Consider the following 61271-nt stretch of genomic DNA (forward strand, 5'->3'; position numbering starts at 1 on the left):
AGTCAGTGCAGAACTGACCCCGGGGTTGGGGGGAGGGGCGTGGGAAATCCTAAATTTTCATTAAAGTTGCACAAAGACAATGGCAGTTACCATATAGGCTTGACTGTCTTATCTCTAAGACCCTTAATACAGTTCCTTGTGTTGTGGTGACCCCCCTGACTCAGAGATTATTTTTTGTTGTCACTTCATAACTGTAATGTTGCTACTGCTATAAATAGTAATGTAAGCCGGGAGGTGGCACATGCCTTTAATCCCAGCACTTGGAAGGCAAAGGCACACAGATTTCTGAATTCGAGGCCAGCCTGGTCTACAGAAAGAATTCCAGGACAGCCTGGGCTACACAGAGAAACCCTGTCTCAAAAAAGAAAAAAGAAAAAAAAAACAGAATAGTAATGTAAATATCTGTGTTTTCAGTGAAAGGGGTGGTACCCCACTGGTTGAGAAGCGCTGACATACAGAGCTCTCTTGAATCTCAGAAGAGTCTTCATGGTGATGTCCAAGGTCCCAGTATCTTTTACCAGGTAACTAATGTTACACTCAATGGTATACCCACTTGCTGTGCTCACAGTACCTGGACTCAGAGAGGAGATGACAAGAGGCAGAGACACCTGGGACGAACTTGTTGACACTCTACAGTGTCCAAGTCCTTGACTAGGAAGGACTGGTGGCTATCAGGGTTGCAGCCATTCCCTAATCTCTATCTGGGGCCAATAATCATCTGAATATTTCCCACCTGGCCTTGGCCTGGGAAGAGGGAAGACAGGGTGGGGGTCCCACATGTGCCAGGTTCAAGGGCCAGTGCTTTCCCAAGAACAGAAACATGGCAACTTTATTTACATGGATCCCACCATTTCCTGCTGGAAAGCTTTCAGAAGCCTGCTCATGGCCGAGGAGATAGGGAAAGGAAAATAACATTTATTCCTCATGGAAGTCACCCTGAAAAATCTGTAGCCACATGCTACTGGTGTCCAAAAATGTAAACTCCATTGATTGGACCTGAAAGGGAAATGGAGATATTTGCTTGTGAGACTGAGAGAAGGGGACAAATCAAAACATGCTTCATACTTTGTCCTAGGAGGCCACAGGCAGGGTTATCACTGACCAAGATGGGGAAAGTCTGAAAAGGAGACTGTGACACAGGCTTTGGTATGCATATGCCATCCTAGCCATGACTGTGATGTGGACATGCCATCCTAGCCATGACTGTAATGTGGACATGCCATCCTGGCCATGACTCTGCTGGGGAGATGCCATCCTGGCCATGACTCTGCTGGGGACATGCCATCCTAGCCATGACTATGATATAGACATGCCATCCTAGCCATGACTGAGATGTAGACATGTCATCCTAGCCATGACTGTGATGTGGACATGCCACCCTAGCCATGACTGTAATGTGGACATGCCATCCTAGCCATGACTGTAATGTGAACATGCCATCATGGCCATGACCGTGATGTGGACATACCATCCTGGCCATGACTGTGATGTGGACATGCCATCCTGGCCATGACTGTGGACATGCCATCCTGGCCATGACTGTGCTGTGGACATGGCATCCTGACCATGACTGTGATGTGGACATACCATCCTGGCCATGACTGTGATGTGGACATGCGATCCTGGCCATGACTGTGATGTGGACATACCATCCTGGCCATGACTGTGATGTGGAAATGCCATCCTGGCCATTACTGTGATGTGGACATGCCATCCTGGCCATGACTATGATGTGGACATGCCATCCTGGCCATGACTGTGATGTGGACATGCCATCCTAGCCATGACTGTAATGTGGACATGCCATCCTGGCCATGACTCTGCTGGGGAGATGCCATCCTGGCCATGACTCTGCTGGGGACATGCCATCCTAGCCATGACTGTGATATAGACATGCCATCCTAGCTATGACTGAGATGTAGACATACCATCCTGGCCATGACTGTGATGTGGACATGCCATCCTGGCCATGACTGTGATGTGGACATGCCATCCTGGCCATGACTATGATGTGGACATACCATCCTGGCCATGACTGTGATGTGGACATACCATCCTGGCCATGACTGTGATGTGGACATACCATCCTGGCCATGACTGTGATGTGGACATGCCATCCTGGCCATGACTGTGATGTGGACATGCCATCCTGGCCATGACTGTGATGTGGACATGCCATCCTGGCCATGACTGTGATGTGGAAATGCCATCCTGGCCATGACTGTGATGTGGAAATGCCATCCTAGCCATGACTGAGATGTAGACATGCCATCCTGGCCATGACTATGATGTGGACATACCATCCTGGCCATGACTGTGATGTGGACATACCATCCTGGCCATGACTGTGATGTGGACATGCCATCCTGGCCATGACTGTGATGTGGACATGCCATCCTGGCCATGACTGTGATGTGGACATGCCATCCTGGCCATGACTGTGATGTGGAAATGCCATCCTGGCCATGACTGTGATGTGGACATGCCATCCTGGCCATGACTATGATGTGGACATGCCATCCTGGCCATGACTGTGATGTGGACATGCCATCCTAGCCATGACTGTAATGTGGACATGCCATCCTGGCCATGACTCTGCTGGGGAGATGCCATCCTGGCCATGACTCTGCTGGGGATATGCCATCCTAGCCATGACTGTGATATAGACATGCCATCCTAGCCATGACTGAGATGTAGACATACCATCCTGGCCATGACTGTGATGTGGACATGCCATCCTGGCCATGACTGTGCTGTGGACATGCCATCCTGGCCATGACTGTGATGTGGACATACCATCCTGGCCATGACTGTGATGTGGACATACCATCCTGGCCATGACTGTGATGTGGACATGCCATCCTGGCCATGACTGTGATGGGGAAATGCCCTCCTGGCCATGACTGTGCTGTGGACATGGCATCCTGGCCATGACTGTGATGTGGACATGCCATCCTGGCCATGACTGAGATGTAGACATGCCATCCTGGCCATGACTGTGATGTGGAAATGCCATCCTGGCCATGACTGTGCTGTGGACATGCCATCCTGGCCATGACTGTGATGTGGACATACCATCCTGGCCATGACTGTGATGTGGACATACCATCCTGGCCATGACTGTGATGTGGACATGCCATCCTGGCCATGACTGTGATGTGGAAATGCCCTCCTGGCCATGACTGTGCTGTGGACATGGCATCCTGGCCATGACTGTGATGTGGACATGCCATCCTGGCCATGACTGTGATGTGGACATACCATCCTGGCCATGACTGTGATGTGGACATACCATCCTGGCTATGACTGTAATGTGGACATACCATCCTGGCCATGACTGTGATGTGGACATGCCATCCTGGCCATGACTATGATGTGGACATGCCATCCTGGCCATGACTGTGATGTGGACATGCCATCCTGGCCATGACTGTGATGTGGAAATGCCATCCTGGCCATGACTGTGATGTGGACATGCCATCCTGGCCATGACTGTGATGTGGACATGCCATCCTGGCCATGACTGTGATGTGGACATACCATCCTGGCTATGACTGTGGTGTGGACATGCCATCCTGGCCATGACTTTTGTGTGGACATGTCATCGTGGCCATGACCGTGATGTCGACATGCCATCCTGGCCATGACTGTGATGTGGACATGCCATCCTGGCCATGACTTTTGTGTGGACATGTCATCGTGGCCATGACCGTGATGTTGACATGCCATCCTGACCATGACTGTGATGTGGACATACCATCCTGGCTATGACTGTAATGTGGACATACCATCCTGGCCATGACTGTGATATTGACATGCCATCCTGGCCATGACTGTGATGTGGACATGCCATCCTGGCCATGACTGTGCTGTGGATATGCCATCCTGGCCATGACTGTGATGTGGATATGCCATTGTGACCATGACTCTGCTGTGGACATGTCATTCTGGCCATGACTGTGATGGGGATACGCCATCGTGGCCATGACTGTGATGTGGACATGCCATCCTGTCCATGACTGTGATGTGGACATGCCATCCTGGCCATGACTGTGGTGTTGACATGCCATCCTGGCCATGACTGTGATGTTGGACATGCCATCCTGGCCATGACTGTGATATGAACATGTCATCCTAGCCATGACTGTGATGTGGACATGCCATCCTGGCCATGACTGTGATGTGGACATGCCATCCTGGCCATGACTGTAATGTTGAGCATGCCATCCTGGCCATGACTGTGATGTGGACATACCATCCTGGCCATGACTGTGATGTGGACATGCCATCCTGGCCATGACTATGATGTGGACATGCCATCCTGGCCATGACTGTGATGTTGACATACCATCCTGGCTATGACTGTGGTGTTGACATGCCATCCTGGCCATGACTTGTGTGTGGACATGTCATCGTGGCCATGACTGTGATGTGGATATGCCATTCTGGCTATGACTCTGGTGTGGTCATGCCATCCTGGCTATGACTGTGACGTGGACATGCCATCCTGGCCATGACTATTACATTACCAGTATAATGTTGAAGGAACTGAGAAAAGATACTATACCCGGAAAATAGGAGCCAAAGCCTCAAATCTCTGCAGCCATGATCTCCCTCCTTTTGGGGAGGTGGGGGGGAGTGATAACTTTTTGCACTGGGTATAGATTGCCTTTGTATCATTCAAATGTCGATTTCTGTTGGGGCGAGAGGTAAGTGCAGACTAGACTTTGGTATTGTTATTCATATGGCTGCATCATATTCTGTAAACACACTCTCTCACCTTCTGATTAGTTTAATAAAAAGCGGATGGCCTATAGCTGAGAAGAGAATAGACTTCTGGGCAGAGATAGGAACTCTGGGAAGAGTCAGCTATGGGGGAGTTTGCCAAGGAAAACGCAGGCCAGGACTGAAGGAGAGGTAACTAACGAGCCCTGTGGAAGAACATAGATTAATATATATGGGTTAATTTAAGTTATTAGAGCTAGTTGGGAACAAGTGTAAGCCAGACCTAAAGCTGTAAGTAATAAATATAAGTCTTCATGTCTTTATTCAAAGCTGGGACGGGCTTAGAAGTCTATTACAGTGATAACTCCTTCAGTCGGTATTTTCTGATGAATTGCTAGCCACTATCAGTTGAGCCTTAGAAACCCACCCCTTTATGTTCTCTTTCCTCTTTCTATAGGAGCTGCTCCCCACCCTCATGGGGAACATTAGCATGGCAACTTCACCTCTGCTGTTGTTCTAGCATCTGATGCTCTTACAATACTAACATCTTCCCAGAGACTTCCACACGCACTGGGTGAGTCTTTAGTAAGAGGTCTCAGATTTCATCATGCAAATGACTGTACCAAGTGCAGAACCCAGGTTCCTCTTCCAGAGAATCTTTCTGTGTGTTCAGGGTAAGTCTAGGAATCCACACTCATGAAACCACCCAGAAAACTTACACTGAAGCCTGAGATGTGGTGTGTGTGTGTGTGTGTGTGTGTGTGGTGGGGGGGGTGTTCTTCCTTAGCTGGGGCCATCTCCTGGGAAGAGATTGTCCCACAGTCACCGAGGCAGAGCAGCTTGGCACAGTGTAGCTCGTGATGGTAAAAAGACCCTTGTGAATGTTTATCCTTTGGATCCCTGTGGCCACACCTATGTTCCAGGGCATTAGTCAAATGAGACCTCATGTCTGTGCTTTAAGTTAATCATAACATTATGGTGCCAACGCCAGAAGCCCAACTCTTTAGTCAATAATTCATGACACAAACTCCATCCCAAAGGTTTAGGAACGTCCATCTCGGTGAGTTCAATTAGTCAGAATCTGGCTCCCCAACTCCCATATCAATAACAGCATCCTCTGAGGAGAGTCTTAAAAGTAACCATCTCATTCCTATGAAACCCCCCCGAGAAAGTTTCTTGCCATCTGTTTCTCCACTTTGAATTCTCTCCGGTTCTCCGTAATCATGTGTATCTCACTATCCTGCTGATCAAGGTCATGGTCCGCCAGACTCTTTCTTTAAATGGTTCCTTCTCTTGTGTGGTTTTTCAAAATATTGGACATGGCTGACCACTCCCTTCAGTTCTGGGTGCTTCTTCGTGTCTTAAATCTATTTTCTTTGTCTGGTTTCCATGTCTTTGTCTTTAAAAGGTTGTTGGTTTTGTTTTTTTATTTTTTTATTTATTTTTTAATCTCAAACATGACTCGTCCCAATGGCTCTTCTAATTCCCCACCCCTAAAACCTTCTCAAGATTTGAATTCCAGGAATCAGAACTCAGCTCAGACTCACAGGGACATGGGGTGGGGCTGTGTTCCCCTGTGGCTGGGTAGCAGAAGTGACCTGTGGGCATTTTTCTTGCAAGCAGCAGCTCCATACTGGTATCCACAAGTCTCTAATCCAATTAGGCTCATTGGAGTGCTTCTGCGACTTCCTATTATAAAATGTGAGAAGAATACTGCACTCAGAAACAGCTTTGTAAAACTGGTTTCCTGTCCTTTTGCTTCTTTTCCTGGGGAAACATGAACAAATGTCCCCTCCTCCTTGGTGGGTCATCAGCCAGAGATGAAAGTGACAACCTCGCCTCAGCTAAGCTTGCTGAGCAGGACATTGACTGCGTTTGTTTCCAGGAATCCGGTGAGTGATTTGCTACAGAACGCCCCACCCAAAACTGCATCACTGGAAAGTCCCACCCCAGCATGAATGAAAACCTTGCAGAAACTGCGTCATGGAATCCTGCCTTTACTTTACCTACTTCCTCTATACACTAGCACCACCCAGCTTTGAGTGCAGCTGAGGACAGGAGGGAACCATGGCTAGAATCCAGGTGTGAGTCCTGGGACCCTACATGATGGGTAATCTTAGTTGTCATCATGACTGCATCTGGCATCTAAAGCCCAAGCTGCTGGGCACTCTTATGAGGGGTTTTCATAATTTGATTGTTTGAAGCAGGAAGAACTACCCTAAGTCTTGGCCCCACCTTCTTGTGGCAGCCTATATAATAGCACATGGAAGAAGGAAGCTTGGCTTTCTGCCCACTTACCCTTACTCTTGCTAGCAAGTTCATCTATCCTGTTACCGCCACCAGTATCAAACCCAGCATTTTCAGGATTCCAACAAAGACTGAAGACCAGCAGCTCTCTGGGACTTCCTTGAGACATCAGTGCCTCATCCGGGCTGTGGAGACATCAAAGACTGAACCATTACTGTTTCTCAACCTCTCAGATGTGAGACAGTCATTGTTGGAGTACCCAGACCACATCTTGTAAACCAATCTAATAAATCCCCCTTTAATTCCTTTTATCCATTGGGTTCCTTTGGATAACCTGACTGACACATTCTCTCTCACCTCTTTTTCCATTGGAGAGTGTTAATCACCCATCACCACTGCTGTGAACCACCCTGTCACTCTATCTTTTCCTTACTCCATCACTGACTATGGTGCCAGCGTTATTTCTGTTCCACATAGAGTATGGGATGAGCACGTTATGCTCAGAGGACAAAGTCAGATGGCAACATACATTCATAGAAGAGGTGGGCGCTATTAGAGGAGGAGGTATAAAAGAGAGCTCTAAGTGATCCATCTGCCCTGTTGTCTCCTCCTCCTCCTCCTCCTCCTCCTCTTCCTCCTTAGGGTGTAACAGCCCTCTCATAGTTCCACAGCTGAAGAAGACACAGTCTTGTGAGAAATGAAGTCAAGCAGAAGATGGTGCCTCTTTCCTTCCTCCAGCTGGTGGCTGTCTGTTGGTTGGTTCCCTTGACTCTGAACCACAGGGCCCCTCCTCAGCCATCTCCCCTCCTGCTGGCCCCTGAAAGTCACCCTTGGTTCTATACTGCCTATAAGTCCAGTTTCTGTCACTTGATTCAGCTCCTCAAAGAGGGGAATCAGACTTCGTGACAGGTACCAAGCAACAGGCTAGCCTTGGGTCAGAAGCCACTCCTGTGGCTAGAAAGAGCATAGTGGACTCCACACTGAACATCTGCATCACAATATCCAAGGGCTTCCCTCTGTGAGAGGGGCTCTTGGAGAAATTTCCACCTTTGTGGGCTGTGCCATTGCTGATAGCAAAGAAGAAAGTGCCTGCTTTCCTAATAAGTACTCTATGAAAATAAACCTTGCACGTGCTAGTGAGTGAAAATTATAGATGCAAAATTATAGGCCAAAAGTAGTTAAGAAATAAAACTGAGGCAAAAGAGGAGAAAGGTGTTGGAAATAAAAAAGAATGATGAAAATTGGATGCCAGAGAGGGAACTCTCTCTGTGGGAAATGGTTCCCTGTGTGCACATGCCCACAAAAGACTGGGTAGAGGAAGAACATGTCCGAGTTTTAGAAAAAAACAATAATGTAATGTGAAAGTAAATAGGAGGGGAATCCTGGCTGGCTGGGAGCCAGTTCCTCGGCTCCACACATCTGGAGCAGAGACAGGAACAGGTGAGATGCTGTCTCCCTCAGCAGCTCCTGGCCTCCATGGGAACTGGCTGCTGGGGATATTTACATTACAGGACCATGGCTGGCTGAGGCTGTGCTCGCTCGCTCGGCACTTGGATGTGCAGTTAAATAATCTGTGGTTTGGCTGCTGGTCTCTTTAGTGTGGTTAAATAATTGGTGCTGTCTTGGTTGCTAGCTACTTTAAAAATGTCTCTATGCACTTGTCTCTCCCTCGATCACGTTTTCTTCTTCCTCTTGAGCAATGCTGAGGAGCCCCTGGCAGAAGTTGGCTGCCAGCTTTTAGAGAAACTGCCTCAGCCCGTTGTCATGTACCCTTCCCAAAGTGCTTTGCAAGGAACTGAGACTCTCAGAAACTTCTTGCACAGACCTACCAGGTCCAAAGAAGTAATTCAGTTCACTTCTGCTTTTCAGGAGACAAGGCGGGGGGATGGGGGGTGGGGTCCTGTGGTTTTCCAGTGGCTCAAATGCTCACAGGTTTACAATGAAAATATGCTGACTTTTGGATAAATGACCTCAAGGGCAGGGCTTCCTCTGTGACTTGATCTGTAAGATCTGGGATGGGCCTCAACACACAGAGATGCTTGGTGTTTGCTGAGCAAAAAGTAATAAGAGTGAAATTTCATATTTCAGGGCTGGCTTACTTTCTGCTCAATTTGTTTTGTTGGTCACTAAACTGCCAAAAATTCCTGTCTTCTAATAAGAAGAAACATTCTCCTCTCAGGACATCTCACTCCCTCACAGCATCCAAATCTGACCCTTGACTCTGATAACTGATGGTAAAGACAATTCAGCTGTCTGCCAACAGGAAACTCATCTGACATCTAGGATGTAGATGGTTGAAGTGAGTGCAAGCCTGAATCTAACCCAAGATACACTTGTGCTCACACAGACACATGTATACCACACACACACATACACACATAGATGCATACATACATACACACACAAACATGTACACTCATGCACACAGAGACCTACACTTACACACACAGACAAATACATATACACACACACACAAACACACACATACATATACACACAGAGTCATGCACACACAGACACATACATACACATACATATACACACAGAGTCATGCACACACAGACATATACACACACACACATACACAGATATGCATAAACACACAGAGAGATGCACACAGAGAGATATACACACATATACACATAGACATACATACACACACAATTACAAACACATACATATACACAAGAACACATACATACATATACACATAGGTGCACACCTATACACACATATACATACATACATACACACACACAGAGTCATGTACACACAGACACAGACATGCATAAACACATACAGACATGAACACACATACACACATACAGAGACACCCACAGACACAAACATACATACATACATACATGGACACAGACATACATATACCCACACAGATACACACACAGGGAAAGGGGCAAAATCTCTATTTGCCATAGAGAAGCTTCGAGTTTCTCACAGATCCTTGAGCACAGAAGTTCAAACTCAAACCTGAAAGCACATAAGGACCAGATAGCATAGAGGAAAGAAGGAGAGCTTCATTTCTCCAATATAGCCCATCAGTAAAAGGACAGTTCAACTCCCCAGTCGTCACACAGTACCATTTTCATATCAAATGTTTGGTAGTTATCCAGATCTTAAAAGAAACAAAACGTCTTTTGTTGCTGGTATAACTGAGGTTTCCTACGGTTCTAAAGGGAATTTCAGAGTCTGTGTTTCAGAGTGAACTGATATCATTACTTCAGCTAGAAGCCTTGCTTTTCCAGTCATTGATTACAAAGTAACAAACCCTGCTGGTATAGTACTAGAGACAGATTGTGAGGACAAAGGACAGGACGCCTTCTGCAGTGCCTGATGTTACCTCAATAAAGCTCCTTGAACTTAAACTTGCATTAATTTTCTGAATACTTCAGTTAGTACGTTTTCAGATATGGGACAAATTTTTGACCGATCAGAGTGACACCAGCTACAATTTAGACACCGTATTGTTTGGTTGCTATGGCATAGAAGCAAATGCTCCTATCTACAGTCAAAAGCATACCTTGCCATGCCTCAGTATCTGTGCCTTGAGAAGAACATCCCATGTCTGTGCCAGGACACAAGCATGAGAACCTGAGTCCAAATCTCCAACATCTACACAAGAGCTGAATAAGGCCGTGTGTTTGTGTGTGCGTGTGCGTGTGTGTGTGTGCGTGTGTGTACATGCGCACGCACGCATATGTGCTTTGGAAAGGGAGGGCAGATATGGAAGGATACTTGCATCTCCCTGGCCAGCCCAGCCAAAGCACAGGGGGTTTCTAGTCAGGCACTGTCTGTCTTGAGACAATGAAGGGAAGTGGGCTAGAGAAGACATCCAATATGCTGGACTCCACATGCCCGTGCACACTTACCCAAACAGAGCATGCACTCCGCACTGTTTTCTCTCTTTAACTATATGATATAGTCTTTGTCAATCATTAGGAGGGTGAATTTTTATCACAAAACATTTATTTCACGACAATTATTGAGTTTCAGCAACACAAATGTCAGCAGTTCTGATGTGTTTTCCCCAGGTTGTTTGAGAAGCATCCACCAGACATACAATCTCCTTTTTACCAGTTTATTGAAGTGTTTCGTTGCTGGAAGTCTTTGTGTGCCATCTCCATGTACAGATGTTCTCAAGAGAGAAGTACCCTCCCAGGCAATGTATTTGGTGTGTAATATGAATTTACACGAGTTTACAAAGCCATCATAAAAATGTTATGTCCCTGTTGTAGTGGTTAGAATGTAGACATACAGAAAAGAAAACAAAACAAAAATACAGACAGCAAAGAAAGAAAGAAAGAAAGAAAGAAAGAGAAAGAAAGGAAGGAAGGAAGGAAGGAAGGAAGGAAGAAAGGAAGAAAGAAGGAAGGAAGGAAGAAAGAAGAAAGGAAGAGAAAGAAAGAAAGAAAGAAAGAAAGAAAGAAAGAAAGAAAGAAAGAAAGAAAGAAAGAAAGAAAGAAAGGAGGGAGGGAGGGAGGGAGGGAGGGAAGGAGGGAGGGAGGGAGGGAGGGAGAAAAGAAAGAAAGAAAGAAAGAAAGAAAGAAAGAAAGAAAGAAAGAAAGAAAGAAAGAAAGAAAGAAAGAAAGAGAAAGAAGCAAACAAATGGCCCAGAACGTCCTGACACATTCTGCAATGCCCACTGTACAACTGGCTCTGGTTGTTCATTGAAACAGGGCTAACACTATGAGATCCCCTCATGGAAAAACAATAGTCATCCTGCTGGAAAACTAGAGAGAAAGAGGCTGCAGAGCCTCTGTGTGCTACAGAGGATCTCACCATTCAGCTCAAACCTCGGGTCGTTATCAGATAACACGAAAGCCACAGTTCCCGAATGCTGGAGTTGTCTACTGGTTCTGTGGGGATTTCCTGAAGTTGTAAAATTCTGAAACCCCTCCAGGATCTTGAGCTCTCAAATTCCAAAGCAGGACACAGGAAGACTGATGGCCTTAGACAGCTGCTCTCCTGTGTATTTCTAAAAGTAAGACTGCACCGCCATTTTGCAATCTGGGTATTAATAGCACCACCTGAAGAATTAGAACTTTCCTTAACCTTCACACAGTGCCAAATCCTTAAGTTCTTGGACACGACAAGCCATTTACTCTTCAAACAGGAGGAAACCACCATCATCAATTCCCTTTGTGGTTAGAAGGGAAGGTAGCACTGTATCCTTAGGTTGTCTCCAGGGACAGACTAGATTATTTCTTTCCATCTGTCACAGAAGCATTCCTAAAACAAAACTGAAAAACAAAAACAAAAAAAAACCCACCCCACAACCTACTATTATATAAAAATGCAATAATATAGGCAAAACCAGAAACACCAGGTTTTATTATTAAACTCAAATCAATATGAAAGTATCCAGGCATACTGACTCACAAACATCTTTCCTCTTAGTGGTCCTGGTGGGGATGTGTCCACTGGTGGTTCTCTGGCTGTTACTGTCAGAAAGACTACCAGGAATGGCTGTACATGAGTTGAATATTCTAGAGACATTTCTCAATCACTGGCAATGTTTAGAGAATCCCAAGTGCAGGTCCTAGTGAGCCCACAGCCAGGCCCCCTGCTGTGCACTAGCCCATCTTGCTTTGTTGACAGCATGCATTCACAACCTCCGGACTGATCTCTCTCTCTCTCTCTCTCTCTCTCTCTCTCTCTCTCTCTCTCTCTCTCTCTCGTCAAAGAGCTTTTGACTCAATAGAAATAACGGTCTCTGACATCTATGGTGTAGGTATAACTGAAACACCTCTCACAGTTAAAAGCCAAGGTCAGAAAAGCGGCCCCTCGGAGTGTGTTCAGGATCTCTGATGGCTGCTTCCAGGCTGTGCAGTCGTCTGCTTCTCCTTCTTCTGAAGACATATTCCTTTTAGGAAGGCTTCACCCTCACCAAACCCTAGATCTAGAATTCTCCCACAAGCACGGGTATTAAAGAGCCACTCTCCATTTAGCAGTTTGGTATAGCTGGGAAGTGGTGGGAAATTCCAGAAGCAGAGCCGACTAGGAATTCTTTCAGCTTCTTGGGGAATGCCCTTCAATGGTCCCCCATACTCTCAATCTCTTTCTGGACACAAGCTGAATGGATCTAGGCCATGTTCTCTGACAAAACCCCAGACCCAACATCAGAAAGGACACAAAACCTCAAAACCTGTGAGCCAAAGAACCTCTTTTCCTCTCCGGGAGATTGCCACAGCAGTTTGTTACAGTGATGACAAGCTGGCTCACACAACCTGACAACTTCAGCTAAACCCAATTGTCTCCTAATGGCGTCTCGTGCCGCTGCATCAAACCAGGATGGTTAGGACACCCTCAGCCCATGGCACCCACTTCACACTCTTTCCACTTACTCTTTGGTTCTCTTTCCCGTGTGCAAGTTCTTAATGTCTGCACAGCTAAAACCTGCTTTGTTCCTGTGCCGTCTGCTTTTCCGTCTTGATTATAAGAATTTCCCTGAATTATCGATTATAAGCCTGGATCTTGTCATTTGACTTCTAGCACTTTACTTGGTAACTTGCACATCTTCAATCTGATGATAGTGTTTCTATTTTCTGACACAGTGATGCTTGTTTGTTTAAGAAGCTTTCTTCTCCACCTGCTAAACAAGTTCCCTTGATGAGTTTAGCACAGGGCATTGGTTGCCCTACCACCAGCACACGCTAATCACTAACACCGCTGTGCTTCCTAGAACTCATACTTCAGCTCCGAAGTTGTCACAAGCTTTTTAATAATGTTAGTCACAGATTTGATTTGATTTTCTGTGATGGTTTGTATATCCTTGGACCAGGGAGTGGTACCATCTGAAGGTGTGGCCTTGTTGGAATAGGTGTGACCTGGTTGGAATGGGTGTGTCACTGTGGGTGTGGGTATAAGATCCTCACCCTAGTTGCCTGGAAGTCAGTCTTCCACTAGCAGCCTTTGGATAAAGACATAAAACTCTCAGCTCCTCAAGCCAGCCCCAATTAAATGTTGTTTTTTATAAGACTTGCCTTGGTCATGGTGTCTGTTCACAGCAGTAAAACCCTAACTAAGACATTTTCCTGTGAAATATGTTTCTAAATATATAAATATTCATTAATAAATATACAAACATTTATATTTTAAATTTATTATCATTATATTATATTAATTTGTTACATTAAATATATCAATATAATGTGTTAATAAATATATTAATATATTGTATTAATAAATATATCACCATTATATTAATAAGTGTGTTTATATATATAAATATATATATAAACATATAAAGTGTGTGTGTGTATATATATATGTATACACACACACACACACACACACACACACACACATGCGCACACACACACAGATTTCTGGAAATTTTCTTCCTGCACCCTTCATCTGACGTTCAGGAAGCAGCCTTTCCCCGGGATGTTTGCCTGGCATGCAGGTGCTTTCCCATGTTTTCACAGTAAACCTATTGCATCTCTTGCATTATCATCTCTGTGGCCTTAACACCTGACAGACCCAGCAAAGTTGAGCAAGATTTATTTTGTTCTAGAGTTTCAGGAGGACTTGGCTCCCTGTGGGGGACAGCAGCACTGTGCTGTACATGCTGACACAGCAGTCCAGGGTGCAGACAGAGCTGAGCTAGAGCCCTTAGTTATGCACTGTGTATAACCTTTAAGGCCTGCCCCTTAGTGTCTGCAGCCCCACCTCCTCTAACAGATTTATAGTCTCACAAAACAGAGCCACTAGCTAGGGAACAAACATTAAAAACAAGAGTTTGTGGGGCATAGTAAGATTTAAACGATAACATCTACTACATTTTTTTTGTTTATTTGTAATTGATTTTGAGATAGAGTCTTGATAAGTGACCCAGCCTACGCTCAAAGTCACTATCACCCACCACAGCCTCCTGACAGTTGGGATTATAGCCAGCAAACAAATAACATCAAAACATCAAGAATCAGCACAATAGAAATTTATTTTCTAGACATGAAAAATACTGCTGTAGGCCCAGAGGTGTTCCCCAGGTACTAAGTGTGTTTTCATGTTAGTCAGCTTTCTGTTACTATAACAAATGCCTAGGATAATCACTTTATAAAGAGGGAAGGCTTATAGGCTTATAGCTTGTAATTTGGACCTATGGAAGCACATAATGATTAGAGCACAGGAGAAGAACAAGATGGCTCACCTCATGGCTAGGAAGCAAGAGATAGAAACCCACAACTGCTTTGAGGCCCTATCCCCAGTGTTCCAAGACCCTCTCATGTGACTCTTCTCTCCAAAGGTTCTTAGAAATAGGCTCCTCAAAGCCTGGACTGTTGGTGAGAATCCAAAGCCACACTCTCATGACCTTCTAGCTGTTCTGATCTATGGACAGCCAGAGGGCAAAAGAAGAGTCCTAAGTTCTTCCAGCAAGGGCAGGGAGCAGTCCGAGTGTTAGCACTAGAGATGATCTGCCTTATCTCCGAGGTGATGATGTCACTGCCAGTCACAGCCACCATCTAGAAGCATACTCACTTCCTATCTTTGCTCAGCTTCTTCCCCACCGTTTGTCTTCAGTTGCATGCTGGTCTTTACCTTAGCTTCCTTTCTGTTGCTGTGATTAAATGCCCCCAGAAAAAGCAACCTGAGAGAAAGAGGTTTGTATCAGTTACAGTCACAGTCCATGGGTGTGGGGAAATCAAGGCAGGAATCTCAAACAGCTAGTCTTGATGTTATGCCCATTTTGAGAGCCTCCAACAGACCACCAAGGAGCCAATTCTGGTGCAATTGCACTAGTCTTTATTCAAGCTTGAGCCTAGGCCATAACCTTCATCACGGATGCAGCAGGATGGGAGGGAGAAGCCCTGAGCTCAGTTTCAAGCATTTAGAGAGGTAAGCAAACAAGCACGGTGGTATCCGGCTTGGCACACATCTGATTGGGGCAGCTATTATGGAATTTGTTGTCCTTTAAAATGATCGACTGATGCTGGGAGCCAAACCCGAAACTTTCAGAAGTGAATATCTTTAGATGCAACTGGAACTTGTTTTCTTCCCAATGGGTGGTTGTTAGGGAGTGACCTAGAGACCAGTGCTAGATACAGACATGGTGTTTAACTTGAGTTCAACCTTAGGGCAGGTTCTCTAAGATGGAGCCTGAACCCAAGATGGAGTTGGTCTGGTCTCTCATCACATCCACAGACCATAACAGAGAGAAATGCATGCATGGTACTTACTTGCTTGCTTGTGCCCATCTTTATTTCACTCCTCTTACACAGTGCAGGACCACCTGTATAGGGAATGGTGCTGCCCACAGTGGGCTTCATCTTCCCACATCAATTAAATAATTAAGACAATCCCCCACAGACATGTCTACAGGCAAACCGAATATAGACAGTCCCCCACTGAGATTCTCTTCTCCAGGTGTGACAAGTTGACTATTAAAGCTAACCATCAGAGCCTTTCTGCATATGTTTAAGGGTCCATATATTAAATATGTTGAATATGTTAAATAATAATAACATCAACTATCCCTGTCTTATTTCTGACTTGAATTGAAGGTCTCCAAGAAACTTCAGATAGGATACTTGCCATTGGTATTCTGAATAATACGATTCGTTTCTGCCTGTCCCTGGCATTTTTATACGAAGAGGTTGCTGATTTTTTTTAATCATGTTTGTCCTCATTTGATAGGATTAAACATTTCTCTTCTTCATTTGTATAGATTATCTATGTTCTCTGACTTTGGGCCTATAGAATAAATTCATTTTATTCAGTGTTTTATTTTTTTTAACACTGAGATGTCTCAAGGCTAGTGTGTGTACAGTTGTGTGGGTGGTACCCACCATGACCAGATCACATAGCCTGGAAGCCAGCTACTGACTGACATTATAACCCCTATGTGCATATGAAGAGGAAGATATTGAGACTACAGGAACAGGAGTTCTGTGATTCTGTAATTGATTCTCCCATAATCCCTCAAAGCTAGAGACCCAAACCACTCTTACGATAAGGAGGACCACGCATCAAAAAGTTAGAGGGTAGAGGAAGGTGCCAAGACGAATGTCCACGGGGAAATGAACGTTCATATGCATGATTCGAGTGTCCCAGAACATACCTGAGTGTGCCTATGTGTATGTGCATGCACATACAAACCAAAGGGTGTGCACCTATGTGTGTCTGTATTTGGGAAGATCTGCAAGAATACATGGGTGCTATTAGTATTTGAAATCAGTATTCAAAACTATGACGTCCTGTAAGAAAACTAATAATCTTGGGAAATTTTATGAAGCCTGGGCTCTTATGTGGATTAGTGATTTAGTTAACAGACGCACACGTCACTGTAGAACAGGCTTCCTCAGCTTCTCTCACAATCTGTTCCTGAACAAGAAATTTTTATGTGGCCCCAATCTTAAGAAATTCATCCTGAAGCAACTGTATGCAAACAAATTTACCTTTGTTAAAAATATAAGTAAATTTGTATACTAATGAGATGGATATGCTTATTTTTCATAAAAATTAAACCCAGGGTGCATATCTGGGTTTGGTTCTGCATCATCAATGTTTTTCTAGAGTTGATCGATGACTTAATTGTATAATTGTCAATACTGAGAAAGCCTCTCCAGATAAATTGTAATACTAGCAGCATGAGTACTGGTTGCTCTGGCTGACCCGTGCAGATTTGGCCAAGGCCTGGCTGTTTCTGCTGGATCATGCCACTGCTGCTGATTTGTGTTTGGTGACACTTTTGAACCGCACTGTTGGTATCCTGATGCTGCTGAACTGGACTGCTGGTATCCTGACAACGGAGATTAGAATCCCCCCAAAGAGCTACTTCTAAGCAGGTCCACATCCCCTTGTCCTTATTTACCATCTTTTCTCCCCTGCCTTTGAACAGTGGGCTAGAAGGGGACGGGGGTGAAGCATTTGAGAACCCTTATTAATGTAGGTTTTGAAAAATCTAAGCCTGCAGTCGTCTCAAAAAAGCTTGTCCAAGTCAAAAAAATCATCGAAGAATTTTTTTTCTAATGAGACTCAAGTCAGCAATTCAAATAGCAAAATTTAAAACCAAACATTCTAATACAATACAGCACAATACAATACAAAGAAAGAGCAACTTGATACTTACAAGCTGAGGAGTGAAGAGTGAAGAGATTAATGTCTATTTTCAGGCTGGAGAGATTGTGCACTTAGTAAAATACTCGATCTGTAAGTTCAAGAAGATGTCTGGGTTGCCTTTCACTACATAAACGCTGGGTGTGGCAGTGCCCACTCTGTAGTGCGGACACTGAGCCAAATGGACTTCAGGTCTTGTTGGCCAGCCAGTCCAGCCACTGGTGAGCTCTGGGTTCAGTGGGAGACACTTTTCAGGCTTTTTCAGTGACTGGAAACACAATAGCAATAGCACCAAGAACACAGGGCAACACATCCATCACAAAGATGGAGAAGGACCAGGGAAGACTCTGGTATAAACCTCTGGCCTCTACTTCCGGGCACACACAAACACCCAAAATTGAATTCCAAAAGTAAATGTGTTTGCTTTCCACAAATAAGCCATGTAAGAACAGAAATTGTTGTGTGTGTAGTGTCAACACTGCAGTTCATAATCTGCCGTAGCCTCTGACCTGAGCTGAGGTGAGCTAGGCAGCTCTTGTTGACTCTCTGTGGCGTTCTGGCACACACAGTGCAAAGGCTACAGGGAAGCCCTGTACTGCCTGAATCTCCTCTGCCTTTCAGGTGTTTGGATTTTAGTGAAGTTGGGGTTGCAGTATACCCAGAAACCTTTTCCTGTTGTCAAGTTTTTTTTTTTTCAAGCTCCATATTCAGTACTGTGACCCACTAGTTGAAAAAATTTAATGTTTTAGAGTTAATTCCAAACTGCTGACTGAAGATGAACAGGCATTCCTTCTGTGGTCTGGCTGCATTGACATTCCATTCATATTGAAATTGGAAAAGAAAAGCTTCAAATTTATCAATGGGAAGGCCTTTATTCTTTGGCTCTTCCTTTCCTGTCCACAGGCTTCTCATCTTAATTTAACAGAACACTGGGGTCGGGAGAGAGCAAGAAGAGGCTTGCTTAATCTTTATTTATTTTTGTTTACTTGCTTGTCAATACTTAAAAAACAAAAGTTATCATTTTCCCCAGAGATAATTCTATAATTCCATCTATGACGTTTGAAAGTTTACTAATCACAAAAATGATTAGTTAAGCAGAGATATGCTTAAGAAATATACCCCAGCCCACCCATCCCCACATCCCATGGTCCCCGGAGAGAAACTGAAGTGCGGTGGAGTTAGTCTCAGACATATGTGCTTTGAAAAAGCAAACATGTGCCTCTCAGATGCTTCCCTGCTTGAGAACTTGTGGACTACAGGATGACTTGGAAGACACACACTGCTGTTCAGCAAAGATGAAAGCATCCACGGAACCGGAAGCAGTGAAGAGCCAGGAAGTGTGGACTGGAGCAAACTTTCCTTAGAATTACCAGACCTCCAGTGCACATGGAGATATCCTTTGAAAGAGACAAGACTACTGACTGGAGTTGTTCTGTCTCTGACATGACTGCGACCTGGTTTGTTGGTCATGAGCCCATGACTTGACCTGGTTGGACAAGTCCAGGGTTCATTTCCTGTTGGAATATCTGTTCTTCCAGTTTTTCCAACAAGTTACTTCCTCTCTAGGAAGCAGCAGAGAAATTATAACAATGGCTTTGGGGATGAATGAGCTAGGCATCCAAGGTGTGAAATGTAGAGTTCAATAGTCAATGATTTTCAGACCTACCGAGTGTTTGCCCCACACAAAAGCCTTCATATTTTCTGGTCATCAAAAGCAACAATAAACAAAGCAAGTTAGTGGGGGTCTACCACTTAAGATGCCTGTGTTTTAACGACTCTTGACAATTCAGCCAGCCAGCTAGAGCACTACCAAATTCCTAGTTCACTTTCCTCTAACTTCAAGAGGGGGGACCCATGTTCACCAATTTAAGTCTCATTTCATGCATGAGGATTTCAGAACTCTGTCTTTAAGGACATGGGTCTCTGTTGGTTTTTCTATAGAACAAATGATGTGTGCCAGTTCTGAGTTTACAAGCTGACTTAAGAAGTCAAGAAGTTGTCATGCTCCATCTAAACCAATCCATTAGGGGTGTGTGTGTGTGTGTGTGTGAGAGAGAGAGAGAGAGAGAGAGAGAGAGAGAGAGAGAGAGAGAGAAGAATCCCCCTAGATACCAGCAATTTTCATCTTTTGGTTATGATGGGAAGTATTTTGTCATCTCCCACCATACAGAACCATATTAAATGTGGTCTTAAGCCCACATCCTGTGTTATTCTTAATGGTTCTTTGGGTTGACTGGACTAAGATTTATTGTTCTTCTTGGGACAATACCAGAGCTCAGAAAAGATTAGTAATGTGTCTACTGTTTAACTTTTTAAAAAGAAGGACCTTGACTCTTAATAGCACTGTGTTGTATGAATGAAAATGACCCAAAGACACATAGGGAGTGGCACTGTTAGGAGGCATGGCTTTGTTGGAGTGGATGTGGCCTTGTTGGAGGAAGTGTATCACTGGGGTTGGGGGCAGACTTTGAGGTTTCAGATACTTAAGCTAGGCCCAGTGTCTCTTCCTGATGCCTTTGGAACTCTCAGGTCCTTCTCCATCACTATGCCTGCCTGCATGCTGCCATGCCTCTATGACAATAATGGACCGAACCTCTAAACTGTAAGCCAGCCCCAATTAAATGTGTTCCCTTATAAGAGTTGCCATGGCCATGGTATCTATGCACAGCAACAGAAACACTAAGGTAGACACCATCATGAAAGCAAGTGTCCCTTTCAGTTTCATTCCTCACCCAGTTCTGATTCCTCCTCGTAATTCCTCTAGCCTGTGTCTACAACTGAGGATCAACTGAGGAGGTGAGCTCTCAGCCACCACTCCAGCACCATGTCTGCCTGCTACCACTCTTCCCCACCATGCTAATCATGGACTGATACTCTAAAACTACTGGGGAGTAAAATGCCAGGTGGGACTTCAGGAGTGAGAAGTCAATAAGAGAAAAGATTCGGGGAAGAATGGAAAGAGGGAGGGAGGGGAGGAGGGAGGGAGGAAGGGAGGGGGAAGAAGGAGGAGGGAACGGGGGGGGGGGAGAAGGAGGAAGGGAAGGAGGGATGGAGAAAAGGGGAAGGGAGAAAAGGGGGAGGGGAGGAGGGAGAGAAGGGACAGGGAAGGAAGGAGGGAAAGGAGAATCCATAGACATGGTGTCCTTAAAGAGTGAAAGCCCAGGACCCAGAAAAGTCTATATTTGAAAGAGGGGAATGCACACAGCCTGCTGTGGCTGCCTGCTCCTCTGGCCTTCCACGTCAAGGCCATGAGTCTGTAAAGATGTCTTCAGGATGAGCACTTGTGACCTCCCTCAGCTCCCACTGAGACCTGAATCAAGGCTAAGATGTATTCATGTGACCAGCAAAAGTGAACTATTTGCAACCTTTAGAACAAAGACAGTCAGAACATACCCCCAGTAAGCAGCTATGAAGCATCAGTAACACTACACGCAAGCACGCACGCGCGCGCACACACACACACCGCCTTAAATCTTGTTGGAAATGCAGACTTTCAGGCCCTCCAGGGTTTTAGCTGTCAGAGATTCGAAGAGTTAGGAATCCAGATATGAACACAAGGTCTCCAGATGATTCTCCTGCAGGCTGTCTTGAGAGCTCTCTAAAGAAGCCAGAACATACACAAACTTGAAGATGCATCCCAGGGCTGGCCTTCTTCTTAGGAGCTCGGGATCACAGATTGTTAAGGATAAAAAGGACCTTAGCAAGTGCGCAATCTGACCTTAAAGCAAGTGGCCTGGAGCTCTCAGGATCAAACTAGCTGTCCTTAAACTTGCAATGATCCTCCCACTTCTGCCCGGGATAAACAGGCTTGCTGTACCACATCTGGTTAGTTTTTAAGGATAGATTTGCGTTTGTTTTCTATTACTAAATTCATGGTCCTAACCATGAATTAGGGTTAGGGTAGGAACACGGTGACTTCACACAGCTCAGCCTGCCTCTCTCATGGTGTGAGGTTTCAGAGACAGCTTCCTCAGCCTAGGCAGCCAGCTTTTCCAAAAAGCCAGGTTAATCCGTCAGGCCCTCACTCTCGCCCTTTCAAACTCTCTTAACTCTTTGGAGAGGTGGACAGTCCACTTTCTGAACGCACTGCAGCTGGGGCTTCCTTTGCTTCAGCAGCGATTTAGCCTTAAAATTTGTGACAGAGTTGATAGTCTCACCACGGAAAGGGGAGGGGAAGGAGCCAGTTTTTGACAGGCCACAGACTCGCGGTGCCTCTAGTGGCCAAAAGCTGCATTGCGCCACAGTTAAGGTCGCTTGTGAGAGTCCTCCTCAGACTGCAAAGCCCGCTCTGCCGGTGGCTTTTGCTTTAAACACAGGAGGAACTGAAACGTGCAGTTTAAAGCACGTAGCGGGTCAATTTACCCTCGTCTTCTGTGCTGTGACTGCAGCCAGGTGGTAGCGCTCAGCATTCCCAGGATTTTTAATGCTAAGATTTGCCATTGCCGTTTGTATTTTAAAAAAAAAAATCGTGAGTAAAGAAATAGTTTCATTTCTTTGGATTTCTTAGTTTGAAAACGATGTCCAGTGCGAGGGCCTTACCTGCCGGAAAGGAGGACTGAAAGCTGGTGGAAAGTGTCCTTCTTGTGGTGGTGGTAGAGGTCGTGGTTGTGATGGTGGCTCGGTGTGTGTGTGTGTGTGTGTGTGTGTATGTGTGTGTGTGAGAGAGAGAGAGAGACAGAGAGACTGAGAGAGAGAGACAGACAGAGAGACAGAGAGAGAGAGAGAGAGAGAGAGAGAGAGAGAGAGAGAGAACCCGCGTGTGCCAGCGCGCGCAATCAGTGTCTAAGTTTCTAAAGTCTTACAATGAATTCTCAAAACTCCCTGCCTTCACTATAACCCCCCCCCCCCCGAGGTGATCAGAACTCACAGATGAGGAGCCTGAAAATTAAAGTGACTTTCGAACTATCTCAGATGCAAAGATGGGGGATCAGTAAGAATTAATAAAAGTGTCCCCCCACCCAAACAAAAAGGGGGCGGAGGAAGCGAACAAAAAGGCCGGTGGCTGAGCCGGATGCAGGCAGCTGGCCCTAAGCCCTGCCCGCTGGCTCTGTGCGCGAGCTGGGGTTCGGTATCCCAGCCTCCTGAAGAGTGGGAGGAGCTGGGCCTGTGTCAGGCTCCCTAAGCCGTTCCTTTCAAGCCCTGAATGCCTGAATGTGAGCTGCCCACCGCCCTCCCCCACTCTGCAGCCCCACTCCAGCGGCTCGGAAAAAAAAAAAAAAAGTTTCAACAACAACAAGCTGGACCAATAGCAGCTCGCAAAGCCGGGGAAGGGGGCCGAGCAAAGGGCGCCGGAGAGTGGAGAAAGGAGAAAGCGGGCAAGCCTGGAGCGCGCGGGGCCAGGGCTCGGCGAGCCGGAGGAGCGTTGCTAATGTTTTTGTTTGTTTGCTTTTCTATGCATGCATAATGAGGGGGCGCCGCGGCACCACACGGGGGCTCCCGGCCCACTTTTGTATTTAAAGCCTCGCGGCGAGCTAGTCCGCAGCCGGGCTCCGCGGATCCGCTCCCCAAGCTCCGGGTCTCCGAGCAGAGCCGCACGCTCCGAGTTTCGGGGTCCTCCCTGCGCCTGGCGCCCAGAACTTCCCGGAGCGCGGCCCAGACCGGGGTAGAGGGGGAGGGGACCAAGCGTCCTGGCCGCGGGAAGGCGGGATGCCAGAGCTGCGAAGTGCTACGAGCCGCTGAGCCAGGAACCGAGGAGCCGCCGGCCGAAAGACTGTCTGCAGGCGCCTAGCACCATGCACTCCCGGCGCCGCGCGCTCCTGCAGCTTCGCCGCGTCCCCCCGGGACAGCACTGAGCGCCTCCAACCGTTGACCGGACCCGGACCTGCGTCGCCGCGCTTCTCAGGGAGCCCCGGCCGCGGTGCCGGAGCGAACACCCGCCTTTACCAGCCGCGGGGCCGCCGGCATGGATGGATGAGGACGCCCATGCCAGAAGTGCGCGGAACTCGGACAAACTTTTCCAGCGGCCCCGCGGCCGCCACCCGAGCCTCGTCTCCGCTCCGCACCGCGTCCGGCGGCCGCTGCTGCCCGCGATGCTAGCCGCGCTGCTGGGCGGCGCCGGGGCCCGCACGGGGACCTTGCCGGGCGCCTTGCTGTGCCTGATGGCGCTGCTGCAACTGCTGTGCTCGGCACCGCGGGGCTCCGGGCTAGCGCACGGCCGCCGCCTCATCTGCTGGCAGGCGCTGCTGCAGTGTCAGGGCGAGCCCGACTGCAGCTACGCCTACAGCCAGTACGCCGAGGCTTGTGCTCCGGTGCTAGCGCAGCGCGGCGGGGCTGATGCTCCGGGGCCCGCCGGCGCCTTCCCTGCCTCGGCCGCGTCCTTCTCGCCGCGCTGGCGCTGCCCGAGCCACTGCATCTCGGCGCTTATCCAGCTCAACCACACGCGCCGCGGGCCCGCGCTGGAGGACTGCGACTGCGCGCAGGACGAACACTGCAGGTCCACCAAGCGCGCCATCGAGCCCTGTCTGCCGCGCACCAGCAGCGTGGGCCCGGGCGCGGGAGCAGGCTCGGTCATGGGCTGCACTGAAGCCCGGCGGCGCTGCGACCGGGACAGCCGCTGCAACCTGGCGCTCAGCCGCTACCTGGCCTACTGCGGCAAGCTTTTCAACGGGCTGCGCTGCACAGACGAGTGCCGCGCGGTCATCGAGGACATGCTGGCTGTGCCCAAGGCGGCGCTGCTCAACGACTGCGTGTGCGATGGGCTGGAGCGGCCCATCTGCGAATCGGTCAAGGAGAACATGGCCCGCCTGTGCTTCGGCCCAGATGCGAGCAACGGTCCGGGCAGCAGCGGCTCGGATGGGGGCCTGGACGACTACTACGACGAAGAATATGACGACGAGCAGCGCGCTGGGGCCGCGGGCGGCGAGCAGCCCCTGGACGACGACGACGGCCTTGCGCGCCCGGGCGGCGGCGCTGCTGCGGCGGGCGGCCGCGGAGACTTGCCCCACGGTCCCGGGCGCAGGAGCAGCAGCAGCGGCAGTGGAGGCCACTGGGCGAATCGAAGCGCTTGGACCCCGTTTGCCTGTTTGCTGCTGCTGTTGCTCCTGCTGCTCGGGTCACACTTGTAGCTCCTGCGCCCCTGCTGCAGGCTGCTCCAGGCCGGTATGCACGACCCAGCTGGTTCCCGAGCAGGGCACCTGTGGCTCGGAGACCGGAGATGGTCGGGAACACTGACCCACACTCTCCCTGGGTGGACAGGGCCCAGCTCTTACCGCAGCCAACATGCTCGGCCCTCTTCTGTGCGGTTTTCCAGGCTGCAGAGATAACCGGCTGATCTATACTGCCAGCTCTAATCTGCAGAATTCGGGACAGCCTGCAAAAGCAAAGGAGGCCTAGACTCAGAGTGCTGAACGGTGGGGGTCTTTCCAGTTCCAATGGACTTGGAGAAGGGATGTTGAGCGAATTAGGTTTGCAAAGGGGTCGGGTTTTTATTTGTCTGTTTGTTTTGTTTTTAAACTGTTTCCCGGTGAGGGAACACATAGTACTGGTAACGACTTCAATTGCTTGTGACCACTGAGAAACACAGCAATCGTAAGTAAATAGAAAAGTTCCCCTTACCGATTCATTCCTGTGCTCTTGGTATATCCATTGGTAATGCTCAGTGTGGAGCTGCCGATTGCCTTTGGGGGAGGGGTGTCCCCGAAATTACAACTGCATTATAATCCTAACCCTTCACCTTTAATTTTCCTGCCACCATTCTGATCCCTCTGCACCACGTGTCTTAGAATTAAGGATCCAAAAAAAAAAAAAAAAAAAGAGTTACCATGGTGTTGAACAATACATGTTTTTATCCTAAAGCTCGGTACTGCCATCTAGGAAAACCTCTATGATGTTTGTTTTGTTGTCCTTTTTATTTTCCTCCACCAAGAAATTCTAAATTTGAATATGCAGAGATTGAATATTACCTCTGCCCCTATCGGGGTCCTCCACCCTGGTACGTCGTATATAAACTGTATTAAAACTGGGGTTTCTTACCAGTTGCTGTACTTTGTATATAGAATTTTTATAAATTGTATGCTTCAGAAAATAATTTATTTTTTAAAAAAAGAAATTAAAAGTTTTAAATCTGCATCATTGTTGTATCTCCCCTATCCAAGAAATGTATAGAATACATTGGTCACGAGGAACCCACTCCTGCAGCCCATCCAAGAAATGTATAGAATACATTGCTCACCAGGAACCCGCTCCCGCAGCCCATTTTGAAGTGTGCCCTGTGTAGAAGAATGTACAGTGTATTTTACAGATTTGAAGTAACGTTCTTATTTTCAAGAGAATTTATGGACATTGTAGAAATGTATAAATGCATTTCCAAACTGCCTTAAACATTGTATTTTTATAGACATCATTTTTTTAAATCCCGTGTTTAAAAAAAAAACTATGACTTTGTGTATTTTTGGTTGTTTTATTAAAAATGCACACATCAGTAAAGAGTTTAAACAGTGTCTATGGTGCAGTTGCTTTCCACAGTTACACTGCATTTAACCCAGTGATGAGGTGGGAGGGCTGTGGAGGGAGGGGGCACTGGAAGTCCATCCAGCTTCAAGTGAGATTAAAACGCAGCACAAGGCAGAGTGTGAGCTAATGCTGCCTTTAATTTAATGAACAATTAGACGTCCGTAAATGGGGCAGCTAAAAAGAATTTGTAACTGGCCTCTGCTGCTGTTGTCATTTGTGAAGAAAATTCACAAACTACTCTGTCTCTTGTGTGAGGATAGCCTCCCCCTCCCTGGGAGACCCACCCTGTGCACCCCCCTCCCCTTTTCTCCTGACCCCCAGGAGTGTCCTCTCTGCCTTCTCATTCAATCAAACATGCCAATAACATCTGTTCCCAATAGATCTAGGAAGCCTCTGAGACTCAATACTTCAAAGCCATTTTCACACTTTTGGTGAAAAAAAAATACAAAATTTTGTTACAAAACATTGAGGCGTGCAAAAGTAAACACGGCGTGGAGGGGAGTAATCACCAGGACTGGTAATATTGTCCTGAGGAGCTGTTGAACAGTGGATTGAAGGCTGGGCTTCCGCCAAGCTCCTGATACACACACACTCAAACGCCCTTACATAAATAATTACACTCTTAAGCTGTGTCGAGTGCTGATACACTTGACCTTGTAAATAGAAATGTTTGCAGTAGGAATAAACTCCAGCATTGGAAAATCTTTTAAACATTAACACAAAAGAGAGCACTCTGTCCTCTGGGGATTTGAGCCTGAACCTCGGCAGGCTAGGCACTTGCAAGGGGGAAAAAAAGTTTATTTATCTTCTATTCCTGGTGTTTATTTAAAGCTTTTCATTTTAAACTCGGTGATTGGAAGGCAAGTCGGGAGTTTAAAAAGTCACCACAAATAAACTTTGTCTGAGGGGGTCGACAGATTAGCAAGATCTGGTGTCTCTTTATTTGATATTAGCATGGGCTGAGAAAACAACTAGATTTCTCTGCTGCCTGAGGTAATTAACCAAATTGTGCCCTTTCCCACCTGCTCCCACCCCTACTTCTGAGGCTTTTTTTCAAGCCTCTCTCTTTTCCCAGCTATTAGGGAGGGAGTCCAAACTCCCCTTCATGTCCCCAAAACCAAGATCCACCCCCACCCTGTAGTTGTCATCAGCGTGGAGCCCAGGAAAGTGACTGATAGTTCAGTAAAGATAATACTAAGACAAAGCCTAGAACAGTTGTTTGTTTGTTTGTTTGTTTGTTTGTTTTTAGAACAGAACAAAGAATATTCTAGAGGCTTGTAAGGGAAACCAACTGCTTTTTTTAAAAAAAATGAAGAGACTACAGGTTAGTAGTGCTCCTGCTTTTTTGCTTAAATGTGTTTAAATCTCCACCGCTACTATTTTAACACATTCCCCACTAAAAGTTAAGTCTTTGTCACAGTAAAAGGTCCAGCTTCCCCCAGTAATAAGTCAAAGGCAGCATCAGGAAAGGCCCGACAACTAACTGTTAACAATAAACTCCCAACTTGATTTTTACAGAGCCCTGTCAGAAGCATCTGCCTAAGAATAAATCATCTCTGCTCACCCTGGGCCAGAGGGGACTTTATGCCTTCTCCCTTGAAAAAAGCAGAGGCTGCAGCCCCGAGTGCCCGGCCTCTGGAAAGACCTGGTGGATGTCAGAGCAGACCGCAGAGATCCTGCCAGGGCAGTGGGCTTCAAGAGTGTGGCATCTTTATACCACCCATCAGCCATCTGCTTCTAGACAGAAAAGATTTTTACAGATGTTGACATCTGCAATATCTCGGCGTCTCCAGGGAGGCCTTTGGAATTCTGGACATTTGGCAGGCTCCAATGTCTCCTGGAGATGCCTGGAAGTGCCATTAATGAGAGAAAAAGGTAGTTTGGGGCTTTGCTGGAGAATTTCCAAGACATTCCCCCAGCCCCCACGCCATGAGAGACGGGGTTTGGATTTCAGGTCTAATCTGTCCTCCAGGCTGTTCCTGTCTCCCCAGTTAGTAGGTTGTGATTCTCTGTGACGGTTCATTTGTCTTTGGAGGCACTTCAATGACAAATGTTTAAGGGAGTGTGGGACAATGGTCAAGAACAAGGGGGGCAGTTCATTGAACTGAAGTGACCATACAGTAAATAGAAAGAGGTTCAGCTTCACTGCTCGCCCGAGCACACAGCAAGGCTTTTGTATATGATCACAATGGATATAGCATAAGGTCCCTGTTGATTTCTAACAATATATAGCAATGTACACATGCAAGCCCCGTATGTAAAGTGGGAAAATGGCCCCAGGGAAGTGAACTTGTCTACTCAGAGAACACCCCTACACTCGAGTAGAACTCCTACAGTCGCCCATAAGGATGGAAGCAGCTCCTGGCCCCGAAGTGCCACAGAGCAAATGGCCCATTGAGATCTAACATGTCTTGAGGGAATCACGGGTGTCCAGTGGAGTCCACATGAAGACAGCAACGTTCCTCCCTACCCCAGAGAATGAAGGGTGGTAGAAAGCAAGAGAAACCACCACGGGACCTAGAGTGGGGAGGGTTTGTCCCTTCCTTGCCTCAAGCTCATGCCTCTACCTCATTCCAGCAACATTACACAGGATCCAAAATCAGGAGACCTTAGAGGGCCCTGAGAACTTCTAGAAACATCTAACAAATCCTCGGCTTTCCAACCTGGGCTTCACTGTATAAGCACTGAGACTGCGCTGTGAACGCTCCCGAAATATATGGTCCGTGTCTCCTTTTCCTAGGCACAAAAGGGAAGAACGTGCGCATCGCCATTGTTCTTTGACCCCACGCACCAAGAAACATGGGAAATGTTGTCAGTTGACCTGGCTCTCTCCCAGCTACTCCAAGGAGAATGGTGGGAGAGCGTCAGGTTACACAAGCAGTGTGGCCTGGGTTGAGTTTCCAGTGGGGCTCAGTGCGTGCCGGTTAAGTTGGACATCAGTGTATTCTGTTTGAGAGATTGCTTCTGGAAGGGAGTTGACAAAGTTCACCCTTGACGATCCCAATGACATAAGTAATGTGCTGTTTGCATCAGTACCCCCTGAGGCATCCGTTTAATCAATTTCGTAAATAACACAATGATCTACTACAAAATAGTGGACTGTATACACTATATTTTGGCACAAAGATGGTCATTCTCCCACTAGTAACCAGGGGCTCTAAATAAATGATTTCAACAATGTTTTATTAAAGGCGACAAGAGCCCTCGAGCTGCATTAATCGGGGAGAAGTCGAGTGGCACCTTTGTTATGGAAATGTTGCGCACATAATGGCAGGGCCAGACAATGTGAGGCCACTTCATTCTTTCAACCATGCTGACACCTCTTAAAGAGGAACTGCAGGAAAGGATGTGGGAAAGATTTGCTTTCCGAGGAAGCTCTCAGCTAATATTTTGGAGGGCTACCTCTAAACCCTGAGTAAAATTCAGGAGGAAGCTGGAGGGCTGCTGAAAATGGAGAAGGGTTTCCAACCAGGGGCCTGAGTTCCTCTTTCTTTCTTTCTTTCTTTCTTTCTTTCTTTCTTTCTTTCTTTCTTTCTTTCTTTCTTTCTTTCTTTCTCTCTCACTCTCTCTCTTTCTCTCCTTCTTCCTTCCTTCTTTCTTCCTTTCTTTTCTTTTTTCTTTTTTTTTAACATGACATTTCCAAAAGACTGTTTTACAGTTTTTAAAATGCATCAAAGACTCTACCATGTTACTGTATCTCCTGGAGAGTTTGGACAGAGTCTCTTTAAGCAAACTGAAGGGATCTGAAGTCTGTGGACAGATAAAGACAGGTAAATATACACAATTACATCGAAGGCATCTTCATTTATGACCAAAGATAAAACAGTATCTTTCACCAGCACCGCCACTGTGGATACTTTGTGATCTTCTGTTACCAGGGAGTGTCCTTAGTAAGGTGCATAAAGTGTGTAAGATCTTGGATACTGGTTTCCAAATACCAGAGAGGGCAACATTCCACAAATGACTCTTACTAGAGATTTCATCCTGATCAAGCACTATGTCCGTGAGGTGTGACCCTCTCTTAGACATAATTCTTTTGCTACATCACTTGCTGCTCCTCTTAGCCTGCTACTTCTTACTCATCAAAGAGTCCACCTATTTGGAGCATTTTCCTGCAAGATAGCTTTTCAGGCGGGGCATGGTGGCTCTTTTAGTCCCAGCACTCAGAAGATGGCAGAGGCAGGCAGAATGAGTTCAAGTCCAGCCTGGTTTACACTGTGAATTACAGGACAGTCAGAACTACATAATAAAAAGACCTTGTCTGAGAGAGAGAGAGAGAGAGAGAGAGAGAGAGAGAGAGAGAGAGAGAGAGAAGAGAAGAGATTTTCTGTTGATTAATGTTAATTAAACCTTTTGTCTGTGATACTGAACAGGTACTAAACAGGGTGGGACCACCCTTAGTCAATGTGGGGACACAAAATAGAAGATGGCTTAGCTCCATGTTGTACTTAAGAAGAGCTAGAAAAAAGTGACCCAGAGACAAAGCGCAGGAGTGGCATGTGTGCTATGTGTGTACACGCGTGTTTGAGCATACTTGTTACCAAAGTGTGATGTAAGAAGTCGGAGAAATGAAACTTGAAAGACAGGCTACCATCAGGATGGAAGGCTTAGTGGTCATTCTGATAGGATCTTCACCTTGCCCGATGTCCATCCAAGACAGGGAGTTTCTGACTGAGTCTGGCTGGGAAGAGGGAGTTAGCATTTTTAATAGAATACTTGAAGATTTTTAAAGGGCTGAAGATCAGAGCAGGGCCCAGTAGATGAGGATCAGGGGAGGATAAAGGTAGACTCAAGACATTATAGCTGGTCAAAGGTAGATGTTAAAGGAGGCAGAGGCCAGTACCTCAGCCCTGGACTTCTGGACCATTATGGATAGACTCACCTTCAGTTCTGAGGGAAGATATTTGGTGGGTGAGTGGTATTTGAGAAAGTTCAGGATGTTCCACAGCACGTCCAAGAATCTGAAGCTTGAGGCTGGAGTCAGACTTGAATTGTGTTCATGACTAAAACCTGACAGGAGCCGGGCGTGGTGGCACACGCCTTTAATCCCAGCACTCGGGAGGCAGAGGCAGGCAGATTTCTGAGTTCGAGGCCAGCCTGGTCTACAAAGTGAGTGCCAGGACAGCCAGGGCTACACAGAGAAACCCTGTCTCAAAAATAAATAAATAAATAAATAAATAAATAAATAAATAAATAAACAAACCAATAAATAAATAAATAAAACCTGACAGGAGGAGTTGGGGATGAGGGCCAATTGGTTGGTCACACTGCACCTGTCCTTCAGATGCAGAGGAGATGAATGCCCCTGTGTTTCATTCAGTCTGGAACCCTGGCCTATGAGATGCTATCGCCTACCTTCATAGCAGCTTTTCCTCCTCAGCTACCTCTCTAGAAACATCCTCATGAGCACACCCAGATGTGTGTCTCCTAGGTGATTCTAAATCCAGCCAAACTGACAGCGAAGACGAGCCATCCCAGGAGCCCACAACTACCCAGCCAGGAGGAAAATCAAAGAGATCTAAGAAATATCAGAAGGAAGAAAAGACAGGGAGATTTGGGCCCTAAACTGCTTTCGAGCCAAATACAACCCATGTATCTCAGCAAGCAGAATGGAGTCACAATTTCCATAAAAGCATAGTATAGAAAAGATATCACCAGCTAGGTGCTGGAGACAACTGCCTTTAATCCCAGCACTCAGGAGGCAGAGGCAGGCAGACCTAAATTCAAAGACAGCCTGGTCTATGGAGTGAGTTCCAGGACAGCCAGGAAACCCTAAAAGGAAAAACCCTGTCTTGAAAAACCAAAATCAAACAGAACACCCATAGTGCAGGCATTAAAATAAAAGCTTAATATGTGGGACCTCATGAAACTGAAAAGCTTCTGTAAGACAATTTGTTAACTAGACAAAGCAGGAGCCTATAACGGGAAAAGATTCTTATTAACTCCACATCTGATAGAGGTCTAATATTCAAAATATATAAAGAACTCAAGAGACTGGGCATCAACAAATCAAATAATCCAAATTTAAAAATGTGTGCAGATCTAAACCGAGAATTCTCAACAGAGGAATCTCAAGTGAAACACTTAAAGAAATGTTCAACCTCCTTTGCCATCAGGGAAATACAAATCAAAATGACTCGGGGATTCCATCTTACACCTGTTGGAATGGCTAAGATCAGAAACACAAGTGACAGCAGATGCTGGTAAGGACATGGAGCAAGGGGAACACTCCTCCATTGCTGGTGGGAGTGTAAACTTGTATAGCCACTATGGAAATCAATGTGGTTGTTCCTCAGAGACTTAGTTATCTATCTACCTCAAGACACAGCTACACTACTCTTGAGCATATACCCAAAGGACACTCTATCCTACGACAAGGACACTTGCTCAGATATATTCATAGCAACTTTATTCATAATAGTCACAATGTTCCTTTATTCATAATAGTCTGATGTTCCTCGGCCGAAGAATGGATAAAGAAATTATGGTACAACTACACAATGGAGTATTATCCTGCGGTTAAAAACAATAACATCATGAAATTTGCAGGCAAACAGATGGTGAGGTAACCTGGACCCAGAAAGACAAATTTAGTATGTATGGACATTATCTGTTAAGTAAAGGAAAACCATGCTATGATCCACAGACCCAGAGAGGCTGAGTAACAGAGAGGGCTCAAGGTGTAACCCATGGGTCTCCCCAGGAAGGGAAAATAGAGTAGATTTTGTGGGTGCACTGGGCATGGATAGGGACGGAAACAGGAAGGATCAGGCAGGGGAATGGTGGGAAAGAGTAATGGAGAGATGACTAGAATTGGGGTGCACTTGCAGGGCAACGTAGAGCCCTAGTGCAGTGGGAACTCTCTGGAACCTACGAGAGTGACCATAGGGAAAACTCCTAGTAATGGGAGAGAGACAGAGCTGAACTGGCCATATAACCAGGCAAGGCTCCCAGCAGTGGGTCTGGGACATCAACTCAGCTACAAAACTTTCAGTATGTAGTCTGTTCTGCCTGCAAGATGTGCTGGGATAATGGTGGCACAGAATGAGTGGGAGTGGCCAACCAATGACTGGTCCAACTTGAGGCCTAGTCCATGAGAGGGAGCCCACACCTGACAGACTAGAGGACCAGGAACCAGAGGCTGGACAGCCCAGAGACCCAGGATAGATGTAAAGGGAAACTTGAAGGGAAAGGGATGAGGAACAGATATGGGGAGGGATAGGGGAGGGACGGGGGGGGGGGACAGGACCTAGGAGTGAAGGGAGGGAAAACTGGGGTTGGGATGTTATGTATGAGACGGGAAAAAAAAAAGAAAGGAAAAAAGAAAGAAAGCCAACTCCCCAAAAATCCTTTATCATAACAATAAAATAAAAATAATAATAATATACAAAAGTCATAGTTACAACCAACTCTGGGAAACTACAAATGATTGAAATTATACAATTGCATTAAAAAATAAAATAGCCAGTGATAATGGACATTACTTGGAGTCCACATAGAGGCAGAAGGAGAGAACCAACTCCGAGTTGCTGTCCTCTGACCTCCACACCTGAGTCATAGCACCTCCCCACCTCACTCCCACATTCCAATCAGGCACTCACATAGATGCGATAAGTAAACAACTTAATAAATAAAGTCCAACTTTACAACCTAAGTCACTCTGTGCCTAGAGATTGATTCTCTAATCTCATATGAATCCTCAAAATGTAAAAAGCAAGGAGACCCCAAGAGTTTTTTTTTTGAAAGAGTGGGTCAAGTTCAAATGATTCAACAGTGTTTCTCTGAGAATCCAACAGTTAACCAATGAGGGTCCATTCTGAAAATGGCTCTTGATCAGACATCGGTGAGTTTATTACCTGGTCTCGGCTGAACAGTGGTCCAACCAAAACTTCCCATCGTGAGTTTGAAATCATGTATCTGATCACAGAATTGTGAATCAGCAATGGGGGCTGGGCTCTCTGCTAGACTATTCTAGCTCACTTGGCTATCAATACAGGGTAAGTAATGAAGATGAAGGTTGGGTCCAGGTAGACTGGCTCATTTGATGACTGACTGAGACATCTAAGCCCCATGTCTGTGATATCTGGGAGACAGGTTCTTACAGTTACAGACACTGGCAAGGTGCCAGAATGGGGGACCCTAAATGAGCAAACCCTTTTCAAACTTTTGCTTGGTCACACTTGTCAAGGTCGTGTTGGTCCAAGCAAATCATATGACTGTGCCTAACTTCAGGGAGTGGAGAAGTAGATTGCTCCCTAGCTGCTTCCCGGAGGTGGAAGACGAGTCCCTATTGTTAAAGTCACCATGCTCTTTGGATCCAAGAAGGTTCTGACCCAGAAGCCTCCTTTCTAAATAGCTTTCATAATACCAAGAGGCTCTGTGAAAACATCCAAGAGAAGAAAATAACCACTAGTCCCACCCAGCTATGACACCTTTGGCCTGATTGGTCTGAAAACCCCAGGGGTGTAATAGGGTACACATACCTTGGAGGTGACCAACATCTCCCAAGTGGGAACTAAGGCCCACTCAACAAGAGAAAACTCGTTCCTGGCTCTGGAAACCTAGCCAGCTACCCAAGGCAAGTGATGTCATGGATCTTGGAGGAGAGCCTACAACTGCCACTTTATGAAACCAGCATAATCCCTAACTACATTCTAAATATTTATTCTAATACCCACACACATAAGTGCATGTGTGGGTATCAGAGCAGAGACCATTACAGAAAACCACAACCCAATGAAAACACAGAGAATGAGAGATTGTGTGGTGTACAGAAAATAAATCAATAGCCTCAATTTTCAGAATTTACAGAATTCAGAGATAAAAGTCCAGAAAGGACTGAAAATACTACCTTGCTTTGCTCATCAGAAAGCACACAGTGTGGTTTGATATCTCTCAGGAGCAGGTCCTCATTTTCTTCTACCTTAAAATTCTGCATATTATGCTAGGATTCTTTTTCCCTCCAAAAGACTCCCAGGATCAGGTTGTAAAGGTTCTTTACAAAGCTTTTATTAAACTCTGATGAGGATTGGGTACAGGCAGTATGGAGATAGCTGGCAGCACGGCAGCTTTATAAGGAAGGGCAGGTCTTTCTGTCTTTTCAATTAGATAAACACTATGTTGATCCACAAACAGATTTACTGAGCTGTGTACCTCTTCTTTCCTCTCAACCAGGTCTAGTCTACACCCTGTTAGACCAGATATTATTACCAGATATTATCCTTATTCCAGGATACTTAGTTGCTTTGCTGGCTTATTACTGTGACACTAATTTGCTATTGAGTTGACCATCCAGTGGGAGCTACGGGGCTTGAACTTTTGATGTGCATTCAGGCACTTTACTGGGCTTCAAGACTCCAGTCATTGGCAGCAACTCTGGTTGTCTGTATAGAAAATACACAAAATCGGGCTGGCGAGATGGCTCAGCGGGTAAGAGCACTGACTGCCCTTTCAAAGGTCCTGAGTTCAAATTCCAGCAACCACATGGTGGCTCACAACCACCCATAATGAGATCTGACACCCACTTCTGGTGCATCTGAAGAGAGTTACAGTGTACCTGTTTATAATAATAAATGAATCTTTGGGCTGGAGAGAACAGGGACTGAGTGAGCGGGGCTAACCGGAGCAAGCTGGGCCAGCTGGAAAGAGCAGAGGTCCTAAAACCACAACCACAACCACAACAACCACACGAACAACAACCACACGAAGGCTCACAACCATCTGTACAGCTACAGTGTGCTCACATACATAAAATAAATAAATAAATCTTTTTTTTTAACAAAACTCTAAGTATATTCAAAGTGTTACAAGATTTTATTCTTCCCTCCATAATATTATACAATTTTTAAAAATTCAAAACTATTTTCTCAGCCACTGTTACTTTTCTTAAGAACAGCCTCTGCCCCTCCACTCCTCCCTCAGCACCGTTATAAAACAACTCCCACCCCTTTCCTAGTACCCTGCCTTGACTGCCCAGCCGAGCCCAGCATGGTTATTCAGTCCTCTATGGCAGAAAGGCTAATGGGGAAGGGACAGGTGACACCCAAGGGATACTGGGGTGCTTTGTGCTTTTGGGAGGACAGTTGGTTTTTTTCAAGTGGATCAGTGTTTTTGCCCATGGACACCTGTTTAGAGCCAAATATTTGGCTTAGGTCACCCAGAGCCTTGTAAAGCCTTTGTCCAGATCTCCCCAGGCATGGGTCCATGACAACTGGATCGATGACAATACAAACCATCTGTGTCCTTGTAAACTAGTTAGGAACAGAAAGAGAGGCTCATGGTAAGCAGGGCTTCAGGGAGTCCCAACTTTTCAGAGTCTGGGCAGCAAAACCCCGGGGCAGGATGTTGCATGTAGTCTTAAGCTACCAGTTTGGGTTTTGTAGGTAATGAGCCAGTGCCAGCTAGAACCACAGGAAGCAGAGTATCAAAGGGGGGGGGGTATCGGGGAAAGGTCTAATAAAGTAAGCCTCTGGTAAGCAAAGATCCTTCTGAGATCCTCCTCCCATCCCCACACATCCTACAAGTACCAGTCTGTTTCTAGAAAGAGGACGGATGAAACAGAAGAAAAAGGATTCTGCTGTGGTGCTGGGAAAAGACAGGAGATGATATCTGTTCAGGGTTGGAATCTGTAGCTGGCTGTTTTCCTGTTCTGTGAAGCTGGGCTGGGGCCAGAAGCCAGGCCCACAAAGACTTCATCAGCTCTGTGCCTTGTCCTTAACTAGTAAGACCGTGTGCTGGCCCCCACTGGACACAGTTAACACCACACGGTTCTCCAGCTGTTCGCCAGTCATTTCCACAGGACTCCAGGCATCTTCATCCTGCCCGGTGCCCAGCTGGTAGTTGGTGCCCATGCCCCAGGCAAAAACACGACCATCCTTAGACACAGCATACCCCACAGAAGCCCCACAGGCCACTGAGGAGACCACGGGCAGCCGGAAAATGAGGGTGGGTATGCTCTTCTCCTCAGCACCCTCCCCAAGGCCCAGGCGCCCGTACTCAGCCCGGCCCAGGCTGTACGCCTTCCCTTCCGAATCCATGCAGACTGTGTGATGCTGGCCACGGGAGAAGCCCACCCAGGACTTGGTGGAATTCTTGAAGGATGTCAAGTTTTGAGGAATGAAGCAAGATCCAGTGCCTGGAGTCCCGAGCTGGTGATAGTTGAAGAGGCCAAAGCCGTACACGTGGCCCTCTCGGGAGATGGCAAAAGTGAAATAGGCGCCACAGAAGGCATCCTGGAACCGCACACGGCCCCGGGTCCCCCTAGATTTCAGCAGCACACATCTGGAGACCAGGAGTCGCTCAAGGCCCTGACGGCCACCTCGGTTGGCAAATAATTCAGGTACACGGCCCAGCTGACCTTGCTCCCCACAACCCAAGGTGTAGAGGTCGCCGTCGTCCGTGAGCATCATCGTCCGTGAGTGGTCGTTCCCCGAGGCTACCTTTACCACAGGCGCATCCAGCTGCACTTGAACAGGTACCATGCTCTTCTTCATGGGCTCCAACAACCCGATCACACCATTATTGTCCCGAAAAGAGGCCCAGAGGAAGACACGGCCGTCTTCGGTGAGGGCTGCTGTGTGACTGTCCCCCGCTGACACTTGCACCACTTTCTCTTGCAGTTCCACTTTCCCAGGGACCATTTCTGAGCCTTCGACTTAAGTGTCCCTTCCCAGGGCACCCTCGTCATTGCAGCCAAAGGAGTAGACCTGGCTACTTTGGCTCAGACACACAGTATGCATGCCCCCGGCCTCAGCCTGCACAACATCCTGCAGAAGGGGCACCAAGGCCGGCTTCTTCCTCTCCAGCACACGTTCACCCAGCCCCAGCTGGCCCACATCGCCCTGGCCCAGTGTCAGCACCAAGCCTGGTTCTGTGTTGTGGGACCCGTGTGAGACTTGGCACAAGTGAGTAGCAGGACTGCGATTACGAGTGTAATCACCTTCTTGCTTTTGGGGTTGGCATCTTCTGGGGGTGACCTTCTCTTAGCTATGCGCTTGGGTGGCATCTTCTTGTCCTCGGGACAGGGCGGCCACAAGCCTAAATAAATCTTTAAAAAAGAAAAAAGAAAAAGAAAACGCACAAAGTCATTCAAAACTTTAGTCTCCAGCAGCCTGATGTTTTTAAATGATTAATGTGATCGTGATTAAGTCAGAACAAAGAGTTTAGGGTACAGTCCCCACCTTTGCTCTGATTTCTTAGGTCTAGGTTTATAGTTAGCTCTAGGGTTAGGGTTAGAGTTAGGATTAAGGCTAGGGCTGGACTAGGGCTAGGGTTAGAGTTAGGCTTAGATTTAGGCTTATGTTGCTGTCCTCTGGGGTTCAAGCGTTTTTATCCACTCAAGCCACAACCACGCCTCAACCAATCACCACAGGTCACATCACCTCACCAGGCAGGCTTGCTCAGCCAATCAGGGATTAAGGGCGAGCCATCCACCAAATATAGGCTTGTTTACTGCCTGGCACAAATTTCCTTCCGGCTGGGCAGGGAGTCCGGAATGACTTCCCACAGGCTTAGGTTTAGGGCTCAGGTTGTCTTAGGGTTAGGGCTAGGGCTAGGGCTAGGGCTATATAGTGAGACTGTCAGAAACAAAAAGGAAAGTTTTTTTTGGCCTAGGATGGTGGTAAGGCTAACATCTTTGCTATTATAAAGAGAGTTTGTAGAGCCTTATTTACCATGTTAAGAATAGGAGCATAAATTTTAAAAAGTTTAGTAATTAAATCCAAAAACTAACAAATCCATTATCATAGACAACACATTTGGATGTAAAAATAACTTATTTTCTAAAACCTGTTATTGTTTCATAGTTCTTCCAAAACTTTCCAGTATCTTGACTTAACGGCACAGGGCGGGTCTTGCTTCTCCCAGCGTGCATACTTGTTTTCTTTTTTTTTTTTTTTTTTTGGTTTTTCGAGACAGGGTTTCTCTGTATAGCCCTGGCTGTCCTGGAACTCACTTTGTAGACCAGGCTGGCCTCGAACTCAGAAATCCGCCTGCCTCTGCCTCCCGAGTGCTGGGATTAAAGGCGTGCGCCACCACGCCCGGCTCAGCGTGCATACTTGTAATTAGAAAAATGAAGCGTCTTCCAATACTCTTCCAGCATGCTTCTCTGATACACAGCAACACTAAAGGAGTAATAGCTGATGTTTTTCATACAGGATCTCTCTGTGTTGCCCAAGCTGGCCAGCCTCCTGGTCTTCTTTCACCATGGTACAATTACAGACTCATGCCACATGCTTGGGTAGACGTCTGAAAGTTAATGTTAAAACGGAATCATGTCAGTAACGTGTCCGTATGTCCCTTCATTAAAACCAGCTCTTGCATCCTTATGAGTCGGCGTAAGGCTGTGATCGGCTGCACATCTGCTGGGCACTTAGGAAGAAGACCCAAGCACAGACGTATTTCACTCTATGACACAAACTGGTTACATCTGTGAACATCACCACTGACTCTTCACCTAATTCTCTGATCACTGGAACGATCTCAGGCTCATCATGGACCTTACAAAGTTTTAATGTTTGCGTGCGTATCAATTTTTCATTATTAGCAACAAATCTTGTATATTTCTTGACATGTGCTTTTTGTTTGATTGGTTGTTGTGATGGTTTGTATATGTTTAGCCCAGGGAGTGGCACTGTTGGGAGGTGTGGCCTTGTTGGAGTGGGTATGGTCTTGTTGGGGTAGGTAGGTGTGGCATTGTTGGGATAGGTGTGGCCTTGTTGGGGTGGGTGTGGCCTTGTTAGGGTAAATGTGTTACTGTGGGTGTGGGCTTTAATACCATTGTCCTAGCTACCTGGGAGTCACTATTCAGCTAACAGCCTTCAAATGTAGAACTCTCAGCTCCTCCTGCACCATGCCTGCCTGGGTGCTGCCATGCTCCCACCTTGATAAAAATGGACTGAACCTCTGATCCTGTAAGCCAGCTCCAATTAAATGTTGTCCTTATAAGAGTTGCCTTGGTCATGGTGTCTGTTCACAGCAGTAAAACCCTAACTAAGACAGTAGTATTGGTTTTAACTTATTTACTAATTTTTATTTGTTTATTTATTTATTTATTTACGTGTGTCTGTGTGTGTGCCCGTGTCCCCACATGTGGGGACATCAGAGTACAACTTGTGTCAGTTGTCTCTCTCCTCTGTCACGTGGGTTCCAGGGATCAAGGTGCAATCATCAGGCTTTGGTGGCATGGCCTTTCTGTTCTCTCTTGCCAGAGAGAACTGCTTTTATCTCTTTTTTTTATTTATTATTTTTGAGACACAGTCTCACTCCATGTTCCCAGCTGGTCTGGAATTCATCTCATATGTAGAGCTGACTGGTCTGAACTTGGGCCAGGTTCTCTGCTTCAGTGTCCCGAGTGCTGGGATGGATTGCAGGTGTGTGCTACCAATTTCCAAGTCTGAAAACCATAGTCGTCTTTCAGTCATAAATTCACAATGCACACAACCATGTGGGAGCTTTTTGGGAGGAAGAACATTTTACAGAGCAGAAACCCTTTCTATATTCTTCCTATTTCATCATACAGAATATCTTCAAAATGTGACCTCAAGGGTAGCGATTTCATTCATTCTTACACCAAACTGTCAATTTATATGTATATACATGTTTGTGTGTGTATGCTTGCATGTATGGCTTTGTATATACATACTTGTGTGTATGCATGTATGTGTGTGAACATGTATATATGTGCTTATGTGTGTTTGCCTTTTTACTTGTATACCTGCTTATGTCTTTGCATGTGTATGTATATACACCGTGTGTGTGTGTGTGTGTGTGTGTGTGTGTGTGTGTATGCTTGAATGTATGGCTTTGTGAATATATACTTGTGTATATGAATGTATGTGTGTGAACATGTGTATACATTTTTATGTGTTTGCATGTGTATGTGTATACATGCTTATATGTGTGCATATGTGTATACGTGCATGCTTATATGTGTACACACATGTGTGTGCATGTGTATGCATATATAAATGCAAAGCAGCAGACTCTAGCATGATCAAATTGTATTTTCACCCCATCTTTGTAAACAGAAGTCTGCACAATGAAAGCAGAGACTGCTTTCAGGTAAGTTGACCTCCTCATGTCCCCAAAAGAATCTTGAAGAAACCCCAGCTGTTCCTATGTCACTTATCAGTCTCCAAACAGAGACCACACGCTTTCCTCAGGACTCATAGGATTGACCTATGAATTATTGACCTATGACCTATTTGTTAGGCTTTCTGGTAAACCTGGAGTGGGCTCCTCTGGTAAGCTGACCTACAATGTTCTCTTTGCGATGCTTCCCAGAGATTTCTAGCTTACACATTACACATGTAAGAAATTCTTCTCATTGCTGTTTGATTTATGCTTCTATCAAAAACACAGAGTTCGCAAGTTTTTGTTGGCAGTTTATATACTTTTATAGAATAAAACTGACTAATTTTCGAAACATGCTATTGCATTAATAAAATATTTTTTCCTTTTTGAAAGCATGTTTTCACATACTCTTTTCTTTGTGTGTTTTAAATTTCACACTCTTTGCAGTCATTCTTGCTCTCCTATCTGCAGTCCTTCTTTTGAAGGTTTTTTTCACATTATTCATCTTTCCAAACAGCAGACTTTGCTTTTATCTATCAAATACCTTGCTAGGATGGGTTCTTCCCTTGCTCTATTATAGATTTCTGTCTTCTTCGTGTATTTAACTATGATTTCCTGGTGAGTTAATATTTTATGTTCCAGGCAGAGGAAACACTAACTTCTCCTTAGCTACCCGCCAGGCCCATGTTTTATAACAGTGACTGCTCTGCTTTGCTGCTGTGTCTTCTCTCTTCCTTCCTTCTGGCACCTCCACTCATCACTAGCAATGTGCACTGCCAGATACGCTAGCCCAGTGCCTTTGTGAAGGGGAGGATGAATGAGGTGTTCAGTCACATCATTTAGAGAATTATTCTGAGAATTTAGGATACATGAGAAGTATACTGGCTAGTTTTATGTCAACTTGACATAAGATAAAGTCATCTGAGGGGAGGGAATCTCAATTAAGAAAATGCCCAGAATTGTTCCTGTCTTAAGGAAAGACAGGGTCAAAAGATGGAGCAGAGACAGAAGGAAAGGTCATCCAGCGACTGCTCCACCTAGGGATCCATCCCATCTGCAGACACCAAACCCTGACACTATTGCTGATGTCAAGAAGTGCTTGTTGACAGAAGCCTGGTATAGCTATCCCCTGAGAGGTTCTACCAGCACCTGACTAATACAGATGCAAATACTCACAGCCAACCAGGGACAGCAATGGAAAAGGACTGAAGGAGCTAAAAGGGTTTGCAACCCCATAGGAAGAACAATATCAACTAACTGGACCACCCAGAGCTCCCAGGGTAAAAAACACCAACCAAAGAATATACATGGAGGGACCCATGGCTCCAGCTCCATATGTAGCAGAGGATGACTTTATCTGGCATCAATGGGAGGGGATTGTCTTGGTCTTGTAGAAGATTGATGCCCCAGCATAGGAGGATGCTAGAGCAATGAGACAGAAGTGGTGAGTGGGTGGAAGGGTACCCTGACAGAGGCAAATGGGGAGGGGGCATTGGATGGGGATTTTGGGAGGGGAAACCTGGAAGGGGGATATCATTTGAACTGTAAACGAATAAAATGATTAGCAAAAGAGAGAGAGAGAGAGAGAGAGAGAGAGAGAGAGAGAGAGAGAGAGAGAGAGAGAGAGGAAGGAAGGAAGGAAGGAAGGAAGGAAGGAAGAAAGAAAGAAAGAAAGAAAGAAAGAAAGAAAGAAAGAAAGAAAGAAAGAAAGGAAGGAAGGAAGGAAAATAAATCCAGCCAGGCATGGTGGTACATGCCTTTAATCCCAGCACTCAGGAGGCAGAAGCAGGTGAATGAGGTGAACTCACTGGCCGTGAGTTCAAGGCCAAACTAGTCTACAAAGTATGTTCCAGTACAGCCAGGACTCTACAGAGAAGCCCTGTTTCAAAGAATCAAAACAACAAACTACAATAACAACAAAACAAACAAGAAAGAAAGAAAGGGAAGGGAAGGGAAGGGAAGGGAAGGGAAGGGAAGGGAAGGGAAGGGAAGGGAAGGGAAGGGAAGGGAAGGGAAGGGAAGGGAAGGGAAGGGAAGGGAAGGGAAGGGAAGGGAAGGGAAGGGAAGGGAAGGGAAGGGAAGGGAAGGGAAGGGAAGGGAAGGGAAGGGAAGATATGCTCCCATAGGAATGATAGGACTGTAGCAAGATTGTAAGGAATTTTCTTAATTGGTGATTGATGGGGGAGGGCCAAGCCCATTGTGGGTGGAGCCACCCATGGGCTGGGTAACCCTGGGTTCTATAAGAAAGCAACCTGAGCAAGCCATGGGGAGCAAGCCAGTAAGCAGCATCCCTCCATGGCCTTTGTGTCAGCTCCTGCCCCTAGGTTCCCACCCTGAGTGAGTTCCTGTCCTCACTGCTTTTGATGATGCTGTTCTATGGAACTGTGAGTAAAATAAACCCTTTCCTCCCCAAGTTGCTTTTGGTCTCGGTGTTTCATCACAGCAGTGATAACCCTAACCTAGAGAGAAAGAAATCAAATGTATTTTACCAGCTAGAAATCAGGTTGCCCTCAGTAAAGGAAACAGCCTTTATGAGGGAAAAGGAGGAATGTGATAAAGGGGAAGCCCCAAATTTTAGTGTTGATCGAGAAACACAAGACAGCCATCTGAGTGAGTTTGGTATGTGAACCATAATTTGTGTAAGGAAGTCAGAAATGAAAGTAGAGAGTAAGAGAGCTGGAACAACATGGAATCTGGAAGCAGGACAAGAGTCAGGGCCGGGGAGGAAGAAATCACTGACAGAGTCACAGAAAATGAAAGTAGCTGATGTCTTGGTGGGAGTGAGAGAACAAGAAAAGCAGAAAAGTGGGTTGGAGAATAGTATTTCCTGTATCCTTAAAAAGACACAGATGCCATAGAACCAAGGGCAAAGGTCATGACCTCAACCTCCACCTCAGTGACCAGGGCAGGAGCAGATGGACACCACCGCTAGAGAATATGATTTCCACGACAACGACTCCAGTCCAGGGAAAAAGACGGACCGGACCACGTGAGATCATACAGGAAGACTTCACACCACACACAATGGAGGCACTTCCAAATGACAGCTTGCTGTGGTTTGCATGAGTGTAGAAGGGTCCACCTGTTAAATGATTGGCCCCTGGGTGATGCTACCAGGAGGTGGTAGAACATCTAGAAGGTTCCTCATGGAAAGCCTTATGTCACTGCTGGGATACCCTCAAAGGCAACTGTGAGTCTCTGACATCTTCCCTCCTCCTTCTATCTCTCAGACTCTCTCTGCCCCACAGTCCTTCCTGTTACAAAGTGCCACAGTTGACAAAGGCCCACAGTGGTAGGATGGTATTTGCAGAACTGGGCTAAATAGAACTTTTTTCTTACAAGTTAACTGTTAGCTGATATAGAAATGCTATTAAAATAATTAGACCCACAAAGACACCCTCTGGTCTTTGAGATAAGTCGCGCCTAAAGTATCAGGTCCTCAGAATTCTTCATCAGCCTCTTATCTAATTGTTTTCCTATTGAGGTAGCAGAGACAGCTTTCACTGAGGAGCTGACATTTCCCTTGGTGACTTAAGGGTCCTGTATGTGTCTCTCACTTGTGCTTTGTAGCTGAATATCATCTTCAATACTCTGTTTTTACTTTAAGTTCATTGAGACATCTCAGAGCCAAGACAAATCTTTCTGAATAGATTCTGTCAACTTGATGCATTCCAGTAGTGCCTTCTGACTTCAAATAGTTTATGATGTTGTCAATGAGAACGCTTCTCCAAGCTCCCTTCCACAGCAAATGAGAACAAATACAGAGACCCACAACCAGACATCACAACACTCGTGCCTAAATGGGATGTCTCTATCAAATCCACCCCCTCTGAGAGCTCAGGGAATCCCACAGAAGAGGGAGGCTGAATGAGCATAGGAGCCAGAGAGGAAGGAGGACACCAAGATGACAAATCAACACGAGCAAAGCTCATGCCAATTCACAGAAACTCAGGCAGCAAGCGCAGAGCCTGCATGGGTCTGCACCAGGTCCTCTGTGTATATATCATGCTTTCTAGTTTAGTGTTTTTATGGGATTCCTGAGTGAGTGGGACTTCAATTCTTGTGCCTTCTCTTGGGCTCTTTACCTTCTGTTGGTTGGTGTCTCTAACTTTGATGTGATAGTTTTTGTTTTATCTTATATTTTATTTTTGTTACAATTAAAGAAATGGGTGGATGAATGGATGGATGGATGGGAATGGATGGATGGATGGATGGATGGATGGATGGATGGATGGATGGATGAGTGGATGGATGGATGGATGGATGGATGGATGGATGGATGGATGGATGGGTAAGTGGATGGATGGATGGGTAAATGGGTGGATGGGCAGGTGGGTGGATAGATAGATTGAAAACCTAGCCACTAGGATAAAGGTTAACAACTGAATTGTTACTTATACCTACTGGGAAATAGATAGTCAGTCTTCACTCTCAGAGTGACACTGGGTATATCAACCACTCCAGGATAGACCTCATGTTCAGTTGTTAAAGCAACATATAATGGACCACAGAGGTCTTTGTGTGCTTTTATTTGGATGCAGGTTGGCAGAGATTTTTATTTGTTGTTTTGGGGGTGTGGTTTTGTTCTCTTGTTATTGTATTGGGCTTTCATTTGTTTTTTTGAGGAAAATAAACTTAAATTTGGGTGGGAGGAGAGAATCTGGAAGGATGAGGGATTGTGGAAGGGGAAGAATGTGATCAAAATATATTTAAATTTAAAAATGGTTTTAAATAATTAAAATATAATAAAAATTGTAGTGGGGAGGATAAGGCTTCTCCAAGGGAAATGTCTATTTGGTTTTAAGTGAGGCCTTAGCCTCCTTAAGGCTTCATTGTTCATTAAGAACATTGCTTTTCTGTTGCTGTGATAAAATGGCACGACAAAGATCAACTCGTAGAAGAAAAAGTCGATTATGTGGGTTTGGCATTCCCAAGGGCAAGAGTCCATCATGGCCAGGAGAGACCAGGAGAGCGTCAAGAAGCAGACATGGCAGCAGGAACAGGAAGCTGAGAGCTTAAATTCTCAACCCCAGGTACAAAGCAGGAGAAAAAAAAAAAAAGAACCGGAAGTGCAAAAGTAATGACTGGTATTCATTCTTTAAAACATGAGAAATGTGCGTATAGACTCCTGGACCCAGGAAGCAAGTGTGAAGGTGGAGCAGAGGTTGAGGTAATGTTCCCACAAGCTGAGGAACACCCCAGATGAGCGGTGACCCTCTAATGCAGTGTGGGGAGGGGCTGCTCTCAAGCCTCAGGAGGAGCTAGCCTCTGGAACTGGGACTGTTCTGATGCGCAAGCCATTGAATTTATATGGTCCTTCACCACAGTGGCCCTAGTATATACTAAAATAATATCTTAGTATATACTAATAACACACAAATTATTCAAATTTTGCTTAAGAATAAATTATCTCCTTTGAGTTGAGAGCTGTATTTGTGAAAACACTAGAAAGCAGCATTGATTTGTTCATGAGGGCTAAGTCCCATTGAGGGCTAATTACCTTGTCTTTTTAAAGACAGGGCTTCTTGTACATACACCAGGTTGGGCTTGAACTTGCTAAGTAGCTGAGGATGGCTTTGAACTTATTCTGATGCCTCCACTTCCTGAGTTCTCGGTTAAAGGCACGGACGGTCACGTTGGTTTATGCAGTGCTGGGGTTGGAACCCGGGAGCATTGTGTAAGCCGGGCAAGCAGCCCACCAAGTGATCCACATCCTTAGACTGACCTAATGACCTCTCGAATGTCCCTCAGGACTCAGGACTGTCACCTTGGGGATCAACTTTCCAACAGGGGCACCAGACAACATAATAGCGGGACTCCACACAGTTCTGAAATCCCACCGCAGAATAGCAATCTTCCCAGCTAACATCTGAGGAAACACCCCAAGTATTCATTATGGATCTTAAGTTAAAATGATCTTATTAGGGAACTCCACAAACCACACCATTATAGTTTAATGAAGGAGAAAATCACTTCAAATTGAGTTCCTATCCCCAAGTAAGAGAAAGAGACAAGGAGGGCTAGAAAATCCATCTGTTCATCTTGTATACTTTGCAGTCTTCAAGGCAGAGAAGAAAGAAGGTGCTCAGGGGAGCCCCCACCTCACCGGGCTGAAATTCTGGGGGACAGCCAATGGCAGATGACAGTGCTCCCTGCTGTCTCACTCACTGCCTTGAAGAAAGTGCCTCAGTTTGCCCTACATAGAAAATGTGTATGAAGATATTTTTAAATAAAAGAATCTAGAGACTACCTTTTGCATAATTCGCTAATATTTGGGGGATAAATTATATAAATTTTAGAGATTATATACAATTATAAAATTTTAGAGATTCAAAGCTATACCAGTGCCCTGAAAATGTAACAATACAGTTCCAAGTGACTTCCATATCTCTTCATGTAGGATCTGTCTGTGAGCCCTGCATGGAAGAGGGAAGAAGCCAAAGGCTGGCTGGCTTTAATGGCTCCCTTTTAGCCAGCAACACCCAGGGCAGGGATGGGATCCTCTATTCTCTGTGAGGACCTTCAGGGAGATTAAGTTTCAGTGACAGATTTGATCACAGGTTTCCAAACAGAATGGAAGAGTGCTAACAACAACAAAAACAAAAAATTAACATTCTAAACCCTTCAAAAGCAAAAAAAAAAAAGAAAGAAAGAAAGAAAGAAAGAAAAGAAAATCCGGGTTCTTGTTTCTAAGAGTTATTAAATAGCCAAGGAGTTGGAGAGAAGGCAGATTCTGGGCAGAGGGTGAAATGGGCTGTATTTTCAAGTTTAAGGTTAATTTAATTTTGACAGATGGAGCCGTAATACTCATTTCAGTTAGTACTATGTTAAAAGCCACACTATTAAAACTGTGTGATTGCCTCCCGCCCCCCCTCACCCCCGTTTATTTGCATTTTCTTTTACGGTGTGTTTCTCAGAACCCAAATCTAGATTTGGAAACAGAAAGATGGGGGAAAGCAGCAACAGGCACCCAGCTCCATACCACACCACTGCAAACAGGAAGAGACAGAGTGTATAATTTAGAGGCAAAAGCTTGTTTTTCCTCTAGATTCCAAGTCTCCTATTTCAGGTTTTAGTGGGCCGCGTTAGAAAGACTGACGAGGACGCAGTCCCTTAACCCATGCGCAATATAAGAGGACACAACATGCCTATTAATAAAATGGTATTACTGCTCTATTATTGCGAGGAACAATGATGACCTGGAAGGTCGGCCCCTGAACTGAATTTGAGCTGAAGTGTTTTCCATTAACTCTTGGCACCAGCAGGACAGGAAAGCGTCAAACCTCTCCCAGGCTGAAATATGAAAAGTCTGCGGGGAATGTCTCAGCGGGAGAGGCATTTCATTAAGACCCGAGCATCTTAGTCTTGCGACTTCTGCTCTCCCCTAAGCCTCCCTATGATAAGGGGTTCTCTCGGGGGATTTGCAAAACAGAAATGATTTCATTAGATCCTTTCAGAGTGGTTCGCTGTGGCCCGGGCTTTTGAATTATCTGCTGTCTGACGAAGAAATGGTTAGACATTTGACTTCAGTGTGACTGCGGGATGTGAAACTGGGCTGAATTGGGTAGAGACCCCGCTGCCCCGTGGACAGCTGTGATCTGTGGACTCCTCCCCGGGATGTGACTGACATCCACTCGACTTTCCCAGCTCTCTAAAATGACTGTTGGAACTTGTTTTCAATGAGCCACTGGGGAGAGGAGAAGCAGCCTGTAAGAGATGGGATTAGCAGTACCACAGGAGACTTTCCAAGGTGCAAGTTCACTTCACAAGCACATACAAAACCCTAGCCTACCTGGCCAGGCATGGAGCCTGCATACAATGGGGGTGGATGAAGGTCCTGGGGAAGAGGCCAGGGCCACAAATGCTGAGACTTACCAGGTTTTAAAATATACATTCTCATCCTCCTCCAACTCAGCTTGTTTCTGTTGTCAAATCTGTCACTGGAATTAAAGTCTCAGTTTCCCTACCCGGGAAATGGGAATAATAGGGGTGCGGTAGGATCAAAAAGTACAGGGGATTCTGTTGGGGTGTTCAGTATGAGGTATGCAGGATGTTTTGTTTGTCACACTTTCTGATACCTTAAAGAGTCAAACCCAGAGCCAGGTGTCATGGCTTAGTTGCCTGGAGGGCCAGGCATTCTAGCTGCAAAGACCCCCTCTCCTTTTTCTTTTTCCTTTGCCCTGCCCTGCCCTGCCTTCCCCTGCCCCACCTTGCCCTGCCCTCCCCTGCCCCCTCCTGCCCTATGGAACCTCAGGAAGCAATCTTTAGAACCCTGGTTAGACACTGGAAAGCAGTACTGAGTTGAAGCAGCAGGCACACGCATAGCTGCTTTCTCTTGCCCTCGAGGAAACACATTCAGGTAAAGTTAAGTTTAATGGTAACTGCTAACTCGGTTGTCACAGACATTTCAAACTGAGAACGCTGCTTCTATTTCAAGTTGTCGAATGTTTCTGTCATGAAAGGTCCCAGGGTCGTATTATTTTCTCTGAGTCAATTCAAATTGAGTTTTCTTCTTTATACAATCAATTATTGGATGACGTTAAACAATCGTTGTATTTCCATTTCTCAGATAAATTTTATTTGGTCATATAAACTTCTCAAAAATTAAACTTTTTAGGGCTGGAGAGATGACTGAGTACTTAAGAGTACCAGTTGCTCTGCGGGGGTGGGAGGGTACACTAGGCTCAGTTCTCAGCACCTACGTGGAGGCTCATAACCACCTGTAACTCCAGTTTCAGGGGATCTGCTGCCCTCTTCTGGCCTCTTCGGGAGCTTCATGCAATTGGTGAATATATATATAGAATATATATTCTTATATATATATATTCTTATATATATCTTATATATATATAACTCTTATATATAGATATCTTATATATATATAAGATATCTATATATATAGAGAGAGATATAAGATCTTATATATATATATCCTTTCCATCTGGGCCTCAGCAATGCAATGGCACGTTTGGGAATTCTAAGATGGCTTCCACTTATTCATTTTATCTTTCTGTTCTCCAGATTGGATAATTTCAACCAACTGCCTTCACATCCTCACATCCTTCTTCCAGTTTGTATTTTTCTGTCAAGTCCTTTTAGTCCATTTTCTACTTCCATTATTGTATTTTTCCTAGACAGAATTTTTTATTTGGTTCTTTTAGCAGTAATCTATAATTACTCTTTTTTGTAGTTTAAAAGTAATTTGACCAAGTGATGTCTCAGTAAGTAAATGTAGCTGCTGCACAAACCTGATGACTTCAACTTGAATTCTATCCCCAGATTCCACATCAGCAATGACCAACTACACACACACACACACCATAAACACACATTCACACAAAGTAGATTTTTTTTAAAAGTTTTAAGTAATGTATATATTTTGTAGTAGGCTTTTAGTGCAAATTTATAAATATTGTAGCTAACTCCAAATAATTGAAGCAGGACTATTCTACCCATTTAACAGCTTTAAGGCACAACAACTGATCTATTTTAATCCTCTAAAATAATCTGGCTACCTCCCGGCCAAAACCCCCAAGATACTTATAGCTTCCTCTGCCCCAGCTCTTTTCCAATGATGTCTCCTGGACTTCTCCTCGTGACTGCATCCCCATTTCCTCTCTCTCTCCCCTCCCCTGGCTGGGAGGAAGTCCAGCCCTATTCTTTCCCCTGCTCCATCATTGGCCAATCAGCTCTTTATTAACCAATCAGGGAATAATTGTGAAGCAATGTTTCCACAACACTGAGTTCAGAGGTTCTCCGAATACAGATTGCAACCAGATACGAGGGCACAGAGATCAACATTTGAATAATACGGGATCATCTTTATGTGGTGCACAATAACATTATGCCTACACTAGCCTCTGAGTCATTGGATACTGTTTTTGTATATTTCATTGATTAGACATTTTTTAATTTCTCATGTGTGGGGTGAGTATGTGTGTCCCAGTGCATATATGGAGGTCAGGGGACAATGGTGTTGGCCAGTTCCTTCACCTTGTTTTTTACATGGATTCTGAGGGTTGAACCTCGGTCACTAGGCATTCATAGCAAGAGCCTTACCAACTGAGCCATTTTGCTGGTCCCCCAAGTGGGCTCGTCAGTGGGTATATGACTGAATGTTACAGCCCTGTAATGTCTGTTAGTGGCCGATAATTCAATAGTAAACAGAAAGGCTCCATGACTTCCTACCCATAACTGACTGATAGGTGAGGAGTCTTGATAGGTTCCGGACCACTGGGACACACATACTCACACCTGGGCACAGCTGGTGTGAGCTCACGGTTGCCATGGCTGAATTGTGCTTTATGGGTGGCATTTCCTGGCCCTTCTCTCATTTTCTGTCCCTTACATCGTCCCATCCACTCTACTGCAATGTACTCCTTAAAGTCGTGGGGCTTAGCCTTTGGCTATCTTTATTCTTATGATCTTGAGAAGCCAAAGGTCTCTGCATACACTTCTATTCACAGGTAAAAAGAGGCTTCTCTGATGAGGGATGAGAGTAGGAAATTAAAACATAGCTATTTAGGAGGCTGCTTGATGCTATGTCAACCTAGGCGAACAGCAGTGACAGGATCCACTGTGGCTTAAGACATCCCTAGTCATGGACTTTTGACCAATTTACCGGTCAAATGTATGCATACAGGTCATACATACAGGACTATTTATTTATTTCCTCTCATAGAGGGTGCCTCAAATCTAATTAGGGAGCAGTTGGTTAACCCTATAACAGTGCTACCATTATTACCCAGGTCAGCCATTTTGCCTGACATGTTGGCTTTATGGCTCACAGAGTTCACATCTGGATAGGACTATTGATGGCTTCACTGCCCCAGCAGCCTCCAGAACACAGCTTGGCACTATGAAAGCTACTCAACAGGAAGGAAGCTTAGAAATCAGACTCAGTTTCATTTCTCTGTATCTTGCTTCCAAGATGAGCTTGGTGCCTTCTTAGCAATCAGATCTTACAAACTACTTCTTGTAAGCAACCGAGAGAAATTGCAAGAGGCTGTGTTGTTGTGGGGTCTCTGGGGGTTTTGTCTAGTATAGCCTTTTAAGGATCATCTAGCCTTTCAGGGTGTCTGGTTTCAAGATTTTTTTTATTATTATTATTATTTGATTGGGTAACCAGATATTAAGTTTCCATATGTCTTTTTCATAGTACTTTCATTTTAATTAAGTCTCACTACCCTGTCCACTCATCTTCTCTATTTCTCACCCTCTCCCTGTTGGACCTCTGTGTCCCAATAATCCCCTCCGCCCCGTCTACTCTCACTTTATCTATACGCTATTGTCCTCTTTCCCTAAGACAAACTACTCCCACTGTCGGCTTTCTGGTTCACTGGTTTGGGGACATCTCTAAGCTAAACATAAAAACCTAGAGTCAAAACTAGAATCCACAAAGGAAAAAAATTATGTAGTACTTTTCTTTCTGGGACTTGGTTATCTTGTTCCATCTGCTTTTTCTAGTTTCATCCATTTACCCTCAGAATTTATTTATTTTTGAGTAAAACCCCATTGTGTGTATATATATATATACCATATTTTTGTTATCGGGTCATAGACATGTGTTGCCTATTTCCTAGCTATTGACAGTTGAGCAGCGAGGAACGTGGATGTTCAAGTGTCACTGTAATAGGATATAAAGTCCTTTAGGAAATGCCTAGATCTGGTATGGCTGGGTTATATGAAAACTGGAGGGAGCCGAGATGATATTTTCTTGTGATTCTTTATGTGTGCGTGTGTCATTGTGTATTTGTATGTGTATGTGTGTGTTTGTGTGGTTTGTGTGTGTTAGTATGTGTGTTTGTGTGTATTTTGTGTGTATAGGTGTGTGTTTGTGTGTGTATGTATATGTGTGTTTGTGTGTATATGTGTGTGTGTATGTGTGTGTGTTAGTGTATGTGTTTGTATGTGTATATGTGCATGTTTGTGTGTGTTAGTGTGTGTGTTTGTATGTGTGTGTGTGTGTGTTTGTGTATGTTTGTGTGGCTTGTGTGTGTATAGGTGTGTGATTGTGTGTATGTTTGTATCAGTGTATATATGTGTGTGTTTGTGTGTGTGTTGAGCTTGTTTGTTTGTTTTAGCATTTTTTGGGGTCTCAGTTTAATTTTTATTACTGTTAAAGACCATGACCAAAAGCAAATAGGGGAGGAAAGAGTTTATTTCATACAGTTAGTTCATCACTAAGGGAAGTCAGGGTAGGAACCCAAAGCAGAAACCTGGAAACAGAAACAGTGAAGAATGCTGCTCACTGACTTGCTCCCATGACTTGCTCAGCCTCCTTTCTTACATCGCCCAGGACCACCTTCCTGGGGACAGCACCACACACACTGGACTGGGCCATCCAATGAAAGCAATCATTAACCAAGGAGATGCCCATGGGCTTGCCACAGCCCGATCTGTTGATTGTTCTCAATTGAGGTTCCCTCTTCCAAAATTTCTCCAACCCCAGGGTACAGTTGGTTTTCCTCTTTGTTACTGTAGCAGAGATTCATGTAGTCCCCCTCTCAAAGGAATACTGAAGAACGTGCAGTGGTAATCACTCAGGGCTTCCTCTAGTAACTTAGTGACCATCCAGGGAAGTTAAGAACACTTGCTACTCTTGCAGAGGTCCTGGGTTTGGTCCACAGCATTTACTGGCCTGTAACTCCAGGTCCAGGGGAACCCAGTGCCCTCTTCTTGCCTCTATAAACACTGACTTACGTAGTACACATACATGCATGCAGACAAAATGCTCATATATGCAAAATAAAAATAAGCCTTGATTGAAGGGGAAATTTAAGGGTCCTTTGGAGAGCCAGTTATGTTGGATGGTGTTTTCCGGGGGCAAACACGTGAAGGAGTGTTTTCTTGAAGTGGATGCAGGTGAACAACTAAGGCAGACTTGTGAAGGAATGTTTAGCTGAAGCAGATGCAGGAAAGAGGTTTTTAAGCTAAAGCAAGCATGTGAAAGGACACATGATAGAGAATTCTTTGCTAACAACACACGTGTATTGGTCCGCCTTACATTACATAGTTGATCTGCATTTGTCAGGACTCCATAGAGAGAAACACACCAAGAAACTTCTGGTGGTGTGCTTCAGTTTCTTGCCACTTCTCGGGTCTCAGGCTGATTGGCAGAGTGATGTCAGCTGAAACAGACACACATGCTGAGGCAAGACACCTGGTAAGGCAAGACCCATGGAGGACATGTGATGTTTGGAGACAGTATAAAAGGACTCAACAGTGCTGAGGCTGGGCTAGGCTTGCTTATAGAGCTAGCTGTGCACCATTTCTGTGGGAGACAAATGGATAGGAATGGTAAGTTTCTTCAAATTTGGGGTTAAAAAGAAATCATGCTCTAAATTTATCATCAGAGTTACTGTCAAAACAAGCATTTTGCATAATACTGCCTCAGATTTCACTGTACCTTCAAGGGTTATCAATCTCTTACAGCTGTCACTCATTCTGAAAAACTAGGTTTCTTTTTTCTTTTATAGTTCGTAGAGGAGACCACAGTGTCTACTGTGTTCTCAGTTCGCACTACAAGACAGGGTAATTCTTGAAGCTGTGTGCTACTCAAAGAGCTAGATTATGTACCACAAAAACAAAGTCCATGAGTAGGAAGAATGTGGACAGAGGAGAGGGCAGATGGCGCTGGGCTCCTCCTGCATTTCTGCTTCAAGCCCACGAGCCTCTGCAAAGCCTGCTTTCAGAAGCAATGAAAGCCCTCGTCAGAGTCTTACGGGTGTCAGAAAGAGCTACTGGTCATTTGTGCCATTTATAGCAGGATGGGCTTCAATGCCATCTCACGCTCAGTGTGTGTGTGTGTGTGTTGGAGCTGACAGGTGAGTAACTGCAATTTGCATATACCATGTGATATATGAAAAATACCTGTTGCTTCAGGAATGTAGTGCCTTGTGACTCTGACTATTTCTACCTATTTCTGGTTATCACCCCAGGACTAGGGAAGCCACATACAGCTGCTGTTTGACATCCACAGTGGGTTGTTCCCATGATTTCCTGTAGAAGCTATTAGCTATTAGCTAACTAAGGGCAACTTCACGGGAGAGGAGAAGGAAACGAGCAGATGCCTGCACATGGTGGCATCCGCAGATACAGAGCATGTCTTGCCCTCTAACTTTGCCATCATGAGAAAAGCCCTGGGTAATCCAATCAGGTGAACCACAGGCCTCTAAAGTCATCGGTAAACTACGATTCCCAGGGATCTCAGTTGCCTTGGTCAAACCTCCCCTGCTTCTCTCTGACCCCTTCACTGTGGAAGTATACATCCAAGGAGTCAGTGGTAACATGTGGCTCTCCTTTAAGCAGTGCCTAAAATCAATGTTTCTGTGGCTTCGTGTCCACAATCAACTAACACCCCAAGAGCATAGGCCCAAGTACCAGAGTCCTTCTGTGTCTGTAGGTCATAGTGAATGGTTCCCGCTGGGCTATACCACCGAGTTGAATTGTGAGCTCTCTGTAATAAATGACTTAATAGTGCTATCCTCTCAGGTTCTGCCCCTTCCGCGTGTTACTATCAACTCCCAGTGGTATGTCTCACACAATAAAAGTACTACACACCCTTAAATACTATTCCACACTGTGTTTCTAATCCAGGGGATACTTGGATCAGGGGATACTTGGATCATCACAAAGAAATTCATCTTTCATATCTGAAGATTCAACATTGAGGATTTTATCAACCAAAAAACAGAAAATATATTTTAAAAGCTGACTAAACAGGTATAGGTCTTCTTCTTCTTCTTCTTCTTCTTCTTCTTCTTCTTCTTCTTCTTCTTCTTCTTCTTCTTCCTCCTCCTCCTCCTCCTCTTCCTCCTCCTCCTCTTCCTCCTCTTCTCCTTCTCCTCTTCTTCTCATTCCCTAATCAGTGTAAACAGGTACATAAACACATCATATTAGACATAAGTAACCTGCTAGCTGAAGGATATGAGGATTATGTGCCCACATTCTGTCCCTTTATATAAAACACTGGGGCTTCTACTGGAAATCATGGAAACAGCCCACTGTGGATGTCAGGAGACAGCTGTATGTGGCTTCCCTAGTCCTGGGGTATGAACTAGAAATGGGTAGAAAAATAGACAACAGAGTCATAAGGCACAGTCTGGAGCTAGGTGTGGGTCATGCAGTTTGGTGTAAGTAGAAAGTCAGAGTGGCAGGACCCTCCTCTCTACCCCAGGCCACTGGTGTTCACTCTCTAGAGAGTCTGGGCTCCTCTGTGGTAGTCATGCATGGTGCATGCACAGCTCAGAAGAGCAGAGTGGGTAGCTTCGTGGGACAACCAGTGACAGAGGAGGACTGTGGGCAAAGGCTTCATTGCTTTAGTGGGTGAGACCCCTCCTCTCACCCACTCTCCCATTCTGGTTAGGTGAGGTTCTGCAAAGTCTTTCTGTTTGCTGTGCTCTGACTATTACATCATGCCAGAAAGTTGCATCTATTCTGTGTAGTGATTTATTTTACTCCCAGGCCTAATTTTACAGGAAAAACTGGCTGAAGGGTGTGATTGGGGGGTTCGGGAGGTGAGAAGAAGAGTCAAAGAAGTGACGTAGAGTAGATAGACTTGTAGGATTCTTTACTAAGAACATCTGGAGAACATCTGGAGGGCTGGGGATGTGGCTCAGCACAAGAGCACAGAGTTCAGTCCCCAGCACCCACATCAGGTGGCTCTCAACCACACATAACCAGGGCAATGTGATGCCTCTGGCCTCTGCTGGCATTTACACTGACCTGATGCGTCCACACTCACACCTGTGCACATATCCACTCCCCCCACACACAAACACATAATTTAAAATAGCAAAAATAAATCATAAAAGAAAAAGCAGAGAGGCCTATTTAAATCATGTTTTTCTCTCTGATGGTTTGCTGGGTGCTATCGGACCATCAGGAATTAAGAGACTGTGTATGTGTGTCGCTACCTGTTACGCATGTTGGGGTACTGGTGACATGGTAGTGGTTTGTTGGGGGCTCCCTCTCCCCACAAGCCCTCCCTTCCATAGGCACAGGTACTTTTGAGGGATATTCTTGCTTGTCCACTGCTTCCGACCTGGGGAAGGAGTGAAGGGTCTCCACTAAGCACACCCTGGGCTTTGCATAGAACACAGGGGGAGCTGAGGGAGTGGCTAGTGGCCATCCTTTGCAAGCTCAGGATACTGTCTGCTTCTGGGCCAATGAGTTGATTTGGAGGGTTTAGGTCAGATCTGGGAGGGAGGGTGAAGAGGAGGAGGTAGAAGAGGAAGAGAAGGAAGCTGGGATGTGTGCATGTGTGCATGTGTGTGTGTGTGTGTGGGGGGGTGGTGGTGAGAACAAAAGGCACCATTTTGCTGGCTCTGCTCTGAAAGCCAAGCCCATCAGCTCCATTTACTAGATCTCAATAGCTGAAGCTCAAAGCACAGCCGCCTGTGGGCCAACTTCTGCCTCTTCTGGGATGTGCACTTCCCAGCGGGACTGCGAAAGGGCAGAAGGGACCATCGAGAAGGCAGCTCAGGAAGGAAAGACAGGGAGAGAGAAGGAGGGAGAGAGAAGAGAAAGAGGGAGGAAGGGAGAGAGGGAGAGAGCAGGGCCGCCTGTGGAGGGAGAGCGCGCGGGGTGGGAAGGAACTCAGCAGAAAGGAGCCTGTGGGGGAGGGGAGGGAAAAGAAAGGGGCAAAGCCCCTTGCTGACACGGGGCATAACTTAATTTTCACGGTGCTGGGACGGCTGTATCGTGTAATCTGCCATGGCACGCCGTTAAAGCTTCAATGACTTTAGTGACCCAGAAGGGAGACTCAGACCGCGGAGAGGCTTTTGAAAAGAAGTGGTGATCTTTCACGATTTATGAGCTTGTCTTAAAGAAACAGACTCCACTCAGTTTAAATTAATCACCCTTTCCAGGGTGCATAGAAATGGGGGTCTCAGGATGCAAGCTGGGAAGGCCCTGGTGCGCCTGGGCCACATGACCCCGCTGGAGGAGGACAGTGGAGGGGGGGGGGGACACTGTGGAGGAAGACTACACCACAGAGGGGAGGCTCTGGGCTTCTCAAGCACCCAGCGGGGTCTGGCTAGACAGACACCAAGCCCTTAGGGGCAGCAGGGAGGTCAGAGCCAGGAGAGCTGCCAGGGGTGGGAGATGGCCTGTGGGTGGTGGGGAAGGGCTTTATTCACGTTTCTGTACTTGTAGTCATTGTGGAGAAAGGAGAGAGAGAGAGAGAGAGAGAGAGAGAGAGAGAGAGAGAGAGAGAGAGAGAGAGAGAGAGAGAGAGCAGCGCACAGGGGGATATAAGGCATTTCACACCCCGAGGAAACTTGAGACCCTCCGAGGAATGATGCTTTGAAAGGAGAAGTGGGTATTACCAGGCCTTTTGATCTGCTCTCATTTTCCATATTTCTAAGAACAAAAGGTGAAAACCTCATCCTAATGTGCATACATTTCCCTTTTCGATTTTGGCAAGGACAAATTCCCCGGGTTTAAAAAAAAAATGTTTTGGAGAGCTGACAGGCTGATGGTCGTAAAATTATTAGTCACATGTCCTAAAGAAAAATCTCAGACCATAAATTCTTTGTTTAAGTTGATACAACCAATGGAGCGAGCGAAGGGTCATCTTTCTTTAACACCCCCTTAGCCAAAGCAAGCATTTTTTTTTCCCTTGCTAGCACACTTCACCTCTGCACAGGATAAATGAGCCCAAGGTGAGGAGTCCCTGGCTGTCCTCTCTTCTCTTTGGGACTGTCCTTTGTGTCATTTTGTGTGCCTGTGGCCCTGAGCTTTAACACTTTGAGGCCTTTTGTATTTCCAAGGCCTCACCAGCAGCTGGTTAAATGGAGTTACCTTTGAACTGTTCTCAGTGTTTGGAGGCCCCTTCATCTCCCGAACGCCAATGAATGTAAGTGGGAGAAATTGGGCTTGAGTCAAAAGATCGTCCAAAGACAGCAGGCAGATCAAGTCAGCCAGTCCTTGGTGGTTTTGATAAAAACATGGATGGGCATCCCTAATCCAACATGACAGCTGTAATTCTGGGACACTTCAGATTTGCAATATCTGGATTAAGGATGTCCAGCTGGGAAAGTCTAGACAGAGATTCCAAAATGGAGGAAAACTCATCTGAAAATTTTGTTCTAAGCACTCAAAAAACAAAACAAAACAAAACAAAACAAAACAAAACAAAACAAAACAAAACAAACAAAAACAAAACAAACTGGTGTCTCTTATCTCAGCTCAGGGCTGTCATTGAGGTGGTCTCCCCTAAAATAACAGGGCTGATCCATGCCTCAGGATTCTCACACAGAAGGAGATGCTGCAAGAAAGTCAAAGCTGTAGGCAAAGCTCCCACCTGCCCTTGTGGGATGTTCAGACATGGTCCACAGTGTATTTAAAGTGGTGACTTTCCCTAAGGTTCGTCAGCAAGGCTGTAGGCTCAGAAGGTGTAGCCACGAGAGGCACATACCTGGTACCCACTAGTGCACTACTGATGACAGACACTCTGCAAATACAAGCTGCAGTCCTGCAAAAGGATGCTGCTTTCACAGGGCCTCCTCTTTTAGTGTGGCAAAGAAGGCGGCCATGACAATGCCCCCCACCCCACTTGTCTGACAGAGCATCGTTCTTCACAAGAAACTTAACATAGTAAAATGCCAACATACTGAGGTGGGGTCCAAGCAGAAATCGACTTAAAAACTTTTATAAGCAGCTATTGCTATACATATCATGTGACATAATGCTAATCATTTTTGAAGTTCGCAATTCAGTAGCATCTACTGCTTTTAGGATAGTGTGTAACCGTGACACCCATCAAGATGAAAAGCCTTTGTAAGGGCTGTCTTCCTGCCCAGGCTGCCCAACTCCATTCCTGGCAGCTGCTGGTCTTCTTTCTGACTCTATGGACCTGCCTACTAGGGATATGCCCTCAAGAGGGGCATAGCTCACAAGGCCTTTTGTATCAGGTCTGGCTTGTTCTTAAGAGATCACTTCATCTAGGTAATTATGGCCGCTCTAAGGACAGATAGAGTGTGTGTTTCCCCCTAAAAGATCTCAACCCCATTATTACCACACTGCAGCATCAACCACAAAATATTCATAATCCCTTTCCCCTTATAGTCTGTCTGATAGCAACCATCTAAATGCCTTGGTAGTCTCTCAGTTTCTGGACCTGTATAGATTTCTTTGATTGTAATGTCAGAATGAACTAAATACCTGGCATTTACTTCTGGGTATAGATCTTTTTTTTTTTCTTTCACAGATACAATCCCCTTGTGCTTTATGCTATAAGGCAGGATAATTTGCCACTACAGTCATCCATTATAATCTTCCAAGAATGCTCTTATGCTCCTCATTTCTTGATATTGCCATTCCGAACGTTTTCATTCATGAAATTACTTGGATATTTTACATTATTGGTCTTTCATTAATATAGGTTCCCAGGTGGTATTGTGCTTGAAATAAAAGCACAGTTTTGTTTTGTTTTTAAGAAACAAAACCTACATTGTGTTTCTCATGAATGAAATTGATGTTTATTCCAATCATGCTGTTAAGAAACATTCAACGGTCTCGGCAAATAAAAACTTCAGTACACTGCAGTTTCATCGTTGTGCATGTGGTGATGGGAGAGGGGCAGGAGGACTGAGAGGGGTGTGCGGTACTTCTTGAATTCACAATGTGTTCTGTGGTGTATGCACATTCTCCTGTGCTCAAATTTACGAAGTTTTCAGCACAACTTCTTTCGGGAT

The 61271-nt window shown here is 45.6% G+C and overlaps 1 protein-coding gene, 1 long non-coding RNA gene and 1 pseudogene across 2 annotated transcripts; 1 reads left to right on the forward strand and 2 right to left on the reverse strand.

The window, feature by feature from the left end:
- Positions 1–15109: 15109 nt before the first annotated feature.
- On the reverse strand, positions 15110–22833 carry LOC147000948 (uncharacterized). The gene is made up of 3 exons (XR_015045321.1): positions 22588–22833; positions 18062–18139; positions 15110–15580 (listed from the first exon to the last, which is right to left on the reverse strand). It is a non-coding gene; the product is annotated as an uncharacterized LOC147000948 (long non-coding RNA).
- Positions 22834–23139: 306 nt separating this feature from the next.
- Gas1 (growth arrest specific 1) lies at positions 23140–26248 on the forward strand. Its single transcript, XM_021180394.3, has one exon. The coding sequence runs from the start codon at positions 23955–23957 to the stop codon at positions 25110–25112; it is 1158 nt and encodes a 385-aa protein (XP_021036053.1). The 5' UTR covers positions 23140–23954; the 3' UTR covers positions 25113–26248.
- A 10812-nt stretch (positions 26249–37060) lies between these two features.
- Positions 37061–38528, reverse strand: LOC110308356 (regulator of chromosome condensation pseudogene; annotated as a pseudogene).
- Positions 38529–61271: the final 22743 nt, after the last annotated feature.

Source organism: Mus caroli, unplaced genomic scaffold (assembly GCF_978045245.1).
Source record: "Mus caroli unplaced genomic scaffold, Mus_caroli_1 scaffold_15, whole genome shotgun sequence".
NCBI lineage: Eukaryota > Metazoa > Chordata > Mammalia > Rodentia > Muridae > Mus > Mus caroli.

What these genes read in the sequence shown, in the direction of transcription:
- Gas1 (XM_021180394.3), top strand. Translation starts at nt 23,955, where the DNA reads ATGGATGAGGACGCCCATGCCAGAAGTGCGCGGAACTCGGACAAACTT.